The 61718-nt window shown below is 31.6% G+C and overlaps 1 protein-coding gene across 1 annotated transcript; it reads left to right on the top strand.

Annotated features, from left to right (window-relative positions):
* Positions 1-13177: 13177 nt before the first annotated feature.
* Positions 13178-46418, top strand: LOC127703214 (electroneutral sodium bicarbonate exchanger 1-like). The gene is given in 23 exon segments (XM_052207739.1): positions 13178-13402; positions 19757-19851; positions 23566-23695; positions 24658-24818; positions 25135-25296; positions 27514-27602; positions 29981-30226; positions 30533-30679; positions 31520-31605; positions 32688-32862; positions 33862-33995; positions 34493-34550; positions 34553-35008; positions 35525-35638; positions 35970-36134; positions 37338-37516; positions 38649-38721; positions 39484-39552; positions 40554-40880; positions 43273-43338; positions 43724-43837; positions 44491-44612; positions 45348-46418. Coding segments are annotated over 21 exon segments (3105 nt in total). The 5' UTR covers positions 13178-13402; positions 19757-19790; the 3' UTR covers positions 44584-44612; positions 45348-46418.
* Positions 46419-61718: the final 15300 nt, after the last annotated feature.

Raw genomic sequence — 61718 nt, 5'->3', positions numbered from 1 at the left:
TAATCAAGATATTTTGAATAAAACTCATAGAAATACTGTTTTATTTTTTAAAAATGCCTTCCGAGAATACCAAAAAATGTGAGTTTGTTTGTTTTCTTTTATGTCTTGTTTTTGTTTATGCTTTTTTAGTTTAATATTTGTTAGTCTATTGTTAATCATATTAAAAGATGTGACTTTAAATAAAGGATATAATCAAATATTCTAAATAATTTCTGCTTTTCTTTTCTCAGGATTGATGGTAGCAGTCGTTTGCATTTTGCATCATATACCTACATATTGGATATTATTCGCTGACGTCAGAAATTTCGTTTGACAGCTCATTTATACATTCTGCTGTATATCAATATGTTTTTTCTCTGTGCTACAGAAACCTATTTCGTAATGTGTTTTGATATATCATTAATTGGAAGAGTTTTTGGTTTAAAAAGGTAAACAAAGTGTTTTATATCAATCACACTAACTTTAAATGAAATTCATACATGCTTATCGGTCCGTTTCATTCTTTATTAGTCGTGCATGGCAAAAACCCTATCATTCAATATGTTTTTAACATCTCATTAAACAATGATAAAACAATTCATGGCAAAATTTTAACATTGCAGAAATTCAGCTTATTATTCTGATTTTATGAGGACTTTTGATATTTCAAATTATGCAGTCCGTCGTTACATGATTTGTTCTTTAAATTATTGCCTATCACACCTTATAGAAAGTACTTTTCCCAGAAAATACAAAAAAAAGGATATATTTTTCATTGCCTAGTGGCATTCTTGTTATCATTTTACCATACCACACCACACCTGTTTAAATGATTCTTAGTACCTGAGTGCAAAGCCAGTTTTTGGTGGGGTTCGAGTTGCGAAATATGTAGTATATCTGAGAATGTTGATCGTCTGTTCATATTTTTGTCCACCACCGCGAAGCGTATATTTGGACTTACTATGTTTATTCCCGTCTGACATTGTAAGCGCTTTCTCACCTACAATTTCTTATCGGATTTTTATACAATTGGTGTCAAAATTCTACATCAGCCTTATCACGGACGAGTAAAAAATCAGGTCCAATCGATTCGTTTTCCCTTTAAAGGTTAAATAAAATCGAAAATAACATTGTAAGCCAATCATGCTAGCATTTTTCGTAGAAGTGTGATGCAATTAAAGTCAAATGTAGAAATCAACAATATTCCGAACTATCAATATTTTTTCGGGACTTATATCCCTTAGATTTGTACAATAAAATACAACAAACATAGACAGCGCTTTCTTTCCAAGATTTCTCGTAAACATTAAACGATATTGTATGCATCATGAGTTAAAAATCATTGGTGATTAGTTTCTTGCAGTTTCGAAAATATATATAAAATATATAAAATCAAAATGTAACGTGCTTTCGCACCAATGTTTCAAATTGAAGATTTAGAAAATTCAAGTCAAAGGTGTTTTTTTCTACCCCTGGAATATATTACCTTAGCTGTATTTGGTAAAACCTTTTTGGAATTTAGGGTCGTCAATGCTCTTCAATTCGTACTTTTTTGGCATTTTAACTTTTTTCTTTCGAGCGTAACTCATGAATCTTTGGTTCTATCGTACACATTTATATAAACCTTTTATCTTTAATGACTTTTTGTATATCAATAGTATCTTAGACTAATTGGAAAATCAACGTGGTTTGAATATTGTAAAAAAGTTATGAAAATTATATTAAAACTCAATATGGGTGAAGATTTGTCTCACTGGAAATCATATCACATCTTCCTATTTTTATATATTAGGTTTGATTCAGGCGATCAGAATGAGTCATTAAAGGTAACAAACAGAAACTGGGTGAATTGTATGGACTCCGAAAAGAGCGAGACTTGGTGCGTGAACTGGGTAAGCGTGTCCTGCATACACGCATCACCCGACATTCGAATTACACTAAGTTAAAAAGTTACAATCGGTAACATTTCAGATCAGACAACCATTCCTTAAACATTAATAACTAAGTCCTCTTAAAACATGTCGATTGTGAGTTGAGACACCGAAACATGTTATCGATCACCCAATGTGTAATGGTGACAGTAAAACTCATGTGTAGTATCGATTTCTGTCGTTCTTCCTCCTAACTTTGTCGGAGCAGTTTTTATGTAAGGAGCACACCTTTGTCAATGAAGTCAGTATAGTGTGAACATGCACGAGCATAACGTACTTACTGAGATATGTATCCGCTATGCGATAAAGCAGAGGTTATGTTACTGTTGAAAAATGAGAAGTCGACAATTGGAAAGTTAATATCATCACGTTTGTCATGAATTCTAGTGTAAAGCTGTCTTTTTGTGTATAGAGCAAAATATCAAGATATGAAGTACATCATTATGAAATGTAAGCACTCATTAAATGTGGGCATTTAGTGACAGAACATCATCACTATATCTTAAAGTGAAATTAAGAACTTTGTAAGATGCTTTAACATCGGCAATATCTAAGACGAATTTGGAAATAATCAAAGAATGACTGACAAGACCGCGTGTATTGATTCTTTTACAGGAGTCATGCCTCTTGCAAGTGATATGATATTCAGTCGAAGGGTTCACTGACTACTCTGTAACAATCTTATTTCTTATGACCATGGTGTTGTCGTCGACTGATTATTGATATCTTTTCTCCTTTTGAATAAAGTCTTACACTTTCATTTTATGATGTATTGTATCAAACACTCAAAAAAATGACAAGGGGCAAATAAACGCCATAAGTCGAAGGAGACGAATTTAGCAGTTACGATAACTATCCTTCCGATTGAATAAAATTTTTTGTTATACAAGGGGCTTTTTTTCAAAACGATTTTCAATTAAGATTTAAATTTGTAAACATATGGATAAGGAGATTGGATCATTTCTATATCTCTCTGAGAAAGGTAAAAAGGTCCAAACCAATGTAATGTATGAAATCTGCTTTTCAATAATACTTTTGATTACTATTCATACATATGGAGATATGTGAAGTGTGTCAATGAGACAGCTATCTAAGTATACAATGAAAATCAGTTGAAATAAACATGTGGTTTTCAAAAAAGAAGAAGGAATGTCAAGGCTGCAAACAAAAATCTTATGTCAAAGAATGACTGACAAGACCGCGACTATAAATTAAATGGTGAACAATTAAAAGACAGTCCACAAAACAGTAGAAAGAAAAACTGATGATTGAGCACCACATACCCCTTAAAAACAAAACTGGCGGGAACACAGATGATCTGAAATTGTAATGAAATAATCAATGATAGCAGGCGTACTATTTGTCACCCCAGTTTTCATTTAACCCATCAGTGGCGCTCGAATCCAAAAAAGTTTGAAGGCTCTTTATCAATCAAGCATAAAAGAGAATTGAAAGCCACAAATTCCGAAACGTTGTGCCAAAAACGACTTAGGCCATCTATGCCTGGGTTTAACTGTTCCTTCCTCGCAAATATGACCGGAGAAGCGATATTACTATCAACACAAACACACTTAACTCAAACATTGAAATTACGATTCAATTAAAATAGCCGGTGGAACATTTATCAAATAAATTTTTCTCTGAATGACTGGTATTATTTTTTAGCTGTTTATTGATTATTACGGGTTAGATATATATGCATTGATGTGATGCACAGTTGTCTGAATGACTATTGTTTTTGTCTGTATCATTATTATTTTGTTGCCATGAACAACACGAGCAACTAAAGACCACCTTTATTTTGTTTGGGTACGTGTTGCAAAGGATTTAGTTTTATATTTACTGTTTTGTAGACTATTGTTTTTTCTTTTCGTCGTTTTTCCTTTTTTCCCTTGGTATTATCTTTTTTTTTTAATTTTAATTACTATGGACCTTCAAATGTTTTGGCTTTGAGCATCATTAATGAGACGTAAATTGTCAAAATGCGCATCTGGTGCAGTAAAATTGGTACCGATAATTTGTTTGGTATCTTCCGCCAACTTTGTTCTTGCGTTTTATATAATATACATTTATATATATATATATATTTCTGCATAACTTTGATGTACACAATCTTTTTTTGTTTGATTATTGATTAACCGGTTTAATAACAGTCTGCATAAGATTGCAAGAATGACTTGTTATTTTTATTTGATGATCGATTATTACGTTATATATAACTTTGATGTTCAATTGCCTGAAAAGCAGTTGTTACTTTTGTATTATAATTGATAAGTATGTATAACTTTGATGGTATGCTGCCGGCAAGACTAAAACTATATTTGGTTGAGTATTTTTTATTCAATTTTTATATATATGCATACCCTTATTTTCTATGTGTCTAAATTACTATGGACAGAGTTAACATTTAAGTTTTTCTGTTAATTGTATAGTATAACGGTTAACATTTGAATAATTAAGAATAGGATGTTTATTCGTTAGATTTAGCTTCATGTCTTTGGATCAATTAAAATGCTAAAACGACACTATAAAAGTTGAACTTAAACAACCCTTTTAAATGGATTTTACAATGAAACATTAAGGAAAATTTAAAGTTAAACATTTTGAAAGTTTTGAACGGCGGAATACTTTCTGTCCGCTAAGTTTAAACATATAAAGTATGTGAACATATACATATACACATTCATGGATCTACAGTCTGTCGATACCTGTATCTTGGCATTGCACAAGGTCATGTTTATCTCTGACTGTTTATGACGTCTTTACACTAAATCCATTGGATGTTGGATGTGTACGGATTGATAATTTAGTCATAGATGCATGATTTCTTTTATTAGTTGTTATTGGCTTTGAACTAGCTGTCAGTAACTGCGAGTACTCTCAGATCTGTACTTAGTGTCTTTTTGTTGTTTGGATGTACAAGTACCCGGCCACGTCCACTTGTATTTGTAGTATTTGTATTTTTATCCATCTAATGAGTTAAGTCTCTTTCAACTGATTTTTATAGTTCGTTCTTATGTTGTACTGTTACAACACTGTCCCAGGTTAGGGGAGGGTTGAGATCCCGCTCACATGTTCAACCCTGCCACATTCTGTATGTATGTGCCTGTCCCAAGTCAGGAGCCTGTTATTCAGTAATTGTCGTTTGTTTATGTGTTACATATTTGTTTTTCGTTCATTTTTTGTACATAAATTAGGCCGTTAGTTTTCTCGTTTGAATTATTTTACATTGTCATTTCGGGGCCTTTTATAGCTGACTGTGCGGTATGGGCTTTGTTGAAGGCCGTATGGTGACCTATAGTTGTTAATTTCTGTGTCATTTGGTCTCTTGTGGAGAGTTGTCTCATACCACGTCTTCTGTTTTATATATGTGAAATGTTTCCCCATGACCTAACAATATCTAAAACAGTTTACTACTATTGTAAATGAATTGTGTTCATCACAGTACAGATTAACAGCCGATGCTATTTAAAAAAATTGTCAATGAAAGCGTAGTATCAATAAAAATCCCCTTATATAGAGAAAAACATACAGTGGCAGATCAAACTAACAAAGGAACATGGAACAAGAAACTGTGTGTTTTGGGCATTTTTTTTTACCGATATCTATAACCCTGTTCAATTTTTTTTTAAAGAATGAAAACATTACTTTCATTGATCTTTGAGTCGTCACTGCAAACATGTGGATATCGACAGAACTGAGGAATTGTACACTACTTAATGTCATTGAGCAATAATGAAACACCAGCACCAAGGATATGACAATTAACGAAAGCAAAAGTATTTCAGTATGTCATAAATTTTTATATAGTTTTGAGATATTTTTGTGACCGGACATTAGTTTGGAATCGCATGACTGATCAGGAATGACATAGGTTATCACCCAGTCGACAAACATTGGTTCAGCATGTTTAACATATGTATTCACTCTAAATTTTGTTCCATGGGTTATGAAATTGACATGCGCTACATTCATGTTCACTGGTAACATTGCCATGTTATTATAAACGACACAGCGTTCGTACATTGATCGTAGTTGACGACCTTTACCTTGTGTTGTTTTGCTATTCTAGAACAAATTTTGTTTTTATCGCTGTCATCCTTGTTTTGATCATTTGATATACAACGTCATTTGATCATTTGATATACCACGTCATTTGATCATTTGATATACAACGTCATTTGATCATTTGATATACCACGTCATTTGATCATTTGATATACCACGTCATTTGATCATTTGATATACCACGTCATTTGATCATTTGATATACCACGTCATTTGATATACCACGTCATTTGATCATTTGATATACCACGTCATTTGATATACCACGTCATTTGATCATTTGATATACCACGTCATTTGATCATTTGATATACCACGTCATTTGATCATTTGATATACAACGTCATTTGATCATTTGATATACAACGTCATTTGATCATTTGATATACACATAATGACAGATAGTAAAAACGCTTTTTGAAATATCGTTTTTGTACATCAGACACGATTTTTTTAAAATTCGTCTCTTCTTGTTTGCCGTATGTCTAAGAAATTTGGCTTTTATTTCATATTTCACAAAAAAGAATCTAACTATAAAGTATACATTTGTCTTTAAACATACTTAGGCAACAGTACTTTACTGATGTGGAAATCTTATAAATCGATTATGAAGACAAATCAAGGTAACAAACCAAAACTGCGGAAATTGCATAAAAGAAGTGAGACCGGGTGCGTAATATAGATTACTATATGACAAAATTTAGAAAAGCAACAGTTGACGTTTTACACTAATAATGAATAATAAAGAGTCCGATGCGCTTTTTGGGAACGCTCAAAAGGAAAAGTTTGAAAGTAAAGGATGTATAAATATTTGGAGACTTTGACAATCTATAACCAAAAGAGACCTACAATCTAAGCTAAATCCACATAGTTCAATTACATGATAGACATGTAATGCTAGTTATCGAACCCACGACCTCTGGCACTCGAGGCGAGGGCGCTAGCATAATACCACCGAGGAGGTTGGAATTGAAGAAAAGTATTTTATTTATCAAGTCAGTACCGAAACACTGTATTCTGAGCTAATGATATCCTCCGGGAATAGCAGTCCACCAGTAGCGGCATCGACCCAGTGCTAGAAAATGAATACTGTGGATTCATTTATTTCCGTGGCTACCAATTTTCGTGGATTGAGGAAAACTTGCATTTTTGTTTTTCCAAAAGTCTGCATATAATCATACAGCACATTTGTAATTCGTTGAACATTTAAATTCGTGGTTTCTCTGTACCCACGAAATCCACGAAAATTGGTATCAACACTGTAAATCTATTGCATCCGCAGCGCTTTATTGTGTTTACCTTCATCAGAAAAGCTTAAACCCGAAAATAGTATTCTTGTTGATTGTTACAATTATCAAGGACAATGTACAAAAACGAGGTCGCCAAAAGTTCATTATTTTGTAAACTATCCAACTGAAAATATGGAGTCTATATGTGTGATATATATAGGCATGCACAATTTGTGACAGATAACAGGTGATGTATAGGTTTTGTGATTACTAAAATTCATTGTGTTAAACCAAATGCATTAATAATAGTAAATTGTATACGATGCTCTGTACGGGCGGCCAATGTTTTAAGGTGGCACTACGGTGTTACATTTTTTTATAAATCCAAGAGTCACTTTCATGCTACAACAAGGAGTTAATTAATCGGTTTTGTGATTACTAAAATTCATTATGTTAAACAAAATGCATTAATATCAGTTAATTGTATACGATGCTCTGTATGGGTGACTAATGTTTTAAGATGGCACTAAGGCGTTACAATGATTTTTAGTAAAATTTATTTTATTACATTGTTTTAAAATATTTATCCATACAAACATTTTTTATAAATCCAAGAGTCACTATCATGCCACAACAGGTCCTTATTCTAGACAAATCACCCGGATAATACTGAAAGGAGTTCTTTTGTGTTTTTGATAACTTGTATATATTCTTCTCTTTGGTCTTCTACATTTAGGTGACGAGCATGTCTTCTGTTTATAGGAAATTTAGGCATTTAAACTTATTTGTGCTTATGTGTAATTTCTTTAAATACCTACATGTAAACATCAAAATTCGTGTGGATCAGTCTATTTTCAGAACTGGATGGTCTTGATAATGTCTTTGTATGAAAATATCTTTTATTGCACATTATTAAGTTTTTGAATTCTTGTTAATTTCGCAGTACTTTTACTTCTTTTTGAATATAAATGATAATTGTTATTTCATAGATCAGTGTATGAAAGACACAAACTTTGTAGATCTAATGATAAAATGGTGGTGTCAGAATACTCCTGGTGGGATGTTCCCAGAGAAATGTTTATATCTATGACGCATTTATAGGTTTTTAAAAAACGGTTGTTAACTTTTTTGTGATTTTCCATAACAATTTTTCATGAGAATTGTTATAAAAAAATTAAAACAGAAACTTTATGGGTACACCTTTGGTTTGGCTTTGATATTATGTGATTAATTGGTGCACTTTCTACAAAACTTTGTCCCAGTTTTCGAATAATTTGTTTCAGAATGAAATTTAGGTCTTCAAAGGTGAAATGAGATATGACACTCATTAGTTAAATCAATATATCTCCTAACTGAAGGCACATATAAAAAAGATCTGAGTCACTGTTTTGTAGCGCGTGTGTGATCAATACAAATTTTTACAACCATTTGACCTGAACGTGGTATTTTCATCAAAGTTGGATGACAACAATTTTTGCAGTTAATATCTTTTATTGATGATATCAAAAATAACTTTATCTCTGGAGTTATATTTCAGCTTTTGAATGATTTGAAGATTTTAAAAATCAACTGAAAACTTTCAGAGAAATGAATCTTTGTAAATCCAGAAAATCAGACTGTAGTGCTACCCTAAATTGCAAAATAGCAAAGCAAAGATGTCTTTAAGGTTCGGAAATTGTTCTAATATAGCGATAATCATAGTTTATAAATGTGCATACTGTAGGTTTTTTTTAATATCCCATATCATAAGAAGTATTCAGTGATATAAATGATTGCTGGATACTGTAAAATAAAGATTTTAAAGGGACAATCAAAAACCATTCGTCGAAAAATTGACAATAGCATGTCAAAAAGAGAATTGCAACGAAAAGACAAATAAAAAAGGTAGATATTCCAAAAAGGCAATACAAAAACATAAGTCGATGAAAAGGACAACAACATGACCGAAAAGAGAAAAGAAGACGAAAAGACAATCAAAACACTACACAAAAAAATAAGACCTGAGCATCACGGACTCCTACAAACTCCTACAAACAGGGGATGATTTCTGATAATAACGGTAAATCCGAAAAAGCGCGTCAGACACAACTTCATAAAGCGGTATTTTCTTTATATACCAACTGATAACAACTGGCGAGGCTCATGACTTTAACATGGACATATACATCGAGCATGATTAATTGTAGTTTAAGCTTTTCCTTTTTTATCATTTGCTTTTTTGCGTATTTTTCATAAATTTGATAAATTATTAGTATTTACTATCACAGTGTCGATAAAACTGCTGATGGACTTTGAATTTAGAAATTGTAAAGAAACTTATGTTTCGACTTACAATTATTTACTCAGGCAAAGTTAAAAGAAGATGGTTTGGGTTGTCCTTTTTTGGAATCATTTGATCATTTAGCTGGTCAAGTTTATCCAGAAAGTGCTTCTAAAGTGTTATTTTTTTATACATATTTAAAAGGGACATGTATTGAAATAATTGTAATTATCTCCATATTCAGCACTTCAATTTGAGATTTCGGGTGTTGTTAGACTACCAATCAGTTATTTTAAGCCATCCTTGAAGTTTCATAAAATGCATATTTCTCAAGATATTACAATACACCATTCAAGTGGGACTGATATTGTTTTGAAAAATGATATATGAGATATATTAAAATATCAGATATAAACATGCATTCCATTTCTACCCAAGATAAAAAAGGCATGTTTTGAGTGATTTCTGGTAGAAACATAACCAATATTTTGATAGATTCAAATATTAAAATAACATGAGATTACAACAAAGTATTGAAATCTCATAGAAAATATCATTATACAGCTAATTATTAAACAATATTCTATTCAAATTGACTTAAACTGTTTTGAATTCTTTCGATTTAATTTTCATGATTTAAGTAACTTTGAACTTCTAGATTTTAGTATCCTTGGTGTTTAACCGAAATGATTCACATATAAGCTTCAGTAATTACAGAACAAAATCAGGATAACAGGAAATTACACCAAGTTCTAATAACAAGCCTATCCATTTTTGCACGAAACACAATTTCCAAAATGTTGCCTTTTTTATTTATTCATTTTTGATTTATCTGATAATCCTTGTTGATTTTTATATTTTCATAGACAATTTAAAAGAAAGAGGTCATCAAAAGTGCATTCTTGGTGATTATCCGAAAGGAAATATAAAATAGATGTACATGATAAATGTACGCATGTAATCATACATGGCATGGACCAAGTGATATACAGCTTATGATATTACAATAAACAAAACGCATTTATAATATCAAATGTTTGCGATGCTGTGTCAGGGTGGCAAGTGCTTTAAATTTGTAAATAACAATGCACAGGTGGTATTAAAGGGGCATTAGCTACGAGATATAGAAAACAATAGAAAGCTTGACATAGGGATAGTGATCCGGCGGCGGCGGCGGCCACGGCGTCGTTAACTAACTTCTTAAAAGCTTAATATTTCAGAAGGCAGAAGACCTGGATGCTTCATACCTTGTATATAGATGCCTTATATTATGAAGTATCCATCTGTCACATGTCCTTTGTCCTTGACATCATTTTCATGGTTCAGTGGCTACTTAAAGTTAAGATTTTTTGAAATGTTAATTTCTCTCTTATCATGAGTAATAGGATAACTATATTTGGTATGTGCATACATTGCACAGTCCTCATTTGACCTCGACCTCATTTCATTGATCAGTGAACAAGGTTAAATTTTTGTGGTCAAGTCCATATCTCAAATACTATAAGCAATAGGTCTACTATATTATGTGTATGGAATGATTGTAAGGTGTACATGTCCAACTGGCAGGTGTCATCTCACCTTGACATCATTTTCATAGTTCAGTGGTTAAAGTTAAGTTTTTGTGTTTAGGACTATTTTTCTAATACTGTATGCAATAGGTCAGCTGTATTTGGTGTATGGAAATATTTTATTATGTGCATGTCAGTCTGGCAGGTTTTATTTGACCTTGACCTCATTTTCACGGTCCATTGCTCAATGTTAAGTTTTTTTGTGTTTTAGTGTGTTTTTCTTAAACTGTAAGCAATAGGTCAACTATGTTTGGAATATGGAATGATTGTAGTGTTTATATGTCTGTCTAACAGGTATCATCTGACCTCGATCTCATTTTCTTTATTCATTGGTCAATATAAAATTTTCATGGTTTGGTTAGTTTCTTGTATACTATATGCAATAAATCAACTACATTCAATGTATGATATGATTCTAAGGTGTACATGTATTTCTTGCATGGTTTATCTGACCATGACTTCATTTTCGTGGATCATGATAAGTTAATGTGATACTTGTACTTAAACTTAATATTTAGGGCTATCAACATAAAATCAATAGTAGAACAGCAGGCGAGACATTTCTGCGTGTGCACTCTTATTTTTGTGCAGTTATAAAAGAAAATGAAATAGCGAAATAATAATTCGCTTTTAGCAGCATGTTTGGTTCAATTTTCTCAAAATAAGCTAAGAAACATCGCTGACGAACTATTCACTTGCAAGTGAATAATTCGACCTCATTTAATCCGTATTCATGTGACTTTCTGTTTAACCCCTTAGCTAGAGATGGTTTTAAGCATGAACTAAGCGTGTTCAGCTATGAGAAGGAAAAGAATGTCAACATTGAAAGTGAAACAAGGATTAGCCATTTGGTTGATTGATTCGATCCACAAAAAACTTATTCTTATACAGGTAAAAACGGTGATTAGCATATTTGTTTAACCTATAAAAAATCCAATTGCACGTGTTCGCTATCTATTTATATCTACATTTATGTTTATATAGGGTTTATGACCATCGGCAATCTTCGGAGGTCCCCTCGATTGTTGATAAGATGGCGTCTAGACTTAAATTAACACGAAATGCGGATACATATTATCGACTCCATGCTGTGTTAATTGTTCGTTTTAGACTTTTTATCTTTTTATAAGTTAGATATACATTTTAGTAGTTTATAAATCAAAAATTAGAATTTGAGTCAAATCGGTGAACATGAATTTGACAGCAAATGCCCCTTTAAGATCTGGAAATCGGCCCAATAAAATGGATTTTATTGTTATAATTTAGCGGTTCTCGTTTTTCACACATGCGCATCAATGTAAACTTTTAGTAAATATCAATATTTTGACGACAAAAATATCTTTAATTAAATTCAAATAGCAATGGATCTTTTTTTCGTGCATTCATTAGGAGATGCATGTTTTTCTCTAGGCAGGAACAATAGACTATCTGCAATACTTCCAGATTCATATTCAAGCTTTAGAAGGAACAACAATCCATTTCCAAAAGTTTTCTGGCTGTATATGATAAACATATCATACCTTTTGATTGACTCGCATTGTTTATTCACAGTAATAATATTTAAAAATAAGGCTAATTTACCATCTTTTAAAATCAGCAGGATATCCTTTATTAAATCAATCAAAGAATTTCGCACAAACTTATTGGAATTGCAATATTTCTTGGAAAACATAAGATTATAAAAATCCACCGTTTCAATTTTACCATCTTAGTTTATACACTTTGTGTGAAGCAGAAACTATCCTAAATGACCATCAAATTGCAAATTTGTCATTGGAAACATAAATGTATCAACAAAATTTCTTAAAAACATTTGCCTTTTTTTTTAGATGCAATAATAGAATGTTTGTTGTGAATTTCTGACCAATTTTTATAGACAGGAATATGGACATATATGCAAAAAAAAAAACAAAGTTCAATTGTCCCATCTATTTATAAGTCCGTGATTAAAGCATGTGGCACCCGTTGTGTTGCTCTTTTTTACTCAAATGATATCTCGTCTGGTTTAGATGTATGTTTATTTCACCAACAATGTGTAGTGTAAGGTTTTCTCTGTTTGAAGGCCCTTGTTTAATCATGTGCATGTAATGATGATTTTATTTTATTTGTTTGTATATATTAACCTTGGGTTCCAAATGGTTATTTCTGTGTTAAACGCAGTATGTTCGTTATCCTTTACCTGTGATATGCTATATATATGGACATGTTTATTAATTAACAAGCACACTTTTACAATGACCGTCAACTTTCTTTATCGTTAAGGTATTTGTCCGGAGTTTCGCTTAACTAAAAGGTAAATGCGTTCTCATTTTTTATCGATTTTTGTCTGTTCTTCAAAGGATATATTTTCAACTTTGCATATTTTAGGTAAGTAAGACTTATAGTATCTCTGTTCGTTGGAAATACATTTACGTTCTTTTTGTTTCCATTTTAAGAACAATTTGCAATAAAAACTTCTTTTTATTCTCGCTATAAAAATATGATTTCATTGTAGGACGATTTATCGGAACTCAAAGAACAAAATTGAGAATAAAACAGCTTTATATTTCATTATAACAAATGATCTATACTATATGAACCAATAATTGAAAGCATATACACAATTCCTTGCCTTTAAAGTAGCCAGGCGGATATATTCATTTATATTATAGGCCACCTGTATATTTATATATGATTTTATTTTGTTGGAGTTTCAGTTTTCGGTATAATAATTTTTTTCGAAGTATCCATTGTTTTCATCCTTGAATAATGTTTCCTTATTCCTAATGCTTTTTGTTTTCCTGTGTCGCTCTGAATTTCCATTTCCCTACCTGTCTATATGGACTTTTTTTCGATAGTTGAAGTGGAATCAATATTCTAACTTTCTACATAAATTACAAGCAAGCTGTTCTTTGCAAGTTCGATTGCTAAAACCTTAAGCTTAAGTAAAGAGACAATGGTTTGTCATCATGGTAAGGCGTTTTTAATAGGGTTGAAGTTACTCATCACCGAACTTGAAATAGATTGAAACAAAACAGCAGAGACAAGAAGTTCTGCCATTTTATGAAATTGATGTTGTTGGACGATTGAAAACTCTGATATATAACAAATGCGATGATTTAAGTTTCCTATTGTCAAATCTAATTAGTTTGTAAAACATACCATTTTCCACAGCGTATTGCGTTTATGTATTTCTGTAGATATTTCAAAGCTTTTGGTGGGGTTCGTGTTGCTCAGTCTTTAGTTTTCTGTGTTGTGTTTTGTGTACTATTATTGTTTGTCTGTTGGTCTTTTTTTTTTTCTAGCCATGGCGTTTTCAGTTTATTTTCGACTTACAGCAGTAAAAGCGCTGTTTCTTTGCTTTTTGTATGTTTTGTTATAGTGCATTTACTGATTTTGTGTCATGGATGGATATCCCATATCCTTTGTTTTTCTATTATGAGTTTAAATGTTCCATTCGCCTCTCTTTTATACTCATTATAGCGATTTTCTTAAAAGAGGTATACTATTAACATAAAAACTACTCCTGAAAGCAAGGAGATGAAACTCCAAACTTTGTGTGGTCCCAATCCTTAATTTTACGATAGTGAGTGTCTCAATTTCCTAACTCACTGTGATATTTTAACTGTCATTGATCACAAATGTCCACCAATGTGTCTTATGATATTATTACCGGTTACGGTAGGTTAATTGATTTGAAATTACTTGATGGGACTTTTGAATCGTGTGACGGGTGATGAATGCATCACAGAAAATGCTTACACAGTTGACCGATTTTGTTTAATATTAATTAAATATAAAAATAAGAAGATGTGGTTTGATTGCCAATGAGACAACTCTCCACAAGAGACCAAATGACACAGACATTAACAACTTTAAATCATTGTACGGCCTTTAACAATGAATAAAACCCATACCGCATAGTCAGCTATAAAAGGCCCAGAAATGACAAATGACAATTCTAACGAGAAAACTAACAGCCTGATTTATGTACAAAATAATGAACGAAAAACAAATATGATATACAGCAACAAACGACAACCACTGAATTACAGGCTCCTGATTAGGGACAGGCACATCTAGAATGTGGCGGGGTTAAACTAGTTTAAAGGCGACAACCCTCCCCCTTACCTGGGACAGTGATGTTACAGTACGACATAAGAAAAAACTATATAGTACCCTGCCACGTCTACTCTGTGTTTTTGTTACTTGTTTTTGTGCTTTGTATCTATATGATGCGTTAAGCCCTTTTCAACTGATTTTTATAGTTTGTTCATATGTTGTATTGAAACACCACTGTCCCAGGTTAGGGGAGGGTTGGGCGCCCGCTAACATATTTAACCCCGCCACATTCTGTATTGGAAATATAAACACCGTTAGATGGTGCCAAGGGAACATCACTGTCCAAAAAAGGAAAATTAACAATAGAGAAAGAAAAAACGTCCCTTTTGTCGTACATTTTAGTGTAGAGTTTCTCGTGTAAAACTGAAATATCTTAGGACAGTTATTACCGGTTATGTTTGTTTCATTTTAAGTAAGTACCTTTGGTTAAATTTTGGCAGTATATTTAGAAAATTCTTGATTATTTAACGAAAAATATCATCAAGAAAAAGTTCATTCAATTCCATATTTTCATTTTATATTTTCATTCTCATCTAATTATATGACATACACTTTGACCAAAAGAAAAAAAGTTTATACTGTATACGGCAATAAAGAGTTTTCTTACGAAAAATAAGTACCTATTCATTTTGGAAAACTTTCGAATTATTTAAAAGATGCACAGATTTAAAAATCAATTGAAAAAAAATAAATCTGTAAATAGCTTACATTTATACGCTAACGTGAACATCTTTTTTTCTAAAAAAAATGCAAAGAATAAAAATAGCGTAATTATTATGGTGGTAGACACTTTTTTGCGTCAATGACATGACAAGAATTAATGATATAGTATAATGTTTTGTTCTTGTTTGTCATTATAATAAACAATTTCTCCACTTTGCAGAAATAGTTAGACAGACAGTAAATAGATTAATTGTATGTACTGATTATTAACCTTGAGTTGTGTCTTTTTGTTTTGTCATTAACATGTGTATATTATGTAATACCTCATGTAACACATTGTATCTGTGTGCTATTCAAGGTCTTGAAATCTTGCAAAATCTAGGGCTATAAATTGCAAAAGAAATAGATTATGTGTTTTCTCAGATTTTATTATTCATTTGTTGTAAAAAAAATTGTAGGTATATGTATTGGTATAAGTTTGAATGGTATACTAAAACTTTTTGAAACTGATATAACAAAGGTGTGTACTTGTAAAATTCAATGTTTTAGCTTCAATTCGTTACATTTTGCTTCCTCTTGTCTTTTGAATAAAACTTTTATAGTCTTATTCTCGTTGAAGAAATAAGCAAAAAGTTAAAACTGCGATACCTGGTTTTTAAAAGATTAATTTAGAATAAGGAGATCTGCCATTGTTACCAATGAGACACCTTTAAAGTCCAAATGCCAAAAATTTAAGCAACTATAGGTCACCGTACAACATTCAACAGAGAGCTTAACCCAGACTGGATAGTTAGCTTTAAAAAGACCTCAATATGACAAAATGTGAAACAATTCAAACGAAAACAACAACGGTCTGATGCATTACAAACCAATAAACAGAATGACAAATATGACATCAACCAACGCGAACAGCTGAAGACAACCTCGTTACATGTGACAGACACATTGCCCCCCCCCCTTTTTCCACAACCGTAAGCATATTTTCAGGGTTTTGAAATCAAAATTTGAAAAATTGTTCAAGAGACATTAGTCTGTCAGATATCAGTATTGATAATTTGAATTTTGGTGAAAATATAAGCTTAAGGGATTCACACTTCATTATTAAATAAGAACTGCTAGAATATCTTAGTTTTGAGATCTTGTCGATAATACTTAGACATGAGGCACAGCTTTGTCAAAAAAGATATTTTGCTACAAAACGAGTTATACAAATAAAGTTTACGTTACCACTTTTACTGCACCAGATTCACATTTGGATAATGAATTTCTCTTTAAGTAATGATTGAGTCCAAAATGCTTATATTTTTAGATAAGTGTGTTGCTCATATCTCATTTTGCCAAACACTATGCGCTCAATGGACATTTTAGGTCAAGTGTGTCTATTTCGTAGGGTTAATGTTACGACTACCACCGGGTCGATACTACAACAGATTGACTGTTAGCCCCCGAGGGTATCACCAGTGTACTAGCTCAGTACTTTGGTACTGGCATTTAAATATGAATGTTGATTAATTGAGATTTGTTATAATGTGTTATTATGTAGGAAATCAAATTAAAATATTAATGTATTATCTCCCTAAAATGTAATGCTTTGATTTCGTGTCCTCTTCAAAGTTTGCTTAATGTTTTCGATTTGCAAAATATTTTGGACTCGAGAGACATTTAAAGTAAAAATGTGCATATGGTGCAGTAACATTGGTAACATTCATGTTATGCGACATATTCCTGACTTCATAATTAAATTACCTCGGATAGTTCTGCACTTAATTCGCAGATTAGATTCATTTATCAGTAAAATTAACATAATTTTAAAAGAATTGAAGTAATTTTCCGTTGATAAAAGGAAGATAATTGGTATCGTTCTTCTTTCTTTCTTTTTTGTTGTAACTGTGCTGTTTGTTACCTTTAAAGATCAAAGAACAGTGCTTTATAGTGAAATCATCAAAAACATTTTTTTTATAAATCGTATCAACAAAATAAGAAGATACGAAAGAGTCAAGCTTAACCATTTATCAAACAAAGGAAGACAAAAATATAACTAAATCGACTAGAAAAACTAGGAGTCATTTTTAGACATTTAATAAAATCTAAGCGATACAAAAAAGGCATACATATATGAAGGGTCATACGACATACGTTTAAACGTTCGCTGGTGAAGCGCGTTGCAGTTTGTAGGGGCAACTTTTACTGGTTAGAACATATTTTTGTAACTCCTAGAAAAGACGAGTTCATTACAAATATAAGGGATATCGAACTTCAAACGTACAATATTTGCAACGCATGGCTCTTATTAGATGTTTCCCGATTTGCTACGTATCAGGTACGGTTTGTACTAACTCCAACCGTTAGATTTGTTTTTGGAAGTATCATTTAATGCATATTATTTCATTCATCTTGATAAAATTAAAGAAATCGAATTGCATAGCAAAATCTAGTTTAATCTTTTATTTGATAGCGATTTCATCTTTTCTAGAACACTTTGTTTGTGATTCTACACAAGATTATAGTTAGTGCACAAGTGCATGCATCAAACATACCTTACACGATTTGAGTTGAAATGGCCTTTTAATTTCTAAATATAGATTTGCGTTTCTGCTTGTTTAGCGTATGGTTTTTGTTTTATTTATTTATACTGAAAAATAATAATAGAGGAATATTTTCTTATGTATAAGCAATGTATAACAATACCATCTATGAACGACTTTCTTACAAAACGTGTGACTGATGTTGGTTAACATGTCAACAAGAACAACTGTCATATAGTTATAGTAAATTGCACCGACTCTCTTCTTGAAAGTACTTTTAGCATTGGTAAATCTTTCATACACCTGTTAGAAACGGTTTTTGTAAAATGCCGAAAAATATAAGAATGATAAAGATACTTAACAATAGACATTTTTGATCACCTAAATGATAATGTCTTACATTATGTTTCCTGATTGAATGTCCATGTGATATATTTGAGAAACTTGCACGATTAAGCTTCTGTATCGCGGAGGAGAATATAGTTTTAGTATTATTTCATCATTAAAACATCACTAATGAGGTGATTGTTGTATATTAAGATGGCTCTCATTTTTTCATGTTTTCTAAAAGCCTACAAAAAATATCAAAGTGAAATTAATACTAAGTTGCAGCTAAAAATCCTCCAAAATACTTTTGATAATGTTTCATAAGACATACGTTGACATGAAGCGTATACATCAAGTATTATCAAAAATCAATGACGGCTCCAAGTTCTTACTACGATTGGTACGGTAGCGAATCGGCAAATAAAAAAAGGAAGGGACTGTTACGCGTTACTCTAGGCTACGTGAACTAACTAACTGGTGCGTATTGTTCTAGGGTGCGCGAACAAATAGCAACGCGTTGCTCTAGGGTACGCAAATCAACCGCAACGTGTTGCTCTATGGTATGCTAATAAACTGTAACACGTTTCTCTATCAAACGTGTCAACAATTCATTGTGACTCGGATGGCCCTATATACATATGCCTCGAAAGAGTATGCATTTTAAGCTGTTATTATAACGCCCATCAATCTCATAAACTATTGTTGTCTTAAATCATTAAAGCAAAACAAAAAATACAATGAAAAGTTGTTTTCGGTGAGACGTTTACCCTGTCAACGAACCAAGTCTCGATCCTTTTTGGAGTCGACTCCTAAAATAAAATATATCTATACTGTGGATTCATTATTATTTTTTGAATACCAATTTTCTTGGGTTTCATTGGTACATGTGAACCACGAATTCAAATGTTCAACGAATTACAAATTTTCTATAGGTTTTGAGATTGGCAAAACCACGAAATCATATATCCACGATAATGCAATTTTCCTTAATCCACGAAAATTGTTACCCACGAATAAATGAATCCACAGTATATGTAAAGCAACATATTACATTGTATTTATCCTTAAAAAACTTAAATAAACGGATTTTTTTTTTAAATTTTAGAACTGAAAACTCAACACTAGAAACAAGTGGAAAAATGAGAAATTCATCAATGTCTGATGGAACTCAAACTGGTGACACTTTAAGTCACAGAGAGCGTATGTATTATTTAAATAGTAGCAGCATGATAGTTCACTCCGTAACAATGAAGATTTTTTTTAAACACATTACAACTTGTTTAAGTACTTGAATAATAAAATATAAAAAAATCTTATTTGAAGAATAAAATTGAACACCTATTGAACATTCTTTACTTGTTGAATGAAATTTCTATTGTCTTGTACCAATCATCAGATCACATATTTTGGAGTTTGTTATACTTTAATTATGATCACACCAGAATTAACAATAATACCATTACGTCATCGGTTTTCACTGTATTACTTAAGTTTGAAAACATGTATATACCTTATTGATTAATATTCATGTTTTTGTAATTTTCTACTGCTTCCCTAAGACTCAAAAGTTTGAAAACAAAAAAATATTGACTAGAAAAATTTGAGTTTATATATTCATATACAACGATCCCTTCAATTTTTATAGAGATGGCAAAGTACAGCGTTGCTTACAAAACCCAGAAACTAATTTGGATCATATAACGGAATAAGAAATTCATCAATTAATTAGAAACTTTTGATTCTCTGTAAAGGTTATAGAAATTCACATAATGATTCAGAAGTTGCTGATACAAGCTGCCTATGTCTCTCTTATTAATATTTATTGCCAGTGAAACGTTTCATTTATATATACCTTAAAACACTATCAAATATACTGTATGTAGATATAAGAAGATGTGGTATGACTCTCCATCCAAGTCAAAATTTATAAAAGTAAACCATTATAGGTCACAGTACGGTCTTCAGCACGGAGCCTTGGCTCACACCGACAGTAATCTATAAAGGGCCCCAAAAAATTACTAATGGAAAACCATTCAAACGGGAAAACCAACGGTCTTATCTATATAAAAAACGAGAAACGAGAAACTATTATGAACCACATCAACAAACGACAACTACTGAACATCAGATTCCTGACTTAGGACAGGTGCAAACAAATGCAGCGGGTTTAAACGTTTTAATGGTACCAAACCTTCACCCTTTTTCTGAAACAATAGTGTAACATCACAACATAGAAAGACACACTATAAAATATCATCTGAAATATCTTAACTCAATCAAAGGACATATTAACACCATTGAACATACACTGAACAAATAAATTTGACCTATGACACAATGTAAATACAAAATAAATAAACTAAGGGTAGAATAATAAAAGTAACATGTTATATCGGTAAGAAATGTTAAACAATTAAAGAAAAACTATATGCTCGAACAAAAATATCAGCCATTTGTAATAACTATAAACACAGGTAAATGAAAATAATTTTGTTGTTAGGTATACGTGTACAGTACCAATAGAGAAAGGAAATATTTTTACAAAATAAATAATTTTAATGTTCATAGTACGAAGTGAAAATTTATAGTTATACCAAACACTTATCAAAGCTGGTATATAGACCAGATATAACCCTGAATAACATTAAATAACAAAAAAGCAATACAATTAGTATCAACAGGTCAAATAAACAAGAAAGTACGATTTGAGAGTACTCGCAGTTACTGACAGCTAGTTAAAAGCCAAAACAATTAATAATAAAAAATCATGCATCAGAGACTAAAACCAACTAAAACACACCCCAGGGATTTAGTATTTTAACTTCATGGACAGTCAAAGAAGACATGACTAGTGCAATGCCAAAAATAAATGTATCGACAGACAGTAGGATAGTTAGGAGCCTGTCTCAAATAAGGAGCCTATAGTTCAGTTGTTGTTGTTGGTTGAATTCTGTCGTATATGTTTTTCGTACATTGTTTTGTTTTGAATTAGGCCGTTAGTTTTCTGCTTTGAATTGTTTCACATTTTGCATGTCGGATCCTTTTATAGCCAATTATACGGTTAGGGTTTTTCTCATTGTTGAAGGTCGAACGGTGGCCTAAAATTGCTTACATGCACTTCATTTGAACTCTGGTGGATAGTAGCCCATTTGCATACATACCACATCTTTTTCTATTTCTAAGCTTATAGTTTTGTATACCTGACACGAGTTTCGTCTACATAAGAAGTAACAACAGTGGTGAACGAATCATAATAATCGAAAGCCAAGCAAGCTACAAAGTAAATTCCAACTCAAGAAATGTTTGTTTTATTTTGTTTTTTTGGAACTGAAACCTAAACAATAAGGACACTTTTCAAAATATGAAATTCTATAAACTTGTCTTTTTCAACATTCAGTCAGAACTTCACAATTGTGAATAGGTCACAATCGGTCATATTACAGATCCGTTGTTTTCATCTTATAGTTGATGTGTTTCCCTCGGTTTTGGTTTGTTACCCGAATTTGCTTTCGCTTAATCGATTTATGACTACTGAAAAGGGTATACTACTGTTGGCTTTATTTACGACTTTTTTTGGTATCTTAAGATGTAAGACAGCGAAAACATGTAGCTAGTGAAATGAGACACCAACACAGCGTATCGGTTTACCAATTCGTGATGGTGAATGTAAAACTTATGTAGTGTCGATTTCAATCGGACTTCCTCATAACTATGTTGAAACTGTTTTTGTGTACGGAGCATCCCTGTTAACGAACATCAACGAGCATACCGTATAAACTGAGATATGTAAAAACCGTACAACAAAGCAGAGGATATGTTACTATTGAGAAATGGGAAGTTGACAATTAGAAAGTTGAATTCATCCCGTTTTAATAGATTTTGATTTAAATTTAGAACAAAAAGGACACGGGTTGTGTTGTTATTGTTATATTTGTAAAAAAAAATGCCATTTTACACATCGTTTTTGACAAAATTGATATGAGCCAAGGCATTATCCAAAATAATATTTTACACTGTCATATTAACATCTGTGTAATATGCAATTTATAGCATTAAACCTTTTGGGCAAATGCTTGGCCCATATCTAACCTCACTACACAATATTTCTGCAATTTTCTAGTTTCGACTAAAATCAAGAATTTTGAAGCCTCATTGCAGAATATATAAGACAATATTCATAATCATTAATGATGTCAGACAAATGTCTTCTGAATATATGAAGGATCTTATTTGGTAAATATATAATTTTTGAATTCAAAGGGCCAAAAAATATTCTTATCATACATTCTCTCTTTATAAAAAAATTAAACTAAGATCACATCCGGTTTTTTATTGGCTTCGTGTTGCATAGACTTTAGTTCCTATGTAGTATTTGTTTTTGGTCGGTTTTATATTTTGCAATGGCGTTGTCAGTTTCTCTTTGATTCTTTACTGTACCCTTGTTTTATTCCACCTCTTTATTTTTCTCTCAGACGTCACAAAGCTGGCCTTTAGGATATTCCATACATGTACTTTTTGAATGTTTAGCTCCTTACGTATAAATACAGTTATATATTCTTGGTTTTCACAGAGGTTCGGACATTCATGATAAAAGTTAATCCAGAAAAACGCATCAAACGCATCAAATTCGTAAATTTTTATTTCAATTTGATTGATACACTTTGATTCACACGACACGAAATAACTAAGAAAAATGTGGTTTTGCTAAAAAAAAACTAAAAAAGAGAAAAGGGAAAAGAATACTAAGATAAATAAGAGTAGATTGAGCATGTTCTAATCAAATTTTCCAAATACGAAAATCACGCTTCCCATATTTAAGGATGTTCTGCCTGCTAACATCTAAAGCATTTTTTAAAATCCATACACCCCCTTGGTCAAATATTCAAAATTAATTATTTTTTTGTTTGTTTGCAGGTATTCGATCCATATCTAGATTAGTTCTAGATCTGATCACTAAAAATGATGAAAAGACACCAGTTGTTTTTTGTCAGTTGGATGTATTGACAAAGACGGACGAGGAGGTAACGTGGATGGAATCTGCAAGGTATAATGTATAGACAATAATGTAATGGTACGAGTGATGTTCAAAATATATGTAATCTTATACAAATTAAACAGTTCAGGCTAGATTTGACAATATTTTTTGGACTTATGTTTGATTTTCTATGTATCTTTTATTATTCTGAGTATCGCGGGAATAGGATAAGGGATGAATACTTATAAAATCAAATAACAATACCACTTTAGAAATGTGGTGTGTCCAAAGCAGCTTTCTGGATTTACATTCATCTGTTCCACCTGAAACATTTGTGTGAAACACTCATAACCAAAAATTTAAAACCAAAGGATGGAGCAAGGGAGCAAGGGAGTTGGAACTATAGTTTCCAAATAATTTTCAAATCAATGAACTAAACATTTAATAAATGGAATTTATAAATCATGGCAGTGCAGAAACACTGACCACTTAGCCTATGATACCATTCGGAACCTACGATCAGCATTGCTGTTAACTCTGTGCTAGTAAATGATAAAAACATTCAAATTTAAGTTATTCAAAGCGTTACCGAAGCGTTATCTGAATTATAGTTCATCATAAAAGCTCAAAGACAAACATTTTTAAGCTCAGGGTTATTTAAATACTTGAACAGCTATATGACCAAACAATAGCATATATATATATTATCAAAACGCATCTTCACCTGCGTAATTTGGAACCTTAGTTGCCTTTTAATTCTTAAATTTACCAACAAAAAATTTAAGAAATATTTGTAACAACTAAAGAACCACCTTTGTAATAACGATACGTAACATTGGTGTATGAACTCTTACATCGCATCAAGAAGCAAGATAATGTTCATTACATTGAAACATGTATCATTTGCTGTGTTCAAACGCATTTGCTATTACACAAACGTACGCATCATGAAAGTAACACACTACCACCTAAATATTGATTTCTTAATGAATTGCAATTAGTTAAAATCTGAAAATAAATTACCATTTAAGATGGGTTAAGTATGAAGAGGATGTTGAAGAGAATGGGAAACGTTGGTCAAAACCACACGTCTCCTCTGTAACATTACACTATCTTCTTGAGTTAAAGACACAGATGTCAACAGGAGCAATAATACTTGAGGCTCATGTTAGAAGTATGCCTGAATTAGCTGGTAAGTGCATCTCAGTCTTAGACCGACTATTTCAATTATTGTCTTAAAATATATCTACGTTTAAATTCCACATCGCCCTTGTAATTTAGATACTGTTTATCACGAGAGGTGGTGATGCAATTGTATATTTCTGATTTCAGAGTTACACAATTGGTTCAATGATTGTTCTGCAGTTAATCCGACCTAAAATGTAAAAACAAGATGCCTTACTAACGAGCAATGCATTCTACACTTTAAATAAAATAAAGCACATACCTTTCCTACATACAATTTACCATCATATTTGACATGTAAATATCATTTTTTATGTTTACAGAACTGATCACTGAAGAGCTAGCAAAAATAAGAACCATGACGAAAAACACTAAAAATTCAATAAGATCCACATTGTTAACACGCCACGAGCATGAGCAGAAACGTAAACACAGAGCTACGAAGATGAAATCAAGCATAATAACACATTGCAAGATGCCTAAAAGTAAGTCAAATCGCCTATCCACTTTTGAAATCAATATAGGGTCCTGTCTAATACATTTTATAAAAAGTACCACAAACTAAATTTTGGTATACGTCAAAAATTATTATGCGTCATAATTATGTTGTACATGATGAATTAGGTTTATACAAACGCTTTATATTATTCAAGTGTAAAATTTTTTTTAGCTGGAGGCTAAAAAAAGCCCGTTTCGCTCACCTTAGTCTATATGCATATTCAACAAAGGACACTCTCCACCATTGTAGACGAGAATAGAATTAATGACAAAAATCTCTCGTTTTTTTTTTATCTTATATTGCTGATCATTGAAAAGTTTCTCTCTATCTTATTTAGCTTTTGCTCCAAACACAAAAGAGGGTAAAAAAAATTCCTAATTTAAGGGCAATAACTCCTATAAAGAGTAACAGTCTACTAATTATATCGGCAAAATTTGACTTGTAAGTAGGTCTTGTCTTGCTTATCATTTTGATTATTTAAGTTTCTATCTATCTATTATAATTTTTATCATATAAGGCAAAACGCCAAAAAATAGTAAAAATCGTCATTTAAGGGCAATAACTCCAATAAAGTTTCTTCGGACAATTTTTACCATTTATCTTAAATGTAGATCTTGTCTTGCTGATCATTTTTGTTAATTTAAGTTTCTTTCTATCTATTATAATTTTTAAGATATAAGACAAAAACGCAAAACAAATTTGAACAAATCGTCATCAAAGGACAATAACTCTAATAAGGAGTCAATTGACGATTTCAACCATAAAACTTATTTGTAGAACTTGTCTTTCTGATCATTTTTGCAATTTAAAGTTTCTCTCTATCTATTATAGTTTTCAAGATAATCGACAAAAATAAAAAAAAAGTGGTAAAACTTGTCATTTAAGTGCAATAACTCCTACAGGAAATCGTCTGACAGTTTTGACGCATATGGACAATTGGTAGAGCTCAACATTCTAAACAATTTTATTCTTTCAGATTTCCTCTATTTATAACGGTTATCAGAATAATAGACTTGCATTTTACCCCATATGTTCTATTTCTAGCCACGTCGGCCATCTTTGTTAGCAGGCGGGGTCATCGGACACACTTTTTAAACTAAATAACCTATTTTTTTTGTGGCCAAGTTTGATTCTATTTGGCCCAGTAGTTTCAGAGGAGACGATTTTTGGAAAAGATCACAAAAATTTACGAAAAATTGTTAAAAATTGACTTTAAAGGGCAATAACTCCTTAAGGAATCAATTGACAATTTTGGTCATGTTGACTTATTTGAAGATCTTACTTTGCTGAATATGATAGCTGTTTACAGTTTATATCTATCTATAAAATATTCAAGATGATAACTAAAAACTGTAAAATTTCCTTGAAATTACTAATTCAGGGGCAGCAACCCAACAACGGGTTGTCTGATTCGTCTGAAAATTGCAGGGCAGATAGATCTAAACCTGATGAACATTTTTACTTAGTCAGATTTGCTCTCAATGCCGGACGTCGGGCACTTTTTAAAACTAGATACTCCAATGATGATTGTTGCCAAATTTGGTTAACTTGGACCCAGTAGTTTCAGAGGAGAAGATTTTTATAAAAGTTAACGACGGACGACGACGGACGACGGACGCCAAGTGATGAGAAAAGCTCACTTGGCCCTTTTGGCCAGGTGAGCTAAAAATACAGTTGTTATTGTTTACTTTAGTAATTTTAACCCTTTGATCTTGCCGGAGGTTTTGCAGCAAATATAAAAATATAAAAGATGTGGTATGATTGCCAACGAGACAACTCTCCACAAGAGACCAAATGACACAAATATACAGTAAAAGAAAAGGAAAATTAAAGCATTTCAGTTGAAACAAGATTATATTATTTTATTCAATTATTGATCAATTTCGTTAATTATAAATGAAAAGTTTTTTTATATAAATTATTTGGAAACGTTTTTCCTGTTTTAAGATTCAAGTATCTAGTTATTTTTTTTGGACCAGAGATGAATTGTGATTTTTACATCTGACATTGTACTCAGTTTTAATTGAAAATTTATGATTTAAGTTATTTTTAGGAAAACTAAGGGTGTCAATACACTTAGCAAAAACGTAGTTTTGACTTTTCTATCTTTGACGTATACCCAAAATCTTCTCTAATTCACACCATACTTAAATTATCTTATTGTACACTTTCGGAAGATTAACTTTTAATTTCATAATGATAGCCATCAGTGATACAGAATTCGCTAGAATAAGAGCTCAACATGAAGATGACTTACTTAGTGATAAGCAAGAGACGTCTCCCTTGGTGAAAGTGAGTATTTGTTTATAAATGATTTATACTATCAATTACGGTTTCATGCTTTTTTTATTCTCTTTTGAAAAAAAAAAAGAAATAAGGATGTATCATTTTATTTTAAATTAAGGAATATATCTCCCTCAGGCAAAACTCTAATTCCTTGTCTGGATTTTGGCTATTCTTGTCTTAGATAGCGGGTATTCAAATATTTTGGCCTCGAGCATCACTGAATTTACATAAATTGTCAAAATACGTATCTGTTGCATTACAATTGATACCGTTTATGTTATAATCATTTCAATGTGCATCTGCCTTTCATTGTAGATCGACTGGTTGTTTTACTTTGGCTTTGGTCGACGTCATTTTCAGAATCATCCATACGGATTAATGGAATAAAGATCAGGATTTACTTATTCTTATGGTCGAGAATTTCTCTATTGGATAGTAGGAAACGTTGCAAATTTGATCGTTTCCGAATGATTTAATGATCATAAAACTTGTAAATTATGTCCAAAGCGCTTTTCTGTATTAATCTTCACCAGGAACGATCAAGTCTAAACTTTCAAAAGCCAAGGATGTATAAATAATTGTCGGGCTCTGTTACCAATTTTACATTAAAATAATAGCAAAAAACTATATAAATTCAATTTTGCCTGAGGGAGTTAGAGCCTTAGTTTCTTATAATTTCTAATTTTTTCAGCGCGAAATTTTAGAAAAAAATGTTATTAAGTATGTCAGTTGCAAAGCACTGACTACTTGGCTAATGATATCATTGGGACTAAAGGTTCACAAGCATCGATATGGACCAAGTGAAAGAAAACTAAAATATCATTTTATGAATGTAATGCGTCCGAAGCGTTTTATGGACATACGCGGGCCTGTTGTACTACAATATGAGCCTGGTATCTCTCGTGAGTTTTTACTTTAATTTGAAACGCTAAAATCCAGCAATTTGAAAGACCGGAATGATAACTTCCTTACAAAAATATACTTAAAAAAAGCAAATGCACTAAAGGTCAACTTAGCTTAAGGGACTTGGAACCTTAGTTTCTTACATTTTTTTTAATTTATTAACGAAAAATTTAATGTATGTTATAAATAATTTCAAAGCACGATGGCTTTCATGGACATGAAATCATTGATAACCATAGTTACAGATTAGTTTACCAATCAGCATGTTTGTCAATAGAGTTCAGAACTTTCCAAAATTATTGGTATCAGACCGATGAATAGTGTTCTGTTAAAATTTTATTTAAGTTTAGAATTCTAATGAAATTACTTATATTTATATATTTCAAGTCAAATTTATGTTTTTCGCGGCACCTCTCCGATCAAAATTGCATACCTTTCGATAAAAAATCATCAAATTATTAAAGTATACATCTGACATAAATAACTGCCGATCATTCGTTAAAATGAAATTCTATAATATATTTAATATCAAAATGATTAACAGATTACGTAGGCGGGTATTGCTCATTCGGTTTCATATTTTGAACGATTACTGTTGACCATTAAAAAACATTTCATTTCCAAAATGAGTTCCTCCTTGAAACAGAACTCTACAAACTCCCAGTGTTTTTGGTAAACAGGTAAATGTTTTAGATATTATGGCTACAGGCAAGCATCTGTTGATCTGTCCGCACTTTCTTCTGAAATGTTCTACTTATATTATTAACATAGTTGCTGGCTGCATAAGAATAGTACATTGGTTCAAATCATATTTATTGTTTGTGGGATTTAAAATAGGTAAGATTGAAAATTTCTGTTGTTTCTAATAAATCATAGCGACTGCAGTAACAAGCAGTTTAATCCAAATCTTGCTAAGGTTAGCTATTGCTTCTGGTAAAATCTTTGTGTTTCGTTATCTTCATAGCATTAACAGTAAATTTACCAGGGTTAAATTTTGTACGCGAGACGCGCATTTCGACTAACAAAAAAACTCATCAGTGACGCTCGAATAAAAAAAAGTTGAAAAGGTCAAATAAAGTACGCAGAAAGGGTTATTTTCATGTTTTATTCGTAAATAAAAAATGACTTTCTATAATTGATAGTAAGATTCTTTCATATATATGACCAACTTATAGATAACGGATAATGAAGGATCATCTAGAAGTCAACATATTGCCGTCAAAATGAACAGCAGCCCACTCCCAATGGAGAATAAAGCAAAACAAAATAAATAGGGGTTGTTTAAATATAAAAAAAAATAATTATTAACATGTGTAGATAACAAATTATCGACAGAAGTACCGGTAATAAAATTGTTTTTTCTGACTTCAAAATTTAACTATTCATTTGTACCAATTTGTTAAACCAGTAACCATCGTACTATATGATATATCTTTACCTACATTTGTAATAACTGATCAAAACACCATTTTTTTCTGCAGTTTAATACACCGTTTATGAAAAAGATTCCTGAAGGAGCAGAAGTTGCTAATGTCTGGGTTGGTGAATTGGATGATTTGAAAAAACCAGTCACAGCATTCATTCGATTGATTGAACCCAGATTTATTGGTGACTTATCACAAGTGGCTTTACCTACCAGGTTCATTTTCCTTCATCTTACTCCGAAATCTGAACCAAACTATGCATTTGAAATAGGAAGAGCAATTTCCAATATGATGGTCGACGAGGTGAGATATGCAGGACAATTTTTTTTCTCAAAGCTTGCTATGTATTGTTTTTTTTTTTCTTTCGCTTGTTTGGTTTTTTTTTTGACACGGTTTTCTTTCGACTTATAGGCTTAGAATATTACCTTGGTATCCTCCGCCTTTTTTCCTAAAAGCAGTTAGTGAAAAATGTATTATTAATTCATTTATAGACATTTTTTTGTTTAATTAAAGTTTCAAGACGAAATATAACAAACAGTACTTAACGTCTTTTCAAATTTGATAGCTTTTAATTATATACTGCCTAAATGAGAATCTTAACATTTACAGATATTCAGTGAAGTTGCATACAAAGCAAAATCACGGGATGACATTATGCATGGATTCGACGAATTTTTAGACCAGCTAACAGTACTTCCACCAGGCCAATGGGACCCTGATGTACGCTTAGACCCACCAACCACAGCACCTTCTCAGGTTGTTGAAGCTTATTCTTACTTCTATAGAGTCAACAAAATTAAACAAAATTACGTACCAAAGGAAATTATTTATTCATACAATTTTTTTTTATATTTTTGTTGTATTGTATCCACAGAAAGGTTTTGATTTGGAATTTTTATTAAAGCATTTATTTCATTCATTTGATAATTTGTATGACAAACATTAATGCTTGATTTACATGTTAGTAAAAATATAGGATTTTATACGTAAACAAATCAGTCACCAATGATGACAACCCACATATAAAAAACCTATTTAAAAGTCGATATAAACTCTGCAACAATAAGTATGTATACCACATAACAAGCATCGAATCACCGGAATTGTAGACAAGATGTGAATGAATTTAGCAGAGGCTACCAATGATATGCCTTCAACATCAAATTCTTTAAAGAACTCAACATCAGAGATATAAATGATGACAACTGCTTTACATAATAAAATGCACACAAACATTTCTAAAAGGAAATGAAGTATACACATCATTGAGACAGGAAAAAACCACAAAAACAGACGTCAACATCCATAGACAGATGGTTAGCCTTTTTATTGATCACTGAAGATATATATGATTTATTAGTAAAGGGAGTGTTTACAGTTTGTAGTTATTGATACATCTAGTTATTGGAGCCAAAGAGGCAATTCATATGATTGTTTTCTCGTTTCATTCATACTTTAAGATTTTTTTTAATCGAATAAAACTTGATCGAAGTTGCATTAAGCAATCATGTTAAATGAAAAATTGAAAATGCCAAAAATCTGCAATAGTATTGTACGGTTCAAATTGTTCTTGATATATCAACCTTATTTCTACAGGAAAGACGAAATTTTTTCTCGACCAAATCCAAGTCTGAAGAAAAGGATCATGAACAAAATGACGATACACTTGTTCGGACCGGAAGGTATGTAGATATATTCATATGTATCGTTTTTAAGCTTACAGTGGCTGATTTATGTGGTAAATATAATCTATTTGTTATGGTAAAAGCAAGCGTAATTATTGACCAAACTAAGAAAACATTATCAATTAGTATGTCCTGGAGAATGGCAATGCCCGGATAACGCAACGAGAATTTGAACTGCTCTGTAAATTTGGACTATTCCGCTCACAAATTGTGATTAAAAAGATTTTCAAGTGGTTCGTTTAATAGTAGAGGATTTCAGAGAATTTCATCTATATCATTTCAAACATAGTTTATTAGGAACGTACATTGTACCTAGAACAGTTCTAGTGTTATTAAGTGAAACCGTTCTTAAACTGATAATGACAGTTCTTTGAAATGTTTATTCTGACAGTTCTAAAGTTAGACTAGAACTGATTCCAACTGCAGTTGCTACTTTAGAAATTTCATTGCAATATTTACCACATTCTCTCTTCGTTCTGAAAGTTTTGCTTATGAGGCATTTAGTATTATGCCTTTATTCACCGACACTTTCAGACGAAACTTGGTTGTAACAGTCTTCATGTAATTCCCTTTTCAATTTTCATTTGGCAAACCAATCGAGTAAACAGTGTGTTCGCTTTACAATTTAAAGAACAACAGATGTAAAATTAACAGAAAAATAAATAACAATCATCGAAAATCCGGAATTTGGCAGCAATACCTACAAATTGATGTTTCATGATTTCAATCCTGTTAAACTTGGCATTTACCAACAAAATCATTTTTCACAACACATTCATTGAAATTCGGAACGATCATGTAATAACTAAAAAGTTTTAATCACCCTCACCAATTACCGTTGACGACTCTAATCGCCCTCTGTTTGTACTATCATATCGGTTAAGTCCTCTGATTTTTGTTGTGATCGATCGTTGCTTTCTTGTTTTTCATTAATACATTTGTCAATTCATAATTTATATGTAATACGGTTTTTTTTGGCATACAATCCGTTGAATAAAGGTAATGTGTCCTAAAAATCTAATTTTAACAGTCGTATTATTTTTTTGACGAGCATAAAAAATAAATTTTCTTTTTTGTAGATTGTTTGGAGGTCTTATAAAAGATGTTAAACGAAAAATTCCTTTTTACATCAGCGACTTTAAGGATGGTTTACACATACAGTGTATTGGTTCTATACTTTTCATGTATCTAGCTACACTGGCACCTAACATTACATTTGGAGCTTTTCTGGGTCAGGAAACAGACCAGCACATGGTAAGTTTTCAGTAAAGCAAAATATTCATCCCAAAAAAATCTTGTGGATCACAATACTTTTTACAGCGACATTCGTTGAAGGAGTGAGATTCTAGATGCGAAATACGATTTTGAAATAACTTGGGTGGTACATGTATAATCATTAATTCAATTTCTTCGTTGTTGCATTTGTTGTAGTAAATAAAGATATAAATTCATTGCAATTTTTTTACACTAATGGTTTGATAACAGTCAAATTAACCTGAATTTTATAATGGATTGACAGTATGATAAAAGGAATATGCATCAAATGTTTAACATTTTTTAATTTCTTTTATTTCCCTTTTACAATTTTCTGAATGATATTTTCGTTGACAAAGGCATTGCAGAATTTTTTTTCACAAAAGGATTCGAATTATTCTTTTATTTTAATGCAACTTCAGTTTCCGTCATTGTTTAAAAATTAACATTTAAAAATGATATAATATACAAAATTAATGTTATGTTATTTTTGGCTCAACATTTATGATATCAAAATATCTAAATATATCATTCTTTAGCATTGATTTCCAAATAATTCATTTTCAACTTCAAACGTTCATTGTCTATATTTTGATGTATTAAGATATCGTGCAATCAATAGAATTCGATCTCATAAAGTATGTAAAAGTACAAAAGCGATAGTTTAAGACGAAGATGAATACTAACAAACAAAGTATTACACAGACATTTACAGGAAATTAGGGATATACATCATTGAGACAGGAAAGAAAGAAAAAAAGAAGATAAATGTGAATAATAAAGAACTGACAGCACTTAAAGGTAAATCATATTCAATACGATCTTTGAAATAAATAACGGATGACACAATAAATGTAATCCAGTACGGTTAACTTGTTCTGCCCGGCATGCGTAATATCTATAGTCATCAGTAGTCATGTCTATAATTTTGAAGTACACTGCAGCAGATACAATAAAAAGTTTATACACAAAAAATTCCCTTTTGTGTTTTATTTACAGGGAACAATGGAATGTCTTTTAGCCGTTGCATTTGTTAATCTGGCGTTTGCATTGTTTGGTGGACAGCCACTTATCATAATGGGTAGTACTGGTCCTGTTTTAGTACTTGAGATAATAATCTATAACATGTGTAGGTATGTATAATAACAGTTCGACAGCCAGTAAGTACTCGAAACTAGCAAACATATTTTACAAAAAAATCAAGATCTAAATGAGTAGTTATCAACGTTGAATCAGTAAGAGAATAGACAGACACGACGACCACCAAATAAAGAATCAAAAACAAATATTAACTCAAACAATATTTATATTTTTTAGTAACACAAGCTCTAGACTGGTTCTCTGTCCTTTATCTATTTGGATCTGACTTGACAACAAGGGTGTCTCAGATATGTTGCAAGGGAGGGAACCAGCCTACACAAGCTCCACTTAACACATATTGCAGTCTAATCCACGTGTTTTGAAGAACAAAAGATTTCAATTTTTGAAAAGCAAAACAATTTATAAATAAAACCTTTCTTGTTATGGAAATTGTACATAATTGGACTAATTGACAAAACAAACATTTCTTCAGCTTTCGATTCTAATCGTTTATGATAAGAAATAATGTTTATTCTTATTTTATTTTTAGGGACAACACATGGGATTTTATGTCATTTAGATGTATGATAGGTCTGTGGTTAGCCCTATTTTTTTACTGATCATTATTGCGTTTGACTTGAGTGCATTAGTTCGTTATATAACGAGATTTACCGAAGAAAGTTTTGCTTGCTTAATAGCTATTATTTTCATAGTCGAATCAATTAAAAAGATAGTATCAATAGCTGACACACATATATATAATACACATCCAGACATACCATTAGACTATTCATGCACCTGTGTTCCTAATAATCAGACTGAGAATATCACTACTATGCTAACTTCTTATTTGAATTTAAATTCAACGATGAATTCAACTATCAACTGGAATAGTATAAAGAAGGAGGATTGTGTTGATCTAGGAGGCGTCTTGGAAGGTTCCGGTTGTGAAACACCAATTTATCATGACAATGTGTTTTTCTTATCTATCATACTTGGTATTGGAACTTTTGCAATTGCGTGGTGGTTGGTTATGATGAAGAAAAGTCGATTCTTCCCGACAATAGTAAGTTTAAAGTCATTGCTTTTCTAACTGAATCACTTTTCTTCATAAGTGTATTCCTAAAAAATGACCTATATACAGATTAAATTGGAACTTCAGAAAATGTTAAGTAAGATAATTGTTTTTTTTAACTTAAAAACTCAATTCTTATCTTTATTTCTGAGAAATCACAATGATGTACGATGAATTCAATCATGGTATATTGAGATAGAAAATTCTACAAAATATATTATTATACAGCATGAACCAATTTGTTAAAATCTATAAGTAGGGTTTGGTCATTCGTTAACAATTTGAAACTACAAATCCTTTTAGCCTTACTGATTCAAGTATTTTATATGAGCTATTTCATCAGTTACAGCTTGCAGTCGTCCGACGTAATTTGTTTTGTGTTTATTTTTTTTATTCAAATTTTCTGACGATGTTAAGAACAGAGTGTGTTGTTAACCTTCTCTTTCCGCTATACAAAATCCTGTTCACAGTGTATGCACTTAATAGCCATTGCAATTTTGTTTATAGGTTCGACAGACCATAGGAGACTTTGCAGTCTTCATCGCCATTTGTTTAATGGTATTATTTGATGCAAGATTAGGAGTACCAACTCCGAAGCTAATAGTTCCAGATAAAATTCAGGTTTGGTTAAGACGTTATCCATTACATTAAGACTATAATGTACGCATCGCAGAAGATGCATACCCTGTCTAAGTACCTGGTCTTGCTACATTGGAGTTCAAGCGATTCCCTTCGTTACTGTGTGTTACCTTGATTTGTCTTTATACTCGATTAAGTATTTGGACATTGGTAAACTATTGATGCTTATATCTATATTTAAAAAATCAACGTTAAATGTTCTACTTTTTGGTTGATGCCAATTCTTTTATTTCCTTTTTTATCAGTAAATTGCACTTCTTTCCAAGATTTTCACAGATTGATATAGTTAGTTTGATTGTTAAATGTATTGTAGCCTTCAGACCCTACAAGGCCATGGTTTATCAGTCCGTTCAGCTCTGGTAATCCCTGGTGGACAATGATACTTGCATCTCTACCAGCGGTTGTAGCTGTAATTCTGATTTTTATGGATCAACAAATTACAGCTGTTATCATAAACAGAAAGGAAAATCAGTTAAAGGTTAAATTTCTTAGTTTATTAAAATTATACGGATATAAATGTGGACTTTTTAAATGCATTTTACTCATCGTAAATTTGTTATTTTTTATTCACTTTTAACACTATTAGTGAAAATGTTTTGTGAAGAAACTCATGATGGATAACAGGATTAAAAAAAGACTCATCAGTGAATCTTGAATCCAAAATGTTAGAAAGGCCAAATAAAGTACTAATTTGAAGATCATTGAGGACCTAACATTCCGAAAAGTTTTGCAAAATACAGCTAAAGTTATATATTCCTGTGGTAGAAAATCCTTAGTATTTTGAAAAAAAAGTTTTATTAACAGTAAATTTAAGATTATGACCATATCAATGATAACTTATGACACAAAAGTGCTGACTACTGAGCTGGTGATACGAAATTGTATAGTGATTTCTTAAAACAAAAACGTTAACGATCGATTTCTGTCCGCATAACTCGTGTTTATGAAATAACATCAGAGGCAATCGATCCAAAAATACAAAACATTCGAAAGTAGAAAAACGAACGGGTTTAAAACAGAAATACTAAAAGAGGGCGTTCGACCGTCTTTTATTTGTTATGTTAAGTTCGACTGTGGTTTAAACGCTTTGTTCGAGTTTTTTTTAATTACTTTAAATGATTAGCTATGATTTAGTTTATATAAATTGTATACAAATTTTGAATTTCAAATATTTTGGCCTAGAACATCACTGAAGAGACAAGAGACATACATTGTCGAAAAGCGCATCTGGTGCAGTAAAATTGGTACCGTTTATGTTATTATAGAAAAACCCAACGAACAGACTTAGCAGGGATCGAACTATTTCTTTGTCTTAAAAAAATGGGTCTCTTAAAAGTAATTGATTAAATTGATACCGTCATATACAAACTATATTGTGTTTCACATGTAAAAAATAAATGGATATTTGAGGTAAAATTTAGCGTAGTAGCAAACAAACAAGATGTTTTTTTAGATATATGTCTTTCTGAATGGTTATGCGCATATGGTTTATGGCGTTTGCTATCAATTTAGTTCTATGTTTTCCCATTTTTCAAATAACTTTAGGGTAATCTGAACAACCCTTATACTACAGTCTAACAGACTAACATATATTTTTCCGTCTGGCTTGGGTTCTTTAATTTACCAAAAATCAATTAAAAAAATATAAACGGTAAGAATGGACCTTTCTTCTCTTTTACAGAAAGGTTGTGGCTACCATTTAGATTTGACAGTAGCAACGATCTGTATTGTGGTGTGTTCTTTTTTCGGTCTTCCTTGGTATGTTGCTGCCACAGTTCGATCAATGTCACATGTTAACAGTCTCAAAATGGAATCTAAATGTACTGCCCCCGGTGAGAAACCAGTCTTCCTTGGATGCAGGTGTGTACAAATAAATGAAATAAAATGAATCAAGAATTAGGGTCAAACATAATAAATATCATCTTCTTAATATTCATGACATATCCAGAAAAAAATATCAATAGATATCTATTCCTAAAAACACAAGAAACATGTTGTAAGTGTTCTTTTTTCGCGCGTATTATTTTCATTAACTTGATATAACCGATGAATTCACTTTTATTTATTGTCGCATTATTTCTGATAACAATATTAACATAATGGTCTTTATCGTGTAAATGAGCTTCATTTTAAAACGGGTGTAACCTTTAGGGCTTATTGTTATTGTTTTTGTTTTCAACTTCGTTTGTTATTCATTTTGGATTTGACAGTCAAAATATTACAACGCCAGTTAGAAATATTTCATTAAGCATTTAAAGTTTCTCAAAGTCTTAGGTGCTTTATAATATAAAACAAGGTTCCTATTGCAAAATGATAATATTTATTCAATCCTTAGAAAGTGGTCCGTAAGATAAAGGTATTGTTCCATTAGGTTGTTTTTACACAAAAAATGCGTATCTAATTCGATTGGCCTGGATTATTTTTTTGACGTGTAATCCTTTGTAGTACTAATTTCTACTTGTGTTTAAACGTTTTCGGGTTTCAATTGAATATATCTAGGGTAAACGTAACTGTAGAGTTAAAAATACGGGCAATATTAATTCAAGGCTTTTATACGCACGTATACACTTCAGTTGTATTCGGGTGTATTTGTTTTCCGCAAAAAGATACATACCGCGAATTACATGAAAATACATACACCTCGAAAAAGTGTACATTGGTTCATTTATATGTTTCGGAATTTAGTGTGACGTCCATTTTCGCTGAACTAGTATAAATTAGTTTTCGGTGGCCAGCTAAAGCCGGCCTCAAGGTGCTAGATTTTCTCGCTGTGTTGAAGACCCATTGGTGGCATTGGGCTGTTTTCTGCTCTTTGATCGGGTTATTGTCTCTTTGACAAATCCCCCGTTTCCATTCCCAATTTAACTAATACATTAATTTAGAATAAGTAATGTGTTACCTTTCTTGTAACAATGTTTGATAGTGCGTAAAGCATACAGCGTTAACAAAAACAGTATCCAATATTTTGTCAAAAAAATATACATTCTTTTAGGGAACAGCGTCTTACTCCTCTGATTATTGCAATCTTGAACGGATGCTCTGTATTTATGACTAAAATGTTACAGGTATGTGATACAGTTATACTTAATTTGTTTACATAAAATTAAAGCAAAAATTTAGTACACATTGTATTTATAAAGAAGATATTTTCGTAAACGTCAATTAGCCAGGAACCCAATAATACATTGATACTATACATGACATTGACCACGTACAGTCTTCAACAAGGGATATGTTTCTTTTCTTTACGTTAGGCTCTTGATCGCTTGTCATCTAGACCATACTGATTTGTACAATATAGTGCATTTTATTCATTGATTATTAAAAAAAGTTTCAAAGAATGAATATGTGAACTTTAAATTAGATATAATTTTGTTTTGTGATGTTGTCACATCTTCAATTTGCTTTACTGATTTCCCTTACATCTTCATTTTTTAGATGTTTTAAACTGTAAAAATAATTCAATTCGTTTATATTTTAAAATAAAACTAATACATTCGTATTCGAAAAGGATAACAACAACTACAAAAAAGAAAAAAAAAGCAAAAACAAAAAAAAACATAACAAAACAAAACAAAACAAAACAAATATACACTAAGGGTTGAAATTCCTTAAGTCAATACCATAACCTATTTAATTGTTGTAAACGGAAAAATTATTAATTGCACACAAAAAAATGAAATCCTGCATTTCTCTCTTTTTTTAATGAGTATAAAAATTAATGAAAAAGTAAATACCAAATGATAGCATAAGACATAATTTCTTTGTAATCACTGTTTGATAAAGGCAGGAATTGTGTTGAGTGTCTTATGCACTTCCTGTTTCAGCTTGTGCCCATGCCTGTTTTATATGGTGTATTTTTGTACATGGGAGTATCAGCTTTCCGAGGAATGCAGGTATGCACTTTAATAAAAACTATATTGCATATTGAAAAAAACATATAATCTATTTTACAACATATCACAACATACACACAGTAATAACACGCTATATTCTTTAACTGAAAATGGTAGAATAAGTTTCAGAGAGAGAAAACAAAATCGAACAAATCATCAACCTCATAGAGCACATTCACAGAAATTATTCAATTCGGGGTTATAGGGAACATAGATATTTTCATTACTTCATCAATTTTATATTGCCGTCACGAGATGGTCAATCGGAAAATATATCAGTCTGAGTTGGTTGTTTTATTCGTAAAACCTTACGTGGTTCCTTCAATTTACATTGTACCTTAAATATTTTTTTGTGAAACATCATGACAAAAGTGGTTCAGTTTCAGTTTTTTTTTTTTACATCAGTCCGGTGCTTTAATCGACGTTCCAAGTGCTAAGATTAAGGTTTTACCTTCAAAGTTTTACGAACGCCATTTAGATTTGGTTGATCGTTATGGCATACCGTATAGCGGATTATTTTCGTGGGTGTAAAATTTCGCGATTTTATTAAATAAGGTATACCAAATAATTTGGCGGTTATTATTTTGGCGGATTCAAAACTTTTATCAATATCATTGCATGTGCAATTTTAAATTGGCGGAATTTATTTTGGCGATTTTGTTCTATCCGCGAAAATAAGCGAAAATATACAACCCGCGAAAAAAACCCCGCTATACGGTATCTGAGTCACAGATTACCAACATTCTGTTCCTATTGTCCTAATCACAATCCCGTCTTCTTATCCCCGATGGTCACCGAATGAAACTAATCACTACTACGGTTACCACTATTTGAGCATGTTAAGCAGGATCTGCTTACCCTTCTTAACACCTTAGATCTTATATCGATTTAAGAGCTTTGTATGTTCCGCCATTGTTTTTTATAGTTGTCTTGTAGTTGGTACTTACCCCTCTAAAACTTACAGGGTTGCACTAAAATATATGAAAAAATCTATTCAACAGTTTAAAGACCGTTTCTTGATAATGTTTATGCCAGCCAAATACCAACCAGACAGAATGTATCTTCGCCATGTGAGGATCAATCGAATTCACCTGTTCACATTTTTCCAAATTTTATGTTTGGGAATACTATGGGCCATTAAAGCTATAAAAACGATTTCTATCGTTTTCCCTGTTATGGTACTTGGTACATGTTTTGTAAGAAAGGGAATGGAAAGAATCTTTACAATGAATGAATTAAAATGGCTCGACGACCAGAATTTAGAGGACAAGATGATGAAACAGGAAGATGCTGGTGAATTGATTGTTGAAGATGATGATAAAGATGACGTAAGATATTTTGCAATTATTAGTCGCATCGGCTTATGATTTTGTTGGCATAAGTCTTTTCAGATAATTAGTCAATGAAATTGACACAACAATCATTTTTATTATATTTTTTCCGATTTTAGGTTTGGGTTGCTTACCCAAATTTGTCAAGATAACGGAACTATAAACAACTGTCGTACAAGAGGGAGGTTTAGCTAGCTAGAAAACCAGGTTTAATCCACCATTTTCTTCAGAAAATGCCTGTACCAAGTCAGGAAAATGGCAGTTGTTTTTCATTTGTTCTATTGATTGATAGCGTTTAATATTTTCCATTTTTATGGACTCCTTTTTGAATTTTTCTTGGAGTTCAGTATATTTGTTTTACTTTTTTAAATGTATAAAAATGCCAGAAAACAGTGTTAACAGTTATAAAAAAATATGTCATTCTGTAAGTCTGAAATTTTCGCGAGGGGTTTATATTCGATTATTTCGGGATTGATATAAAATCGCGAAAACATTTACTCGCGTAAAAATTGTTTTTAAGAAAGAAAGATAAGAATCATGTACAAGTAAAACGTGATAATAAAATGTGCGAAAAGGTTTTGCACTAGAAATCGCAAAATTTAAACTTTGCCAAAAATAACCACTTAACAGTATTACCCTAATATTCAATAACTGAATACGAAGATATGTTCAGTAAATTTTAGAGCTCTTGGGTACTCATTGACAGACAGATCTAAGATACACTTAAGGAATGGTAACCCCAAACAGAAATATCAAATATGAAAGGAATGTGTTGCCTTAGTAAATTTTTGTTTGTGTTATTATAACAAAAGAGTTGTATCGTTATCGTAGTGATCGCCAATCTGTTCGTCTGTCAAATTCTGTAATCCTTAACTGCATTAAATGGAAACATAAACGTACATAGTAAAATAGTCTAAACTTTTTCGAACTTAATTTATGAAAACTAGTTTTTCTCTAGGTTTATCCGAATAAAAAAAATCATATTTTTCAAATTTTGCTTTCTTTTTCAGTTTTCTTACAAAAAATACTTATTCTTCACAATTTTTAAATCTGTTTGCTATATATTTTCCCTTTTAATAAAATATATCTCACTAACTTTTGTTTATTTATATGACCTTGAAATCGCATATATAATATACAAGTTTAATGTCAGAAATATCAACTTGTATCAGGTTTAGAAATTTGGGAATGGTACGGTTTACTGAGCCCGTCAACAAGTTCTATTCAAATACAAAACAAAACGATAATAAGACATTGATCTAATATATTGTTTTTAAAATACAGCTTTAAAGGGCTACAATAATTTCCATATACGTGTTAATCATAATTATAAATTATTTACTTCCTTAAATTAGCCCCTGATTGTGAAGAAAATTGAAATGAAAATAGCATTAAGTTACTACAATATTTAGGAATAAAGACAACACTATTTGTTTATGGTACGGCTTCAGCACAATAATTCCGTCAACACCCTTGCTCACACTGCGCTATGGGTTCAGGCTTATCCGACTGGTTTCACTCTCATGTGTTTCTTTTTGTATTTTGACTGATGATATTTGAATGACTTTGATAATCTATCTTGAAATGAACATAACAGTTAAAAATTAGATGCGTCTGAATCGTTTTCTGGAGTGAATTTTAAGTTTTATGCACCTCATCATGATCGTTTGACCGATTTGGAATATCTAAGTCACATATTACAATGAATATGTTCCAACTGTCGTTGCAACAGTCCTGTACTCTTTTCCTAAATTGTGGCATCGCCGAATGAGACTTTTCACTGAATTTGTACTTCCAATAAGCAACATGAATGTTCCTACATGTGGAGCATGGACTGCTTACCTTGGTTAATAAGTTTGGTTCGTGTTGATCAGGCTTTAGTTTTTTATGCTGTGTTTTGAAGAGTATTGTTTGTCTTTTCATCATTTTTCTTCCTTTGTAATTGTATTGTCGGTTTTTCTATGAATTTTGATTATCCCTTTGATGTTTTCTGTCTAATATTGAACTTCATAAGGAACGCTCATAAACAAAACTTTGAAAACAGAAGGTGTATAACCACTTCAATACATTTGGAGCTATATTACCAAATGCATATCCAGATCCATTAAAGGTCAAACATCCACCAGCGATAAAACAAGGATAGATAGTTTAAAGCACCGTTGATCAAAGTTTCTTTAATAGTTTATATAATGCTTTTCTAAATCGTACTTAAACGAAATATATAACAGGTACGTGACAAAAAATATACTATATTCTTTTGAAGATATCTTTGCTATATCTATCTATCTGTTTTAAATATAAGAATGAAAATTTGGTGGATATTAAATTCAAATATCTAGTAACTATCAATGATGTTGAATCTAAATAAATGAATTCATCTATAATACAGGATGTTGTTGATGAAGGTCCAATAGAATTTTTAAAGCAGAGCAAATGCAGAAAAATTAACTCAACCGTAAGTAGAACTAAAATAAACATCAGGAATATTTGAATATTATTAAGAGCCATTTTGCACTAGAAAAGGTGGATACATATTTATATTATAGATATCGTATCTAATTTTTCCATATTATTATTGATATTAATATCAGTAACACTCTCTTGGAGTATGATCATGTCATAAGATCTATTATCATTATCTACTAAAACACCTAAGTTAATAGTGTCTTTTGAATTGTTTTAACTATACGGTACCACATCTTCTTAATTTTATATACGAAAGATAAAGATTATTCTTCAGAAGAACATAGAACTTGTTTATTGGGATTCACATTTATGTTCGTCTCTCTCTCTCTCTCTTTTTATATTTACTTTTTAAGCTAGACACAATTTCATTGCAGGGTAATATTTCATGGTATCTTAAACATGACACAAAATCAACTGGTCTATCTAAGGAGGATATTTTAAAAGATTGTCCAGTAGAATTTTTAAGGAACTATAGAAGGCAATCAACTGTAAGTTATGACGTTGTTTATTCTATAGTAAGGATATACAACTTTGGAATTTGTGAAAGAGGTGCGAAAGATACTTGTACCAAAAGGACTTTCAAGCTCATTAGTCGAAAAAAAAGTCGACAAGGTCTTTGCAAACACGAAAAACGATCAAAAGACAAACAACATTAACAAAACACATCATAGAAAACCACAGACTGAGCAACACGAAATCCACCAAATACAAAAAATTCTGAGCCTAGCCATCAAATGCACAGGTATTCCTCATTTGATTTGAGACTTTTGTATATTATTACTCTTCTCTTTTTGGTATTTCAATTTCCATACTTTTAAACATTTTTTTCTAACACCACTGGAGAAATGTTTATTTTATATGTACAGACATATAATAATAACTATGGTAACTTGTTTTATTAATGGATCAATGATAGTCACGAAATGTGTGCAATATGATTGCTTATATGTATGAATGACGATAGTTCAAAATATCACTGTAATATTTTGTATAAAATGGAAAGAAGTATATTAGATTCAAATGACCGTACCAAATTTGATGGCATTAACTGTTCAGTTTATACAGTAAATGATTAATTCAATTATTGTCAAAATATAAAGGTTTACATTCATTTACAAATTGTAAATGTATTCTCCTGCAGGGAAATTTGTACTGGCATCTCAACGATAATACAACAACACACAGAATAAATAGAAAAATAGATTTCAAAATAGACGAGGACAGTATAATATAATACAAGAGTGATAAGGATGCTTGTTTTTGGTATGTACGATTCTTATTTGTTGAAACCATTGACACGTGACACACACCTCCTGCTCTCATATAGCTGCGTCATTAGTACTTTTTGTAATAAACTTAAACAAGTTCTCAACTAAGTCAAATATGAGCTGTAGGAATGAGAATAACAATGTGAGATACATCAACGAAAAAACAGGGCATCCGTGAAAATCAAAATTGAGGATATCAGCGTCTGGTTGTTAGAGTTGATTATTGAATTATGGTATGGATAATGGAAGATACGAAAAGATTCAGTATAAGATGGCGAAATTAAATTTATTGATATCTGAATAAATGGCATTTAATCACAAAGTTTTTAAGGAACATTAAGACTTTTTTTTAAAGACAGTAAAACATACATAAGTTTTTTTTTGGTAAAATGTCTTGTTTGGTAATAGTTTTCATGAAATATTCAAACTTAAATTTTAGAATATCACCTTCGTAAGAAAATACATTATCAATTGTAATAAAATTTCTAATTAGAAAGCACAAATTTACTAAAGAAAATTGAATAAGTAAGTACTTCAATTATGTGGAAACGAATTCTTCACAGTGTTATAAAAACAGTCACTTGCATAGTTTGCAGGGGATATAATGATATGCCTCTCATTTTAATAAAAAAAATATTAACATGACTAATAAGGATAAAAGTAATACTTGAAATAAAGGATGTCATTAATTATGTTGCCTTTCTATGATATGGCTTTTCATTTATTTCAGATGTGACGGTTGTAGACGCCTAAATCATGTACCAGGAGATTGCGTATAATTCTTCATTGTAATTTCCATTGTGTTGCTGTCAAAGGAATTTTTTTTTTTAAATCGCATTAAATAAAGAATATTTTATAACCATGTAAATACAATGTATCATGCAATATGTTTTAACATATATTTAGATGGAAAGGATACGTATGGGGTGTCAAAAGACCATATGCTTAGATCTTTTCATTAAACGATGATTACACATAAATTCAAAATCATAAAATTTGCAGAAATTCTAATTCAATATGCCTTCAAGAACTTTACGTTAAACAGTTAATCGTTATTACAATTTCTGGTCTTTTTTTAATATTCAAGTATGTCTCCATTTAAAAAAGGAAAACCGAAATTCAACATTGATTTTAAAAACATATTCTTGTTCTTGAATTTCATTGAAACAAAATTGTTTGTTTATAATAAAGTCGGAAATGAAATGGTTGTCCAAAAAAAATTAATGCATGCACTATCCCCTTCACTCCCCCTCCCCTTCCAAGGACAAATACTTGGTGTTCGATGAATACCGTTCTTCTGATTTCGATTACTTCTAAAGTATTAAAGAAATAGAAAAACACAGGTTACGGCATCTTTACAATAGGTAAATTAAGGATTCAAAGGTTCAGGTTACTTTAGCAAAACATGACTACTGTATTGTTAGCTTGTATGTCTTCCCATATTGTTTTTTCCTGCACATACCATTAAATTCCACAAGATCCTGCTATTATGAATTAATAAATGCCACTGTTTTTGGGTTCGTCCACTCATTTCTGGAAGACTTCGGCAAGTGAAGGATTTGTGTGATTATTGCTTTTGTCTAAATGGGATTTAATAAGGCTACTATTACATTTTTGTGATTATTCCTATTAACATTCACGTTCTAAATATCTAGTTTTGTGTAAATTAACCCACACAAGTCCTGCATTAAATATCAACTGCATTTAAGCATAGTGTTGTAAGGGAATATTGTAGGTTAACAACTAATAAATTGGATTCATTCTGATTACGTTTCATGATTCTTATTACAGTTAAACTGATCGTCATTTTCTTTGGATTAAAAAACGCAATATCTTAAAAACTAAATAAAGTACGGTTTAATATATTATATCAAATGTTTCAAATTTTTCTTCCATTTAGTTAAATAACTGTCATTAAATATTTGCTTGTATTGAAATTGTAGAAGACAGGCGTAAGATACCAAAGTGATATTCAAACTCATCAGCCAAAAAAAGGACTTGACAATACCATGGTGGGAAAAAAAAGAACAAAATTCCGATTGTGAGCCGTCGTGTTACTCCTATAGATTACGCTAAGTTATATCAATTGATTAGGCGGCTTAAACTACTGGATGGTAATTGACTCTTATCTAACCCTAAGCCATCACCAAATTCCTTAGCCATCGGTCATGTTAATAATCTAACCATAAAACTCGACCGAATGTGAAAGGTTTTTACGAATTGGACAGGCATGAGTGTTACCAGTATAAACAACGCAGACATTGAAAAATCATTAGCATAAACAACAATACTAAAAAGTAAAGCAACAGCATTCTTGATTTAATGTGCGAAACTGATGATAACCGTAAAATGAACGGATACATCGATGGGTTGTAATTAGGTTGTGATTTTCACTTACCGGTAAATTAACGTGATATGAAAATATGTTCTTTTCAAGATTTTCAAAAAAAAATCTTAAATTGATAGATTTGATAAAATTTTACATACGAAGAAAAAAGAATATGTTTTTGTTTCCGATCATGATCCAATTTAGGGCATGCACTTTAAACCTGACATCAACAACAACTTTTCAATAGATTTTAATATGTAAATAACATGAAATTAAAACAAGTAAAGAGACATCATCGAATTCCATAAATATTTTTAAATATTCTTAATTTTAACTTATCTTTAATATTTTCTGTAATTTGATATACTCATGATCATTAGTATATTATTTCGGTTAAAAAGTTTTTCATCTGTATGTTAGTTCTGGTAATCTTCTTGTGTAGACAATTATAAACACATAGGAACACGTATTTTATATTTAAATTCTTTTCAAATATAATAATCCAAACTAGTAGCAGTCAAACTTAATAGTGTACTTGACTCGATCTTTACCTTTTTGATTCCAGCGTCACTGACGAATCTTTTTCAGATAAAACGCTCGTATGGTGTACTAAATTACAAGCTTGGTATTTACCAACAGTACCAATAAAAAAACCACAGCCACTAGAGAAAACAGAAACGAGGACAAATAATTAGGAATCCGTAGGGCTAATACAGTTTTTTTAAGACATGCAATGCCTTTTTTGAAAAAAAAAACTTTTTTTTGTTCGACCCAGGGATGTGTGTCTACAGTGTTCCATCATCCAGGGCAAAACGATGGACTATTTAATACAAAAAAAAATCTATGTTAAGTACACAAGTTACATTTTATTTCATTACAGCAAAATATTAACAATAAAACAGTTACATTTTAAATTATATAAAATAGAATAAAAAACAAACTACAATCTTAAAACATTTGAATTTTCTACTCTTTACACAAGTATTCCCCATTCCAAACTAAACGACAAATTGAATTATAAAAAGGTCCTACTTTGTTCATAAAAAGGAATGGCCAAACAGAAACATGTATTTTGTCTTAGGAAGGGATAAATCGTACTTTATAAAAAATCAATATGATTCAAACAAAACATTCTCTCAATCTGTCATTATCAAGATGCTTAATTTCCTGATTTCAAACATGTTTGTTACGTTTAGAGAACGTGTTTTTCAACAAACAATCGGCATTCCAATGGGAACCAACTGTCACCCCTTCTTGCCGACTTGTTCCTGTATTCTTATGAGACTGACTTCATACAGAGCTTCTTATGAAGAATAAACAAAAGCTAGCGTTATCCTTTCACTTCACTTTCCGTTATCTAGATGGTGCCCTCTCACCAAACAACTCAAAGTTTTGTGAATATGTTGAACGGAAATTTCACGGACGCGATCACGAGTTGGTTGACCGTTATGGAATATATGTTACACAGATGGCGATGAATATACCACAATCCTGTCCTCTTTTACTCAAATGTGATCTACCGAATGGTGCTACATGTGGAGCAACTGAGATCACCCCTGTTTTGGTAGGGTTCGTGTTACTCACGTTGTCAGTTTGGTTTCGACTTATGAGTTTGAATTTCCCTTTGGTATCAATTGCCACTCTTTTAGACACTTTACCTTTACTTATAATTGACATTTAAACAACCAGACAATTATCCGGATAAAGGATAGCCGTTTTTTCTTTCTTATTGGAATTCTTTATATAATGAAAACCCACCATTTTAGCACACGGGATCTGTATACTTTTAATTAAAAATTATACATGATCTTTTTCAAAGTTGATATCTATTTACACATAAATTATCGAGCAACTGAAATTAGATGAGTTACCGTAATTTTGAGCTCCTTATTATATTATCGGTGAAACCATATGTTCTCATCATTCCAAAACACGTGATATCACTCCTGGTTTAAGTGTTAGTTTACATTTTCAAAAGAGTTGTTTAAAGTTGTCTATTTGAAATCGTAATCCCTTGTTTAGCCAAAAGCCTGTAAAATGGCATTTAATTTATTTCTTTTGCCTATCATCTTTGGGGTTAAATTGTCTATTCCTCTGTCGAACGCAGTTCGTTCGATAACCTTTACCTGTGATATGCTACATATAGATGGACGTTTTTATTTATTAACATGTACAATTTTATAACGACATTCAACTCTTTTTATGAATGTTCGTTATGAGTATGCCACGTCTACAGTCGGAGAGCTCATCTAACAAGTCATTAATGTATAAAAGATACAAGTTAGATGATAAGCTGCTCCCTTAACGAACACCACGATAAACTGGAAAGAAACGTGAGATTTTTCCGTTATAAAGACTGTACTTTGAGCGTCCCAGTACATATTAGCTATAAGCAACCCTAACTTACCATTTACACCATATTCAAGCAGTGTGTACAACAATCCATTGTGCCAAACCGTATCAAATGCTTTTGTTGAATCGAGCAAAACAATTATTATACTTCTTAGTCTTTCAAGATGGTGATAAATGGATTCATGAATATTAAATGATGTATGTAAACACGATAAACACTGCTGATATGCTGTTTGCTGCGGGTTTGGAAAGCATTTGTTGTCTTTTTTCAAATCTAGTTTTGAATCGATAATTTTATCAAACACTTTTCCGATACACGGTGCTATAGACTTATTCTTCGATATGAGTTTGGATCTCATTTGCATTTATTTCCTACTTTAAATAAAGGAACAATCAAACTTGATTTCCAAGATTTGGGAGAATAAAAGTTGTAACAAACTAAGTTGAATAGCTTTGTCATATGATTTCTCAAACTGTTACCACCGTATTTCATTGTTCATATTCAATGTTATCCAATCCAGACGCTTTGTTATTTTTTCAGGCCCTTTAACACTTTCCCTACTTTGTTAACTGTAATATTTAGCTTAGCATTGTACATGTTGTATTAAAATGTTCCTTTGAAATGTTTCTGAGCGTCCTCAACTGTCTTGTTTATCTCTCGTTCCTTGTCACTAATCGGTTCTGATCCGGTATTTTGTTTGAAAATTGACTCGAAGAGTTCGGCCCATCCGTCTAAGATATCACTCTGCGTTGAACATTGTCTACCATTCAGTCACAATAAGCTTTGATAAGCAGCTCTTTTACTTTTTATTTTTGTTCAAAAATGACCAGAGACGTTTTTGATCTATATCAAATTCCCTTTCGAGTGAATCATATGTCTCTTGCATATGCTTTTGAAATGCATTTCGTAATTCCCGACGGAAATTTCTCTTGGTAGATTTGTACTCTTGAAATGTGATGTGTTCATCCCTTGGTCTATTTTCAGAAATCCATAGTTAACGTTTTAAAGTCATATGTTGATGCAACGAATTTACAAGATGGTCCCGTATGGTTTAAGATATTTTACAAATACTAATTGTGAGGTAAAGTTTCTGTATCTGTCGACGATACTTGACGATATCAGAACTTCCTCTATTCGGTATTTCCACGTCCCTAAGATGCTGCGGAGTTGTAAAAGAAAAGTCTTTCAAACTGTTTTTTCCATGATACTTTACATGGTTTTATTATTGCTATGAACAGTGCCTACACTTACTGTATTGTCTAATGTTAGCTTGGATATGTTTGTTGTAAAATGATCTTCTCAGTGTAGTTTCTATTGTTTTATAGGAACTGCATCTATTTAAAAAAAATCACTATTATTACTGTAACAAGAGTGTGCACACGCTGAAATGTCTCGCCTGTTCTCTAACCATTGATTTTATGTTGAAAGTCTTAAAGATAAAGGTTTTACTACAAGTATCACATAAACTTAACATTTTTAAAGATCCATGACAATGAGGTCAAGGGCAGATAAAAACTGTCACACAGACATGTACACCTTACACTTATTCCATACACCAAATATAGTTGACCCATTGCTTATGGTAATTGAAAAACAGACCAAAACACAAAAGCTTAATGTTAACCAATGAACCATGGAAAAGAGGTCAAGGTCAGATTATACTGGCTAGACAGACATGTACACCTTACAATCATTCCATATACCAATTATAGTTGACCTATTGCTATTAGTATTTGAAAAACAGACCAAAACACAAAAACTTAACATTGACCAATGAACCCGGCATGAAAATGAGGTCAAGGTCAGATTATACTGGCTAGACAGACATTGATACTAATTGTATTGCTTTTTTGTTATTTAATGTTATTCAGGGTTATATCTGGTCTGTATACCAACTTTGATAAGTGTTTGGTATAACTATAAATTTTCACTTCGTACTATGAACATCAAAATTATTTATTTTGTAAAAATATTTCCTTTCTCTATTGGTACTGTACACGTATACCTAACAACAAAATTATTTTCATTTACCTGTGTTTAAAGTTATTGCAAATGTCTGATATTTTTGTTCGAGTATATTGTTTTTCTTTAATTGTTTAACATTTCTTACCGATATAACATGTTACTTTTATTATTCTTGAAGTTCCCTTAGTTTATTTATTTTGTATTTACATTGTGTCATAGGTCAAATTTATTTGTTCAGTGTATGTTCAATGGTGTTAATATGTCCTTTGATTGAGTTAAGCTATTTCAGTTGATATTTTATAGTGTGTCTTTCTATGTTGTGATGTTACACTATTGTTTCAGAAAAAGGGTGAAGGTTTGGTACCATTAAAACATTTAAACCCGCTGCATTTGTTTGCACCTGTCCTAAGTCAGGAATCTGATGTTCAGTAGTTGTCGTTTGTTGATGTGGTTCATAAGTGTTTCTCGTTTCTCGTTTCTTATATAGATTAGACCGTTGGTTTTCCCGTTTGAATGGTTTTACACTAGTAGTTTTTTGGGGCCCTCTATAGCTTACTGTTCGGTGTGGGCCAAGGCTCCGTGTTGAAGACCGTACTGTGACCTATGATGGTTTACTTTTATAAATTTTGACTTGGATGGAGAGTTGTCTCATTGGCACTCATACCACATCTTCTTATATCTATATACACCTTAAAATCATTCCATAAACCAAACATAGTTGACCTATTGCTTATAGTACTTGAAAAACAGACCAAAACACAAAAACTTAACATTGACCAATGAACCATTAAAATGAGGTCACGGCCAGATGACACTAGCTAGACAGACATGTACACTGCGACTTTTTATCATGCAAATGAAGATTGCGACAGACTTGCCGCAAAGTTTGATAGCCTTATCTAGTTTGTGGCAAACTTCTGGCGACTATTTGTGGTGAACCTCTGGCGAACTTTGATAGCCTTATATAGTTTGTGGCGAACTTCTGGCGAATTTTTGTGGTGAACTTCCGGCAAACTTTGATAGCCTTATATAGTTTGTGGTGATCTTCCGGCAAATCAAATATGCTAATGATGCCTTGTGGCAACCTTTCTGTTAATTCGTTTTCAAAACTGTACGTCTCATTCAAAACACATTCATGCACATAGGGATCAAAATTTAAATTGTATTAATTATTATGACCAATAACTTTATTTACCTGCTGATGAAAATTTCATTTTTAAAGAAAGAGAGAAGTATAAATTGTGACCCATATCCAACTAAGTCAGACATCACGTGACTTTTGTGACGTATACTAGCCGCCATTTTGTATTATATTGCCCCATATAAAATGCATAGGTGCTTCAATAAAGTTGAGTTTTCTCATGAACCTGACCCGTTTTCTAACTTTTGCAAATCAATCCTTGATATTCAAACATATTTCTATCAAACAATGTTGGTCCTAACAGTTTAATTTTTGATTAAATTCTGTCACTGGAGAATCGTAAAAACATGTACTTTTTCTCGTTATTTCTCCGTTGACTCAATGCTAAATTACCGATACCCATGTCTACTTGTATAACAAATAAAGAAATTCCGTTAATAAAAATAAAACTTTGCAACTCGATTAAGTATATTCAAACATATATCTGGCGAAAAATACTATTTAAAACAGTTTAATTTCTGGGCAATTTCGGTCAAAAATCGATTTAAAAAAGTGAATATTTCGGGATTTTTCAAAATGGCGGATGATGTATATGGAAATGTTGCATCAAATCGAGGATTTGTATAGTAAGACTTTCCTTGATTTAATTTAATTTTCATGTAGAATCTCTGATGTTTCTGTTATTTTCTTTGGTGATATTTCGATGTGATTGATTTCAAAATTTATTGATTAAAAAAATATTATTTTAAGTGTGACACGGGAAAATTTTATTTTGACAGATATCCAGGATATACTGTTACCAGAAAATAGTTAACAATAAAATTTATAATAAAATTTTTGCTCTTCTTTTTTTAAAAGGTTTTTTTCCTGTTTTCTGTATAATTTATCTTTCTTTAGAAATATATTTATACATTCCTTTTAGAACAAAAAAATATTTACGTCCCAAGAGAGAAAAAAATCCCAACAATTATTATAGATAAATATTCCATACCTTCAAAATACCATCACTTGACGAACAGGTGAACTCTGACTTTGGATGTAATGTTACATAACAATATATTGTCAGGTAGACGTGCAAACCAAAAGCAACCAGGTGACATTAAACATCCTGTGTATACATGTATTACCAGAGTTTAAATTTTGTGATATACAAAAGTTTTCATAACTGTACAAATAAATATCTTCTCTTCCCCGTGTCAAACCAGAAGAAGTATGTATCATAATAAACTTAAAGAAAATATGAATATTATAAAAAAAAATCTTTAAAAAAATAATTTTTGCTTTAAAAGATAATCAAACTAATATTTATGTTTCCATAATTATTTTAAAGAAATATTTTGATTCAAATTTTAATTTAAATGGATTTTGTATTATTTCGTAAAGAATTAAACGAGATTTCATTGAATATGATTTTATTATTTATTTTTTTAATTCAATATTTTAAGCAAAATCCAGGCATTCAATAAATCGATATAAAGTTAAAGTTGTGTAAAAAAATTTGTTATTGTATACATTTCAACAAAGACATATAATACAATTGCTCTGATTTCAACAACATTGTATACCCGACAATATTTATCGACAGAGTTATCGGTCCTGAATAGGACTGATATAGTTGGGTATGCACAAAAAACCCAACAGTAAACTAAATATATATTTTAGAGGTACATATTTATCTATTAATTTACTCAGTGCAGAATTCAGAATGTATGAAAAAATCAGGAACAAATCTGTTTTTATAATGGTCAATTATAAAGAAACTGGGATTTAGGCATGACAACATATATACTATATATACCTTAAACATAAAATTATATAAAATATTAATCAAATGTGGTTTAACAATAAAATATTACAATTTTTTTTACATATAGTCATATTTTTTTAAAATGATCTCAGATTTAGGTATTATTTTTCTGTAAACATTCATGAAAATGTTCAAAATTGTAAAAAGGAGAAATAAAATTGTAATTACACTTTTTTTTTATGTTAATGCATATATGAAATTGCAGATTAGAAGACAATTCCTGCAAAACATCATTATCCACAAAGTTTAAGTTTACAACTAAAATGATATTTCTCTAAGGCCAGTAAGGGAGTAACACAATTATTATTTTCAAAAATGGGGGTTCTTTGACATAAATTTTGTACCAATAATAACAAATTAACATGCAAAAAATGTCTAAAATGACTTACAAAGAGATGATCAATGATGCATGGCATGTTCAAGGAACTAATTGAATCATATATAACTCAGAAATCTATTATATATAACATCCGTTTACTTTTTACATGAAAACACCAACAATAACTTCCCTCCTATTTCAAATTTAAAGAAGCAGTTTGTTTTTAGGGCATGGAGCATGCTCAGTATTGGATATAAGCTACATATAATGGTAAAGGCATGCTAAAAAGTTTGGGGCGAAGTTCCAGCAAACTTGGGGCCTGCTGTAAAGTCTGTTTACAAAGTTCATTCAATTTTAAGAAAGCTGAGAGCTTGCGGCAAACTTGCGGCAAACTTTTACATTTGTTTGCCGAAAGGTCGCTGCTAGCGGCGAACACTGGTGAACAACTTTCAGGTCTTCTGGCAAACTGAAAAGATTGCAGCAAGTTTGCAGCAACCTTACCGCAAGGTTGCAGCAAACTTTCTCTTTTCATAAGGGATATTAACTAAAGATTTCATTAAATTTTCCCAACTATTGTTTCGGAAACTAAATTTCTGCATCATAATAGGTCCATGTGGTGAATTTGTCAACGATGGAAAATACTCTTTGCAGCAACAGGTTGCATACATATATATGTTTTTATGCATATATTTAACTTAGTAAAGTAAAAAAATTAAAAAAGTAATAACAAATCAAGTACATCTAAAATGCATTGATTCAATATTACATTCTAATATGGTGCTCTTTTTTCGCTTTATAAAAAATAACATGTTCTTTTTCCAAAAAAACATTGAGTATATGTGCTTGTAACATGAATGGTAATTTTTTCTTTGATCTTCGAGTTAGTTAAGTTCTGTTATTTTTAGAGGAGTGCGTTAACTGAATGATTTGCCTTTTGGTAGCTTCTTTGGGCCATTCGGAAATCTTCCAAAACAAGATTCTCGGAACCTCTCAAACATGTTCGATCATTTATACAGGTAGTTATCTATTTCTTTGATACGGTCCCTCTATGGATAAGCTACAACGTGACATTGTATGTTTCAATAATCAAAGTTCATTTGTAGATCAGAAAGTAAAGACTAGATTGCAGTCAAAAATCATTTATATATTGGAACCTATTTGCCTTTTGACAAACATTTGTGTTTCTAATAATGCGAATGTTTATTAAATATCAAGTATAATAATAACGGAATTATATAATTCATGTTTTGAGACGGTCCCTGTACGTGTTGTGTGTGTAGTATTTAATACAGCGTGCTATTGTGCATTGTGACAATAAACCTGGGAATAGTTTATCAATATATAATGTCCCGGAATAAACCGATTATTGCTGAACGTTTACTACGTGATATTTTCTATTTCAATCATAGCCTGGAAAATGTCGGAAAGCATTGGAAGAAATTAACAAAACGATATTTCTGTTATAAATATGTATCTTAGGTCGGAAACACAGTGGTCGCCCGGAAAGCAGAAAGATAATTAAACAATAGGATTTTTCTGTCAAAAATAATTAATTTCATTAATAGATACTACCAGACCAAGAAAATATTCATTAAAATTGTTAAGTTTAATCTGAGACTAAATTTATCCTTAATAGAATATAGTTTAAAATGTTATACGTGTATTATGGCCCACAGGTTTTAACAGTGAATACATTTATGAAAATTATATGCAACATATGAGCACCAATGAGCAGGAATGCGTAAAACCCGAATAATTCAGTCCCTCCCCGTAATCGATCTGTCCTACTTGCGTAGATCAGCGGAATATAACGACTGAATAATTCGGGTTAGGATGCGTACACATAAGTTAGTATCTAAATTTTGAACGGTAGTGAATGAAAAAAATAAATCCTTGCATCTCACAAAATACGTAATTAATATTTTACAATAACCATAAAAAAATTTAATTTCTACGTTAATTATTTTATACTGTTTTAATATGGTTTTATAAGTTTCAGCTTATATTTTGTACAGCAATATATTCATATAGTGAAAAGTAAGACTTTATAAGAAGAGATTGATTTGATAAATAAAATGTCCATCAGTAAATAGTTTGTGTTTATTGATATTATATTCTTAATTTTTGGAAAAGATTCATTAACAAGAATGTATGTTAATTAAATTTCAATTCTTTTTTTGTTTTTGTTTTAAATAGTTCAACCTTATAGCATATAAATCTTAGCAATATGGTACGATTATGAAAATTGCGTTGACAAGCTATCTTACACATGTCTTGATACATATCACCCTGTTCACACGACAGTCTATCGGTTTGCGTTCATCCAAATTCCGGATTAAAGGGCAATGAATCTGGAGTCAAAACACTTGAGGTAGGTAGTTTGACATCCGAATTCAACTATTAAACATAAGATTTTAGCCTAGATTAATATATGTGTTGACGCAAATGCGTATTCTTATCCAGAGTATCAGTGCGTATGCTTTCTATTTACTATTTCTTGCGCAAGAAAACCATGTGCATGCATAAATATTAATTTCACTCGCGAATGTCAAGTTTCGCATTCCTTATTTAAATTCAGGACACGGCAGTAAGAGCTTGTCGTGTGACTTTCAAGCATGGTCATCATTACTTAAGGTATTCTGACCTCTAGCTGTTTCTCTTTTCTTTTTGTTTTTGGGTTTATTCTGAAAATAAGATACTCTTCAAAACCAAATATTCCTGTAGAATATTTGAATTGATTTAAGTAACTTCAGGAAATCCTTAAAATTTGAGATGTTTTATGAGAACAAAATAATTGGCAGTATATAAGAGGTCCCAATGAAGCTGGTGTGTTACTTTCAAGAAAAAAATACGAAACCTTTTTATGATTTGCATGCCACAGGGTTTAACTTCACGTAGAAATTGGACTTTACATTAATCTATACAACATCTACCATGAGTACAGACAGCTTCAATAACGAGTATAAGAATAATTGAGGGCATCCAGGAAACAAAATATGAAGACATGATAGATAAAATAAATGCATCCAGATTATGAAGCAAACTGAGTGCTTAGATTTATATTGCGATTGATTTGTGCAATTTGCATTAGACATCCGGTTTGTAGAAACTGGGATTTTCAATAAGATTAACAAAACATGATGTACACTTCCAAGTAATAAATAAAATAGCCAAGCCACGAAAGGTAAATTCAAATAGTAGCTGTATATATATACATTTTGCTATTTACAACTAACATTCAATTGACTTGTGCAAGAATCTACACACAATTACATATTTTCAATAAAAGTGATTAACCTCATCATTATGTTATTTTGTTCACAGTCAATTATTTCAAATCAAAAGCAGCAAAAAAAAAATCAACAATAATTTTTTGATGACCAGTCAGCGGGCTCGGGTTCACGTGTTGCTTTTCTTTTTTAAAAGAAGCCACTTGTTTAGTTATTGCACACTCCAATCCCGCCATTGATCATTTGTCATAAGAAAAGCAAAGAATGGGAGGAGCTTAGACCAGTGCTCTTACTTCAATCTCAGAAGTTGTTATTTCACTTCTAGCTCCGCCTCCTTGGACTAGTAAACAATCAGATGAATGACCATAAAATGTCCTTAAAAATTTAAATAAAATGCATACACAACAATTCATCAAAAACTAAATTCGGGAAAGAAAGGGGGTGGGGGTGTTATCCTAACACTAGCCAAACTTGAAACCTAACCCTAAATTTAAAATGGTTCGATAAACTTGAAGCAAATGAACGCCCGAGGAGAGCTACAAAAAGGAAAAACGTGGTCTATCAACAAAGAGGTGATATTGATAAATCGGTGGATACTTGTTTTACTGTGTCAAAATCGCTGGATTTTCAGTCTTTTCATTTCCGCCACTTTTCAAATGCATATCCCCGTGCACTGAGCATGCTTAAAATATTTATCTCTGGACCATACGTAATCAACAGTCCATCTATTAATCGATCATTTTCAAGCTAAGGTACGTGTTGGGAAAGGCAGAAACCTTCACAATAAGTTTTAAAAACGTTTCCTTCTTATCACGACCTTTAACTAAAAACTGCACGTCCTATTGGTTTTGAAGGCAGGCAGCATGGATTACATCGAACAAGATTTTGAACCTTGGTGAAAGTATCACGGCAACAATTCATTTACATGTAATGAAACATAAAATCAAATCCTACTGAAAAATCTGATCCAAGAATTCATTTTCTGAAAATAAGAGACGTTTTGTCATAGAAATTAAGCTCAATTATTTGTTTGACATATTTAATTCAAGAAAAGTATAGTTAAGTTTAACCTTTGACATGTGTCATCACCCATTAATGTTACAAATTATATATAACCACGCCTTACTCATTAACATATTTAATCTACTCAAAGCTACGCTTTTCGTGAATTAAATACGTGAATTCGTAAACGGCGTGAATCGCCGTTCAATATCAGCGCACTCCTGCATAGTAGGATGGCAAATGCGCTATATATAGATTATAACATGGCATTTTTCATATCAGACCCCTTATCAGCCCTAGGTCAAGATATCAGCCCGAGAGGCGACAGGCTCGAGGGATGATTTTGACCATGGGCTGATAAGGGGTCTGATATGAAAAATGACATGTTATGTTCTTTTTATCATATACTTCAGCAGAAGCCATACAGACATGAAAGCTTTTTAAAAATTTATAAAATTCATTTATTGTATTATTTGTTTTGCGTTTTTTAATAATATATTTTCCTGTTTCCTAATATTCCTTCTGTTATTCTACTTAGCTATGTTTTTCACTTAAATGTACCACTGAGGTTTATTTTCCGGAATAGGCAGAATGACGTCGAAATAGGCTTTGCGATTACGTTAAAGAAAGGCATGCGATTATAACCGGAAGCAGTTGATATAAACCGGAAACAGTTGATATATACCGGAAGCAGTTGATAACAAAAATCATATCACACGGCTAAGACAATTCTTCAAATTTAATGAATAAAAATATGTATAAATTAGTTTTATCAAGGGGTACAATTATACTATTATTTTCTACAAGTATATGATAAATACAAATATACACCCACACCCACTGAAAACTCATATCAACACACAAAAGAACGTGCCACCAATCCACTAATTCATGCATATAACATATAACGGTAACGGTAAAAGAGTGCTGTACAAATACTGTGTTGTCATTTTCATGTTTAGGAATAGTTTCTTCTTATCAAATAAACTCATTTGACAGTTTAGGAAATCATTCATTAAATTTTAATCTGACATGCAAAGGATATATTTCTGTGAGTGCACGACTCAATAGAAGCACCAATATAAAGATAATTTAGGTAACGGCATTTACATGTACACAAATATAATCATGTAGTAATCTAGGTACTTTCGTCCTAGGTCGGTTCAACCGCCTTGATTCTAATGTTATAGTAAATGTGTTGAGAATTTCAAAAGGGGGATGCTTAAAAACATAAATATGTTAGGCACATGTACAAAATGACTAGACTCAAGCTAGCAGCCACTTTTAGCAGCCAATCCAGATAGCAGCCACTTTTTTCCAGCAGCCAATTTTGATGATATGTCTAAAAACCCAAAAACTATATCAGAGTCAAACGTTCCAAAAATCTCAAAATCTAAGTTAAATGTAATTTAACAGCGGAATTCGACAATTTCACGGCTTGTAGTGATTCTCAAAGATTTCAGTCCGTTTTAAATACCAATAATGATAGCAGCCACTTTTTTTTAGAAATTCTAGCTACCAATACGATAAATATTGTTTTTTAGCGTCTAAATGACCAGAGCTGTTCAGCCCAGTAGTCAGCACTTCGGTGTTGACATAAATATCAACTTCATGGTCATTTGTATAAATTGACTGTTTGCAAAAATATGAATTATTCAAAATACTAAGGATTTTCTTATCCCAGGCATAGATTACCTAAGCCGTATTTGGCACAACTTTTTGGAATTTTGGGTCCTCAATGCTCTTCAACTTTTTACTTGTTTTGGCTTTCTAACTATTTTAATCTGAGCGTCACTGATGAGTCTTATGTAGACGAAACGCGCGTCTGGCGTATTAAATTATAAGCCTGGTACCTTTGATAACAACTTAGAAGTGAACGTTGGACAAACCAACTACAATAACGTCAGTAACTGAAAAAACTTAATAACCGGATTTCTAAATCCCGGAAACCGTTTTATGACCCATTTAAGCTGTCGTAAATTCTCGTTGTCGAATATAAACCCTTATGTCAGTTGCATAATTCTTTATGTAAAATATAGTTTTATCAATAAAACAACATTTAAGATGTATTTTGTATGCATTATTTCTTAAATCAATAAAAACAAATATCCTTAGGGCTAGAAATATTTGAAAAATATAAATATAAATATTTATGGAAAACCCCCCTCCTCCCCCCAAAAATGTATAGTGAAAACCTAACAACTTTGAACCCCAACAATTTTCGAATGGGCCTAACTCCCAAAAAATCATTCCAGTGTGGCCATCCCCAAGTTATTACCTTTCATTTGAGCCATGTCCGGTGGCGAACTTTACCGTACGGAGCTGGCGAGGCTTACCGAAAGAATGTAGGTTGTATACGTATTTTTTTCATTAACAGCAACTTTGAACCCCAACAATTTTCGAATGGGCCTAACTTCCAAAAAATCAATCCAGTGTGGCCTTCCCCAAGTTATTACCTTTCATTTGAGCCATGTCCCGTTGCGAATTTTACCGTACAGAGCTGACGAGGCTTACCGAAAGAATGTAGGGTGTATACGTATTTTTTCCCTTAACGGCAATTTTGAACCCCATCAATTTTCGAATGGGCCTAACTCCCAAAAAATCATTCCAGTGTGGCCATTCCCAAGTTATTACCTTTCATTTGAGCCATGTCCGGTGGCGAACTTTACCGTACGGAGCTGGCGAGGCTTACCGAAATAATATAGGTTGTATACGTACTTTTTTCATTAACAGCAACTTTGAACCCCAACAATTTTCGAATGGGCCTAACTTCCAAAAAATCATTCCAGTGTGGCCTTCCCCAAGTTATTACCTTTTATTTGAGCCATGTCCGGTGGCGAACTTTACCGTACGGAGCTGGCGAGGCTTATCGAAAGAATGTAGGGTGTATACGTATTTTTTCCCTGAACGGCAACTTTGAACCCCAACAATTTTCGAATGGGCCTAACTCCCAAA

The sequence above is a fragment of the Mytilus californianus genome, unplaced genomic scaffold, assembly GCF_021869535.1.
Source record: "Mytilus californianus isolate M0D057914Y unplaced genomic scaffold, xbMytCali1.0.p SCAF_5, whole genome shotgun sequence".
Lineage (NCBI taxonomy): Eukaryota > Metazoa > Mollusca > Bivalvia > Mytilida > Mytilidae > Mytilus > Mytilus californianus.
Note: the sequence above shows the minus strand (reverse complement) of the source record. Positions and strands in the feature narration are given on the sequence as shown.